Source organism: Bos grunniens, chromosome 8 (assembly GCF_055505025.1).
Source record: "Bos grunniens cultivar Pamir isolate PY7600 chromosome 8, Bosgru_T2T1.0, whole genome shotgun sequence".
NCBI classification, from domain to species: Eukaryota; Metazoa; Chordata; class Mammalia; order Artiodactyla; family Bovidae; genus Bos; species Bos grunniens.
This window is the reverse complement of record NC_141172.1, coordinates 103652540-103724628: the sequence shown is the minus strand read 5'-3', so window position 1 is coordinate 103724628 and position 72089 is coordinate 103652540. Positions and strand designations below refer to the sequence as shown.

The 72089-nt window shown below is 43.8% G+C and overlaps 1 protein-coding gene and 1 long non-coding RNA gene across 2 annotated transcripts; one reads left to right on the top strand and one right to left on the bottom strand.

Moving 5' to 3' along the window:
* The first annotated feature begins 20002 nt into the window (after positions 1–20002).
* On the top strand, positions 20003–51380 carry TNFSF8 (TNF superfamily member 8). Its single transcript, XM_086413891.1, has 4 exons — positions 20003–20549; positions 33676–33718; positions 45895–45966; positions 47434–51380. Exons 1-4 carry the CDS (start codon positions 20355–20357, stop codon positions 47826–47828), a joined length of 705 nt encoding a protein of 234 aa, XP_086270017.1. The 5' UTR covers positions 20003–20354; the 3' UTR covers positions 47829–51380.
* LOC147367864 (uncharacterized) lies at positions 33507–40553 on the bottom strand. The gene is made up of 3 exons (XR_015168751.1): positions 38683–40553; positions 35776–37835; positions 33507–35649 (listed from the first exon to the last, which is right to left on the bottom strand). It is a non-coding gene; the product is annotated as an uncharacterized LOC147367864 (long non-coding RNA).
* Positions 51381–72089: the final 20709 nt, after the last annotated feature.

Genomic DNA, 72089 nt, shown 5'->3' with positions numbered 1-72089 from the left:
GATCAGTGGAAAAGAGCAGAGAGCCCAGAAATATACCCACACACCTGTGGGCAATTAATCTCAGAGGAAGAAAGATTATAAAATGGGAACAAGGTAGTTTCCTCAGCAAGTGGTATTGGGAAAGTCAGCCAGCTGCATGTAAATCAATGAAGTTAGAACACATCCTCACACTGTATATAAAAATAAACTCATACTACATGTTAAAACTCTTAGAAGAGATGATAGGCAAAACCTTCTCTGACATAAGTTGTACCAATGTTTTCTTAGGTCAGTCTCCAAAGGCAATAGAAATAACAGCAAAAATTAACAAGTGGGACATAATCAAACTTACAAACTTTTGTACAGAAGAGGAAGCCATAAACAAAGAAAAGACCTACAGAATGAGAGAAATTACTTGCAAATGATGCGACCGACAAAGGCTTAACTTCCAAAATATACAGACAGTTCATAGAACTCAACAACTACCAAAAAACCCAAACAACTCAATCAAAAAATGGGCAGAATACCTAAATAGACATTTCTCCAAAGAAGACATACATACGCCCAAGAGGTACATGAGAAGATGGTCAACATCAATAATCATTCAGTTCAGTTCAGTCGCTCAGTCGTGTCCGACTTTTGCGACCCCATGAATCACAGCACACCAGGCTCCCTGTCCATCATCAACTCCCAGAGTTCACCCAGACTCACGTCCATCGAGTCAGTGATGCCATCCAGCCATCTCATCCTCTGTCGTCCCCTTCTCCTCCTGCTCCCAATCCCTCCCAGCATCAGAGTCTTTTCCAATGAGTCAACTCTTCACATGAGGTGGCCAAAGTACTGGAGTTTCAGCTTTAGCATCATTCCTTCTAAAGAAATCCCAAAGCTGATCTCCTTCAGAATGGACTGGTTGGATCTCCTTGCAGTCCAAGGGACTCTCAAGAGTCTTCTCCAACACCACAGTTCAAAAGCATCAATTCTTCGGTGCTCAGCCTTCTTCACAGTCCAACTCTCACATCCATACATGACCACAGGAAAAACCATAGCCTTGACTAGACGGACCTTTGTTGGCAAAGTAATGTCTCTGCTTTTGAATATGCTATCTAGGTTGGTCATAACTTTCCTTCCAAGGAGTAAGTGTCTTTTAATTTCATGGCTGCAGTCACCATCTGCAGTGATTTTGGAGCCCAAAAAAATAAAGTCTGACACCGTTTCCACTGTTTCCCCATCTATTTCCCATGAAATGATGGGACCAGATGCCATGATCTTCGTTTTCTGAATGTTGAGCTTTAAGCCAAGTTTTTCACTCTCCACTTTCACTTTCATCAAGAGGCTTTTGAGTTCCTCTTCACTTTCTGCCATAAGGGTGGTGTCATCTGCATATCTGAGGTTATTGATATTTCTCCCGCAATCTTGATTCCAGCTTGTGTTTCTTCCAGTCCAGCATTTCTCATGATGTACTCTGTGTATAAGTTAAATAAGCAGGGTGACAATATACAGCCTTGACAGACTTCTTTTCCTATTTGGAACCAGTCTGTTGTTCCATGTCCAGTTCTAACTGTTGCTTCCTGACCTGCATACAAATTTCTCAAGAGGCAGATCAGGTGGTCTGGTATTCCCATCTCTTTCAAAATTTTCCACAGTTTATTGTGATCCACACAGTCAAGATAAATATAAATCAAAACTACAGTTAGGTATCACCTCACACCAGTCAGAAAGACCATCATTAAAATGTCTATTAATAACACATGCTGGAGAGGATGTGGAGAAAAGGGAACCCTCTGACACTATTGATAAGAATTTAATTTGGTCTCGCCACTGTGTACAATAGTGTGGAGGTTCCTCAGAAGACAAAAAATAGAATTACCATGTGATCCAGCAATCCCACTTCTAGGCATATACCCAGACGAAACTATAATTTGAAAAGATACGTTCACACCTATGTTTCTGGCAGCACTATTCACAGTAGCCAAGACACGGAGACAACCTAAAGACCATCAACAGGTGAGTGGATAAAGAGGTGGTGCGTATGTGTATAATGGAATACTGCTCAGCCACAAAAAAGAGCTGAATAATGCCACCTGCAGCAACATGCATGCAACTAGAGATTACCACACTAAGCCAGATAAAGACGAATGCCATATGAAATCACTTATATATGGAACCTAAAATATGACACAAATGAACATGTCTGCAAAGGAGAAACAGACTAACAGACGTGGTTGCCAACAGGGAGGAGGTTGGGAGAGGAGCAGACTGGGAGTTTGGGGTTAGCAAACACAAGCTCTTATGCACAATAGAACGGATGGAAAAGCAAGGTGCTACTGTACAGCGCAGGCAACTACATCCAACGTCCTGGCATAAACCATAATGGAAAAGAACATAGAAAAGAATGTATTTATATGAATCAATTTGCTGTGATTTCTGAAATCAACAGAATCAATTTGCTGTACAGCAGAAATTAACACAGAATTTTGCAAATCAACTATAAAAAAATTAATAAGACCACATAAGAGAGAACTGGATCTCTAATCACTGCCTCACACTTCTCCCCTTGGAGCTATCCTGCCTTGTTCTGCTTCACTACATTTCTAAACACAGCTCTAAACTTGCCATTCTTCTCAAAAATGTCCAGTGTCCATCCCATCACAGCCCACAGCCTAAAATCCCAACTCTTTACCCTGCTGTTTGCATCTTTCTGTGATCTGGCTACAGCCCACTTTATCAAACTCCTTTACTTCTGAATGCCAGATGTGTTGTTGCTGTTCAGTCGCTAAGTCGTGTCTGACTCTTTGTGACCCCATGGACTGTAGTACACCAGGCTATTCTGTCCTCCACCGTCTCTCAGTTTGCTTACATTCATGTCCATTGAGTCTGTGATGCTACCTAATGACTCTTCACATCAGGCTGCCAAAGTATTGGAGCTTTAGCTTCAGCATCAGTCCTTCCAATGCATATTCAGGGTTGATTTTCTTTAGGATTGACTACTTTGATCTCCTTGCTGTCCAAGGGACTCTCAAGAGTCTTCTCCAGCACCACAATTCAAAAACATCAGTTCTTCAGTGTTTGGTCTTCTTTATGATCCAACTCTCATATCCGTACATGACAAATGGAAAAATCATAGCTTTGACTATATGGACTTTTTCAGCAAAGTGATGTCTCTGCTTTTTAATACACTGTCTAGCTTTGTCATAGCTTGTCCTTCTAAGGAGCATTTTTTAATTTCATGACTGCAGTCACCATCTGCAGAGATTTTGGAGCCCAATGAAATAAAATCTGTCACAGCTTCCACTTTTTCACCTTCTGTTTTCCATGAAGTGATGGGATTGGATGACATGATCTTTGTTTTTTTGATGTTGAATTTCAAGCCAGCATTTTCACTCTCCTCTTTTACCCTCATCAAGAGGCTCTTCAGTTCCTTTTTACTTTCAACCATTAGAGGGGTGTCATGTGCATATCTAAGATTATTGATATTTCTCCTGGCAATCTTGATTCCAACTTGTGATTCATCCAGTCCACTGCAAAACTCTCTTTATGAAAGAAGCAAAGGATTGGTTTACATTCAGACAGACGTTTCTTCTGTCACTGGTACACACACTAGCTACTTTGAGCAGTATTGCCAATACAGTTCTCTTTCCCTGGAATGCCTCCCCATCATCAATATCTAAGATCTATCTATTATTTAAAGCCCCATTCAAACGCTACCATCCCCAGGAAGTCTCCTCTATTCTTCCCCACTGTCACTGGTGCGCTCTCTTACACTACTCAAATCATGCCTTCTTATTAACATTCTGTATGTTCATATTCTGGGTTTCCTTGGTGGCCCAGCAGTAAAGAGTCCGTCTGCAAGGCAGGAGCCACCGGAGACACAGATTCAATTCCTGGGTTGAGAAGAACCCCATGGAAGAGGAAATGGCAACCCACTCCAATATTCTTGCCTGGAGAATCCCACAGACAGAGGAGCCTGGCTGGCTACAGTCCATGGGGTTGCAAAGAGTCAGACACAACTGAAGCGACTCAGCATACACTCACGAACATGTACATATTCTAACTCTCCCAGTGTTCCCAGTCCTCTTCCTACCTGATGGAAGGGCTGTGTCTTTACGCCTCTACATCTGCCTCCCTCACCCCCACCCTCTGCACAGGTCCTAGCATACAGTTAGTGTCAACTAATGGCCTTAAGCAAACTGACAGACAAGTACATCATGTCTGATCCTGACATATCTGATCCCTGACTAAACTCCATCAATGACTTCCACCACACTCAGATTAAACCCAAACTCCCTAATAGCAGCTATAAAGCCACGAGTGATCGTCCCTGTTCACTTCTCCAGCCTCATCTGGTGCTACCTCCCCTTTGCCTTACATGTGTGTCTCTCCCTGATAAGTCCCTTGAGCATATAAAACTCTGTTGGGCTCACAGCTTTCACACACACTCTTCCCTCTTCTAAAACCCACTTCCTCCCATTAATTTCCTAGTCCACAATTTTTGGCACTTCAGGTTTCAACTTAAAAGCCACATCCTCAGAAAAACCCTCTTGGATACCTATCAGTCTGGACCCTGGCAGGAAGCAGGTGTCACATGTTAAGGCAGCTAAAAAGGTGTTAGAGGGGCTCTATACAGAGTCCCTTGGTCTGCAAGGAGATCAAACCAGTCATTCCTAAAGGAAATCAATCCTGAATATTCATTAGAATGACTGATGGTGAAGCTGAAGCTCCGATACTTTGGCTACCTAATGCGAAGAGTCAACTTATTGGAAAAGACCCTGATGCTGGGAAAGACTGAAGGCAGGAGGAGAAGGGGACAACAGAGGATGAGATGATTGGATGGCATCACTGATTCCATGGACATGAGTTTGAGCAAGCTCCAGGAGATGGTGAAGGACAGGGAAGCCTGGCATGCTGCAGTCCATGGGGTCGCAAAGAGTCAAACACAACTGAGCGACTGAACAACAACAATCCAGAGGCCTGGACAGGCTTTAGGGACACCAGGAGGAGGGGTCCATTACCTCTCTCAGGCCTGACGCAGGAAGGGAGGATGTACCAGAACCTGGAGAGTAGTGTAAGAGAAGGTTACCTTAAAGTTTTGGTGGCAGAGGGCCACAACTAAGCAGGGGGATCGGTAGAGAAAGCAACTAAGGAAGTAAACACCCCAGCTTCATTCTTCTCCCACCATCCAAATAGCCAGTCTCCCACTGGGAGCAAAGGAGCCGTTTAAGGCAGTCCCTGAAGGCCAGCCTCCCCAGAAGGATGAAGAAAGGTGGGAAAGAGGATGGCAGGGATGAGCAGAAACTAACCAGCACACCATCCATTCTCAGGTAGACCCTCCTATTTTATTCTGCCTCAGAGAAATCCATTCTCTTCCTTTTTAGTGTTTGACACAATCTTCACTTTCATATCTTTTTGCTGAATGTCTATAAGCACTTTCAGATGGTAAACTCCACGGCCACGGAAATCCCATGTGCCCACTGAAGCACTCTCAGAATCTAACATATAGGAGGTACTGAATAAATACTTGCTAGTGAATGTGTGAACACATTCATCAGCCAGAGACACGGTAGCACATATAATTACGCACGTACACATTTCAATTTCAAAGGGAGAAACCTTCTTTACAGAATTAAGAAATGCCAGGAAATTTCACATCAAAGTCAATTCGATGAAAACAAAATGCTGCCTAGCATAGAAAAATCACTCTAACTTCAAAAAGAGCTGATCATTTTCTAAGAAGAGGAGAAAAAATGTCCTTCCTATTAACTTGCTGTGAAAACAAGCTGAGCCAGGCTAGATAAGCTATCGCTGTATTATACAAAATTGTTATCGCCCCCAATCCACATTGCAGATTGAAATAAGGTCAAGTGGAAGAATTCCTCCCTGCAACCCCTTCTTCTCGATAAAACTCAGTAGCTCCCATATCCAGCTTAATAGCTTCAAAAGAAGGTAACTGGTAGCAAACCCTAAATTCCCTCCTCTTGGCCTAAGGGTTTTCTGCATCTTCCAAAAGCCTCGATTTCTCTGAGCTCTTGCAGTCCCGTTCTGAAGAACACAGATAAAACTTTTAAATGGAGTTCTGCATATTACCTGGTAAGTGTATTTTATTGATAGTTGAATCTGATACCAAAACACAAATGTTCACATTTGCTTCTCTCTCCTATCCCCCAACACACTCACACTTTGATGAGAAGAGGGGAGGTCTTTTTCCTGATAGCATTTTACACAATATGATTCCAAACACTTCATCTTTCTCTCAGCTCCTCAAATGACTCATGTGCCTATTCTCTGCAACCACAAGACTCTTGTGTTTGGGGCCCCTTTTACTGGAAGATGCACCCCTCTTTTCTCCAACTAGTTCTGTAAAAAACAGGCTAAAGTTAACACCTGAATCTTAAATTGGTTGGAGGAAGAATCAAGGCAGTAAGATAACTGATATCATACATGTAAGGCACGTACAATAGCTCCTAACACACAGTAAAAGCTCAGGAATTGTTATCATCATCATTAATGATTACTTTCAAATGATCCTTCAGATCTCTAATCATGTATCACTTGCTCCAGGAAGATTTTATGTCCCCTAAACAGATCAAGTGACCCAAGCACGCCCATTCATGTAACTGGGTAACTTTCTCTCACTGCACTAACTACAATCCATATGATCCGAATATCGTTAACCCTTGAACAGTGTGGGGGGTTAGAGGCGCCAATCCTCTGTGCAGTTGAAAATCCGAGTCCAGCTTGTGGTGTGCCCTCTAGTATCCAGGTCCTCCATATCTGCTGTTCTGCATCCTCAGAGTCAACCAACCACAAACCATGTAGCACTGTAGCATTTAAAAATCTGCATGTAAGTGGACCATGCAGTTCAAAGCTGAGTTTTTCAAGGGCCAACTGCCATCACAAAACAATGTGTGTGCTCTAAATAGGCAAAAAATTCTGTGAGGATTTGAGCAGCAAGTGAATTTGTTGTTAATCACCATTGTATTCCTAGTTTCTAGGCAAACTATTTCACACTTGTGGTCAAAATACATGTTAAAGGAAAAGATGAACAGACAACCTCGCCTCCTCTGTGGCATAGTAATCACCACTCCTTTCCTTACACTTTTTCACGTTCATTATTTCAAGAGCTCTAAAGGTTAAGTATTGGAGGAAATTGATGCATTGAGAAGCCACATGACCAGAGATCCCAGTTCCCAGAGTCACAAGTGGGCCAGAACCCAAGTATCTCTTTTTCCAACCATATAGAGTCCTGGGTCTTGGCAGAAGGTTTCTGTTATGGACTGAATGTTTGTTGTGTTGCTGTTTAGTGATTAAGTCTGTGTCCAACTCTTTTGCTACCCCATGAACCTTAGCCTGCTAGGCTCCTCTGTCCATGGGATTTCCCAGGCAATAACACTGGAGTGGATTGCCATTTCCTTCTCCAAGGGATCTTCCTGCACTAGGGATAGAACCTGTGTCTCCTGCATTGACAGGTGGATTCTTTACCACTGAGCCACCTGGGAAGCCCTGGACTGAATGTTTATGTCCTCCCAAAATTCATATGTTGAAGTCCTAACCCTAAGTGTGATACTATTAGGAGATGGGAACTTTGGAGGTAATTAGATAGAGGTGAGATTATGTGGGCAGGTTCCTTATGACGGGATTAGTGATCTTTTAAGACGAGAACAGAGGGTTTTCTCTCTTTCTCTCTGCCATGTGAGGCACAGCAAAAAAGCAGTCATCTGCAGTACAGGAAGGTTGCTCTCATCAGACCCAACCTTGGTGGCACCCTGATTTTGGACTTTCCAGTCTCCAGAGATGTAAGAAATAGATGCCTGGTGTTTAAGCCTCGTAGTCTGTGGTGTTTTGTTTTAGCAGCCGGAGCAGACTAATACCGTCTTCTATGGTGGGCAGGAGTGGAAATGGGGGATTCTGTGCTACACTCATGGGGCCTTCGATCTCATTTATATAGTTTCCTGTGCAACTGTTAACTCCAACTGTTAAAGCATAGTTCTAAGAGAGTGTGTGGAGAAAAGGCTTTTTGTTCGCCACTCTACTTCCTGTACACACAGAAAGGCTACACTTCTCAGCCTCCCCTGTATTTAGATTGTGGTCCTATGACTGAGTTCTGACCAATATAACTGCAGGCAGCAGTGGCATAAGCCACTCCCTGGCCTGCCCATTGATACCATGTGCAATCTTCCAGCGCTTGGAGGCCATGAGGGCCATCTGTCACTCAGAAGACTTCACATAAGCGAGAAATTTTGATTTTATTAAGTTCCTGACAGTTCAGGGTTAACTGGTTACTGCTGCATATCCTAGTAGTATCCTGCTAATACAGAGAGGCAGAGTAGAACAACAGGAAAAGAAATGAAGGCAATAAGAGTTTGAGGCCCAACTCCACCATTAGCTTATGAGATGGCACGGGAAATTCACCTCTTTAGCTCTGCATTTTCTCAAACATGAACAGATTACCATGGATGGTCCTTGACTTTGCATATTACCTGGAAGCTGAACTCAGCATTTCATTAAATTCCTCTCTCCAGCACATACACACAGCTCCAAAAGCAATGGTAAACCATACTGCTTGACTGACAAATCTGTTGGCTGATCACAAAATGGATTATATCTAGAGAGACCATATGTTTTGGGGTTTAGCGAGGACAGTGCTCCTTTAGGCCTATTCTCCCAGTGTATTTCAATGAAATTAATATTAGAAGAACCCCCTTTTCCTCTTAGGCATCCTGTTTTAAACAATGCATTGCAGGCTGGGCTGGTTATATCTCACACAACATAAAGCAACACTTACCAGACATCTCTCTGTTCAAACTTTTATTCTCCCTTCAGCTTGAGTCTCTACCATCTTCCACCCCACCCCCAACATCTTCCCTGGGGCTCTTTGCTGGATCCTCTGTCCCCAGCCCAGTAGCTAAGAAGGAGCTCAGAGAAATATGCCAACTCGTACCTCCTCATCATATTTCATTGCTTCCGCATGGCTCCACTCTCTCTGTAAGGGCAACAGAATGCCATAGACTTCATGATGATCTTCAGAAACAAAAACAATTTGGGGAGCATAAGCAAACGTTTAACAAAATGCCTTTGTTTTCGCCACAGGAAAGTGACTACACATTAACTTCAAAGCACTATTCCCCTTCCCCGACCAAGGTGGAATGACACTGTGAACAGGAAAAATGATCTTTAAATGATAAACTGCCTCTAGACTGGGCAACTGTGAACGAACTATGAATACCGGGTGGAAAGCCATAGATTTAGGCTTCTCACCATGTGGGACCTGGAAGCTGTGCGTATAGACACTGGTTCTGGCGGAGCTTTGGGCTTTTAAACCAGAGTGGCCCCTATGCCCAACTGTGCAGTCGTTACAGAGCCAACACCGGTGTTGCTGGGGAGCGACCGCCATGAAGACAGTGAAAAGACACACTCGGTGCTGCCTCTCAGCCTGCTATATTTCCTCTGCTGTATTCTAGGTGAGGCATGTCTCTGTGGTTGTGCAGATCCGGTTATTTATCCTTGCTATTCAAAGCATGGCCCTTGGAGAGATAGCATCAACATTACCCAGAACTCGTTAAGAGTCAGCCTCAGTCCAGACTGCCTGAATTAGAATCAGCATTTTAACAAAATCCTCCGGCAATTCCTATGCATAATTAAAGTCTGAGAAGCAGTAGTACAGATGAGCGCAGGACTAGAACCGGTGGTCACATAGCAGGCTCATAACCAATTGCTGCCACTCCTAAGAGCTCTTATGCACTCCCAGATCAAATCAATATCCGTGCGTATTTTCCCCTTGTTGTTTCTACTTTTTATTTGTAATTCTTTAATCACAACATTATGATGTTTTCCACATAACCCTGTAAGAATGATGAGGTCCTTTTATTTTAACCTAATTAATCAAGTAACTCTTTGCCCAATGCAACAGGGACTACGGCTTCCACAATGTTTTAAATGTATCCAATTTGGAGCTTTATTTTCTCCCCCCAAAAGTGGTTATCAAGTTCCATCACTTCAAAGAAGAAAAAGGGGAAAGAAAGGCAAAGCCATATGGCCTCCAGGGTACAGGTCTCTCTGGTCCCATGAAAGTCCAGGAGACCTGGGCCGATTTTGCTTAGTCTGGATGCTCCAAGGGGCATTCACAGGGAAATCAAAGGCAGAACCTCATGGGAAGAGCTTGCCATTAAGAACACCTTGCCAAGCCACACCTGGGTATCAGTCCTTTAAGGGTAGGGCAGCTTCTAAGATTTTGCCAAACTGGCAGATGAGTCCCTTGTACCAATGTGTGTGTGTGTGCTAAGTCACTTTCGTCATGTCTGACTCTTTGTGACCCTAGGTCTGTAGCTTGCCAGGCTTCTCTGTCCATGGAATTCTCCAGGCAAGAATGCTGGAGTAGGTTGCCGTGCCCTCCTCCAAGGATTTTTCTGACCCAGGGATTGAACCTGAGTCCCTTATGTCTCCTGCATTGGCAGGCAGGCTCTTTACCACTAGTGCCACCTGGGAAGCCCCCTTGTGCTGATGCACTGCGCTTTCTCAGTTCCTATGGAAGATTTTCATCTTGTCCAGCTACTTGTCAGTTACTGCGTACACTTCTCACCCGAAGGACAGAATGGGATATCCCAGAAAGCAACTTTACATGTCAGGAAGAAAAGGGCACATAGCACATGCTAACCACCTTGTAGGCTGGTTTCAGAGGGAGAAACTTAATTTTATTTTTTATATATTCCACATTCCCTGGAAAGAGGTAGTGAAAGATAGTATGATATTCAGACAAGAAAATAACATATTTTCTATGACCTATGGGAAACTACACACATTTAAAAAGCAAACAACGGTATAATGTATATTTAATACAATCCCAAGTACTGCTAGTGATCTCCCTATGGATATGGATTATAGGTTGTTTCCAGTATCTTCTTTACGAAAAGAATATATATTTGTTATAAACAATTAGGGACCAACAAAAAGACATGTAACATGAAAATAAAAGAGAGAAATATACTTGGTTAAATTGCAGCTGGGAAGTTAAACCAAGAAGGGCACAAGGACAGATGAGAAAAGAAAGGGAAAGAGTTTGGGAGGAGAGAAAGAGGAAGAAAGGAAAGAGAACAGACATCTTTGGACGGGGGACGATGGAGGAAGAGTTCTGTTGCCTGAATATGCACCCAGTGGTGTATTTCACTAAGTTAGCATCTAAAACTTCAAGAAGAAAAGTTCAGACCTTTCCAACAAATGTAAACCAAGTACCCGCTGTGTACCAGGAGGTGTTCTAAGGTGTTTTTAAACACAAGATCTATCTTTTAACTACTCTAAAAGTGACAATGATTGTTGTCATATTACCAACAAAAACAGCTGAGACTTGGGGTGACTAAGTAGGATCCCTCTCAAAAATCACAAGCATCTTACTGCAAGTGCTCAACAGAGGTTCATTTCTGAGTAGAAGGAAGGGGAAGGAATTTGAAGTCGGGTCTGTGTTTTCAGGACACCTCTCTAAGCCCTCTCCAAATGTCTGTGCTCCTCTGTAGCTTCACTGTCAATGCCCTTCCCGGAGAGTGCTCCACTACCCGCTTTTCTAGTTTTTCACACCCTATTGCCCCACTTCCTGGATTATGCCCTGTGCAAGCACTCACATTTTGGCATTTTTTATCTGCCAATACCCTCTTTCTTTGCACAACTGAAAAGTTGGTGTTAAGAAGTTAGATTAGGTTGGGACTTCTTTGCTCTCCTTTCCAGTAAAAATAACAGCCACAAAAAATGGATTGGTGCATTCTGCTGTGGTTCACATCTTTTCTCCTTTGCTTGGCCCTTAACAACTAAAAATATGCAGCGCTGCACCAGTTAAAGGCGGCTATTTAATTTGAATTGTTTATTCCAGGGATAAATCAATTTTTACTGCAAAACAAAGACCAATTGAGCTGCAGATTTCGTAGAAATTGAAAAAAAAAAGAGTTAGCTCACTTTAAAGAGAAAAGAAAAGGTCATTTCCTGGTTTTGTTAACATCAGGAAACAACACTTTGGGACATCTTTCAGTGTCAATCTCCACCCTCAGTGAAGTCCGAAAATCTAACACAATCAGAGAATAGGGGCTGGACTTTACATGAAAAAAGTTTGAATATCTCAGAAACAAGGCATTCTTCTCTTCAAAAGAACAGATCCTGACCTTCTGAAAAGTTTTCAGACGTCTGCCGCTCCCTCTCCACACTTTATCTTTCTCCTTTCCTCCAAATAACATCTGTTCATCTGATTCTTCGTTCACCAAGTACATTCCAAGAACACCCTAATGTCCTTTGACATCTCTATGTCAGAGTTTCTCTCTGCTTCCATTTCTAGACATGGGTGAACACATATGCTTAGAAGCAAGGACTGGGGTAGGGAAAGAGACAGGAATTTGGAAGACAGAAGGCAACAAGAATTGGGGCGGGGACCCGGCCTGGGATCTCTTCTCTGGGACAGTCTCATGTTTAGACCTCATTTATGAAAAACTTTTTAAATGGCGTTTTTCACCAATATTATGTATTTTAAATGGGTTTGGTAGGTAGATTATAGATTAAACATTTACTGGGTGCCTGCTAGTTGCGGACACATGTAAGTCATTTCCTGCAGGGACATGCTGTGTTCTCAAGGTGATTATAGTCCATCTAGGGGAACGAAGCCCTTCGGTAGCTACCTAGAGTGCTCAGACGCTCAGTCAGTGTCCAACTCTTTGTGACCATTTTGGACTGTAGCCTGCCAGTCTACTATGTCCACAGAATTTTTCAGGCAAGATTACTGGAGCTGGTTGCCATTTCCTCCTCCGGGGATCTTCCCGACCCAGGGATCTAACTAGCATCTCCTTGTGTCTCCTGCATTGCAGGCAGATTATTTACCCGCTGAGCCATCAGGGAAGCCTCTGAGCCATCAGGAAGCCTAGCTTCCTAGAGTACAGGCAATATAATCACACAGTGCTTACAGCAACTTGCTCTGCCATCAGGCAGGCCTATGTCAGAATGCCAGCTCCAAGTTTAAGTTTCCTTATCTGCCAAAGGGAATAACAGCATTTATGGGCTACTTGTAAAAACTAATATATGACATTATCAATGTAATGTGTGTGGCACACAATATGAACTCATTAAATGTAAGTGGTGGTTGTAATCATAAAATAATTACTCTCATCATTATTGCTTGGAGGTATAGGTGTGCTATGAAGTCCTACAGAGAAAAGAGGGATATATTATTTCTTACTAGAAGTTGGGAGTGGAAGCTCAGAGAAGAGAAAACATTTGAACAGCAACTTAAAAAAAAAAAAAAAACTGTTGAATTGTTGGAGCAAGAGATATAAGATAGGGAATTTGATATTGGAGTGAGGATGCTGCCTGCAGAGAAATGGATTCAGGGGAGAGATTAGCAGGTGAGGGGATCAGCATAAACTGCACCTGGAGGGGTGGGAAGGTTTATGAGGGATCAGAGGTTGAAAAGGAAACTTAGGGGAAGGCCCGGGAAGCCTTGCAAAGGAAACACAACCAGGGTTCCACAGGAGAGATGCTAAAAGATTTTAAACTGGAAAAGAAAGGCAATAAGACAACCTAGAAGAGTTTGGGTGGATTTTTGCTCATTAAACTAATGTAGATGTCAAAGAGGTCACCTCAAGGAAGTCCCCTAGAGAGGGACAGGTGAGTTCTCGTGTTCCCACTGTGCACGTGTAACACCCTGAATCATCTGTTATTAATATCAGCCATGTCATATTTCAATCACTTATTTAATTGCCATCTCACCCAATTATAAGCTTCCTGAGGGCAGCATAGGAAGCTCCTGTACACCTAGTGGATGATGTGTACCACATCATTCTTTATCTTCTCATGTCTTTTTTATTGATATGGAAAGACCTTTCCTCAGCTTTGCAAAAAAGTACAGACCCACCTCTCTTCTTTGAATGACAACTGAGTCCTTATTGTGTTGTTCAGTTGCCCAGTCCCATCTGACTCTTTTCGACCCCTTGGACTGCAGTACATCAGCCCATAATTGAGTCCTTAAGCACCATGTAAATGAAAGGGCTTTCTAGTCCTTCAACTCTACTGGAAGACCCTAGAGGTTAGGAAAGTAAAAGTGAAAGTGTTAGTCACTCCGTTGTGTCCGATTCTTTGCAACCCCATGGACTGTAGCCAGCAAGGCTCCTCTGTCCAGAGAATTCTCTAGGCAAGAATACTGGAGTGGGTTGCCATTTACTTCTCCTTTTTTCCCTTGAATCTCTTGCTTCCCTAGTAGTTACCTATCATTAGTTTTGTGTCACTGAAAATCATAAAACAACATGTCTTTTTAAATATTGCAGTATTTTCAACTTGTTAAAACGGCTTTTATCCTAAGTCATTGCCATGTCATACTTTCAATTCATAGGTTACAATCATTTGCTGAACTAGAGTAGAATTATGCTCTGATAAACCCATCGTAAATTGAAGGTAATTTTTATAATTTGAAAATTGAAAATGTATTTAATACACCTAACCTGCCAAGAATCATAGCTTAGACAAGCCTACCTTAAACGTGCTCAAACTCTTACATTAGCCTATAGTTGGACAAATTCACCTGCCACAGAGCCTATTTTATAATAAGTGCTGAGTATCTCATGTAATTTAATGAAAACTACCCTGAAAGTGCAGAACAGAATTGTCGTTTCCCCTGGTGATCTTGTGACTGACTGGGAGCTGCAGCCACCACTGCCCAGCATCAGGACAAAGTATCATACCTGTGTTGCTAGCCCGAGAAAAGATCAAAATCCCAAACTCAAAGGGAGGTTTCTACTAAATTCATATCACTTTCACACCATCGTCAAGTCAAAATATTGTCAGTTGAATTATCCTAAGTCAGAGAGTATATTTCAAAGCACCTGTACAAGCAGCAAAGGGTCCACGTCTCCATTTGAACTCATCTGCTTTTTACAGTCAAAGAGTTCTGCAACCCAATGTGCTTTCTTTCTTCTTTGCCCTGGTTACCAGGAAGCTCAGGCGTGTGTGTGTGTTGTGCTCATGACAATGTCATCAGCCAGGATTCCTTAATCCATTCACTTTACACTCTACCTTCATATCTGGGCTCCTACTGTTTGCCTTGTTGTAATGGCTTCAGTCCTTACATATTTGTGCATTTATTTCAAGTTGCCTCAAACCCTTTTTAAAGTAGGCAGAATTAACATGTGTGTATTCTTGTATACATGTATATTATCTAGTGTTTATAAACACACACATGTGGATATATCCCATACTGAAAGTATATCTATCTATGTATTTCCTAGATGTTTTCTGCCACACCTCACTCTCAGTTCTTACGCAAGCATGACTTAATAATGTAAACAGAAGTGAAGATTTTACAGAGGAGTCTTGGGAAACACATTTCTATTCCTTTCTCCAGATCCTTTCTTTGGTTATTCTGCCCTGAGCTTAATACACTAAACCGGGGATCACTGAACTCTTCCAGTGAAGTGCTAGATAGCAATAATTTAGACTTTCTGGGCCCTGAGATCTCTGTTACAACTACTTCATTCTGCCATTACAATGCAAACAGAGCCACAGATGGTACATAAACAAACATGCATGACTGTTTTAATAAAACTGCATTTGTTAAAATAGGTGGTGGGTTGAAACTGGCCAGTGACCACAGTTTGCTGACCCTGCCCTAAACCTGCCCTGACTATATCTTTCATCACTGGATCCTCTTAGGGAACAATCACTCTGGCTAACACCAATGTCTGATGTATTCAAGTTAGTTCCCTTCAGCAAGATAAAGGCCACTCCGGTTAGCAGGACAGGACCCACTCTCCTCAGTAGGTAGTTTCACTGCCAGTTTTACCGCTTTAAAATACCCGTGGGGTATTTTTACACAAGGAGTTTTGGGTGTTTTTTTTAAGATTTGTCTCTACTACCTACAGTGATCATCGCAAAAGAAGTTTAGATAAGTACTACAAATATATCTCTATCTGCATAAGCAATAGTATTTCTGCAGCGTATAGCCATATTTGAGGTTAGAAAGAGGGTTCAATCAAGGGATTTTAAAAATGAGTCTTCATGGCAACACTCTTCTTCTCTTAATGAGCTTCAGTTTTCTAGTCTACAAAATAGGGGTAGGATTTCACCTGCCTAAAGGCCAGAGTCTGGACAAGATGATCCCTTCTAGGTTCTTTCTAGAAGCTGGAGAAGTTATTTCCCTCAACCAGTGATTTCCAAATGGTTTCAGAAGTCAGAATTCCCTTGGGTGCTTGTTAAAACACAGATTACCATACCCCAGCCTGAGTTTCTAACTCAGTAGGCGTAGAGTGGAGCCCCAGAATTTGCAGTGCCAGCCACTAAGTTCTGCTATTACTGGTTCAGGGACCACACTTTGGGAACAACGAGGTGTCTACATGATAGCAGTATTAGTCTCTCTTATGGGGAAACAAAGGAGGGTAGGGGGATCCTACAGCTGGCTCGTATTTGTGTTTTTAAATGGGATTCCGTCTTGAAGGGATGAGAGATTAAGTCGGTTTGCTCACTGCGTCTCAGATGCTGCAGCCACTCCTCAGCAACTACAGGCTGAAAGGAGGCTGGTGGTGACTTTCATGCAGCTGTGATGGAACGCAAGAGCCAATGGGTGAGCCATCTGGAGCAGGACAGGGAAAGGTGGGACCACTGAGAAGTCAGGGACACCTATGCCATCACACAGTTCTTTTGCATTAGCCAAACTTCTAGAACTTTCTCTTTCTATAAACATAAAATCAACTCATTCATTGAGTGCAGATTGACCATAGGTAGCCCCTGCATCAAGTAATACAGGGTGGGATGTGAGGACTCAGAAGACTAGAAAGGTGCAGACTGCCCCCAGAAACTCTCAATCTTAAGGGGGAGGCAAAATTCACACATGTTCACACACTGGACAGATGTCAAGACAAGCAGATAATGAGATGCGGTGTTATGTGGCATGAAGACAGTGGGCTCTGGAGTGAAGATGCTGGACCTGAGAGGTCTGGATAGGCTTTCCCAGAGGATGGATCCAGGCTGGCAGGGGCCTCCAGGGACAGGAAGGATATGAAGCTGTGAAAGGGCGAGGAGAATGTGACAAGAAGCCCGAGTGTGCCTGGAACATCAGTAGGAAGCAGATGAGACCGAGCACAGAGACTTCTAAGTTATCTACCCCTCCCCAGGGGAACTCCCCTACCCCACTCCATCTTGGTCACTTCCATTCCTTTAGCTCAGTTTCCTGGTTTGAGGATTGAGGGGTTTGAGCTAAATCACAAGTTTCCCAATGTTGTTCCACCTTGGAGAGACCTCTGGCTATTAAATGATGAATGAGCAGCCTGCAATCAGCCCTTCTTCTCCTGACTCTGCTCTAGCCGGAGAACTCCACTTTCATGACTTTTTACACTCACTGTACTGCTGGTGCTTCCAGAAAGGATTTGAAAATCACTCAACAAGAAGCTCTGTAAAAACTCTTTCCATTTGTGCACTGGGTGGCTGAATAGAGAGGAGAAAAAAGCCAGCTAACCCAAGAGATGGGACCACCAGGTGGGCCGGGCTAGCTTCAGGCACAGCTTGACAGCAGATGAGAGTTTAGACCAACGAGGCTGAGAAACAGGTAACCACGGGTGGTTCAACAGTAGAGGAGTGCCACACGGAGAGGAGCGAAACTGGGTCCGCAGTCCAACAGGGAACCGAACTGATGTGAAAATCTCAACTGCTCAGAAGGTTTTGAATTAAAACAAAGGGTTTTGAATAAAAACAAAATAAAAATCTTTGAATAAAAAACAAAGATTTTTTTCCCCCTTGTCAGCCTTCCCTCCCAGGACATTACACTGTATGCAAAACTTGTGACTGTAAGACAAACATTTTTTTCCACTGCCCTTCTGAGCCCCGCAGGCCTTCAGGAAGACCTGCACTTCAAGTAAAGTCTTTTTATTTTTCAACACCCACAGCTTCCATTCAACAATCAGAAGTTTTCCACTTTCATCAAAGAGACTGCAGAGAAAGGCCAAGGGAGCAGCCGGTTCTCAGCGGCTCTGGGCGGACGACAGAGCCCTCTGCTTCCCACTCACTACCCCGAGCCCACCACGGGACACAGTCTTCTCCCTGAATCAGCCAGGTGCGTACCCCCGAAGACGCTGGCTTGCTTTATTCCCACCTCAGTGACAGATCCAATGGATATGTGCACCCGCTTCTTCCCAAACCAAGTCCTACTTGGGATCAAGGGAACCTCATCTTCCTTGTTTATGGTACACTTGAAGGCGGGGGGAAAAGGGGATGACAGAAGATGAAGTGGTTGTATGGCATCACCAACTCGATGGACATGAGTTTGAATAAGCTCCAGGAGTTGGTGATGGAAAGGGAAGCCTGGCATGCTGCAGTCCACAGGGTCGCAAAGATTTGGACACAACTGAGCGACTGACCTGAACTGATGGTACATTTTATACCACTCTATGTAGCCCCCCAGAATTTACCTCTTTTTGGCTCTTCCATTTCCAGGATCCCTATGATTTTATGGATTCACTGGGAAGGAATATCCAGACCAGTTCTTAAGAGTGACCCAAGTCAGGTGATGCTCAGTAGTGGGGTCTCTGCAAAGGCCAAAGTCGCAGTAATCCAAGCTTGGCTCTGGACACAGAACAGTTCCTTGGGGGGCTCTGGGATTTCTGTGGGATCGCAGATACCCAGCAGCTGAAAAGCGCACAGAAAGGGGAGAGGTGCTGCAAAGGACTGGGTACTTCCAAATGAACTTTTCAAACAGCTACATCCGGAGGCACCGGTTATGCAGTAATTCACTTTTTAAATGGTCTTTTGAAATGGAGATGATTAGTAGTCAGATGTGGGCAGCTCTGCCTGCCTTGAGAATCTATCCACTCTGTCTAAATTCCAGACTATTTGGAACATTCAACCAGAATGGTCCAATACCCTCTGCCAAGTCTATTCCCATTCAAGAAGTACTCTTATATCACGCTCTCATTTGATCTTTATGGTGCCTGTCAGTGCAGACAGGGAAAAAAAGAGAGGGGCATAAGGGTTTGTACAAGGACCCAAGACCATAAGGGAGAGGGGGAAGGCTGAGAGAGGACCTCAGGTTTTCAACCTCACGTACAATGACAGTAGCAGGGATTCCGGGGCCAGCAGGGTTTAATTGTTTACCCAAGTGATTCCATTGATCAACATTTGCAACTTTGATTGAGACAGTGTCTATCCTCTCTGATTCTCAATTTTCCCATATCTGTAAAAAAAAAAAAAATCTTAGCTGCCTCAGAGAGCAGAGGTGAGGGTGAAGTGGGGCATTGTGTTACTCTGAGACAGAAGAGGCTCGACTGTAGTAGTCACACGTGCGCACACACACACACACAGCACATACAACTCGCACCACACAGCATGCAGATACTCCGCACATGCACAGCACACACATACCACACGCCCAGCACCCACACGCACACACCACCAGGACACACACACCCCTGCACTCCTCACCATACCACTTCCCTACCCCCACCCTCGCTGCCAGCTGCTTCCCCTTTTTCTGAGTTTTACCGCAGGTCCAACTTTACATGCAAATTTAACAGATCCCAATATACTCTGGAGGATTTTTTTGTTCAAAAGATCGGTGTTGCCAGTTTGCTGCTCTCAGACAGCATCTTTGAACCTGTCCCCCAATTTCATCCTGCCATTAAGCTTTTCTCCCTGTGGAGAAACTTCCACATTTGTGGGCTCTTCCTTGCCAGAGATCTGGTAGCATTTCCAGTTCTTAAGAGGAGCCAACATCATCAACCCCTCTGAGTCATTCTGCCACGGTCCGGGGGATCCAGCCTCCCTGCGTGTGCTAAGTCGCTTCAGTCGTGTCTGACTCCGTGTGACCCCGCGGACGGTAGTCCGCCAGGCTCCTCTGTCCATGGGATTCTCCAGGCAAGAATACTGGAGTAGGGGTTGCCATGCCCTCCAGGCCCAGCAGAGAGAGATTTTCTGATGAGGACTTCTGAGCCACAGGCCGCGCTGAGGAGAACGTGCAGCTTCTCAAGCCGGAAGGCGTTTTGTGGCTGAGTCTGACTGAAACAGCAGCTGCTTTGTGTGTACGCGCGCGCGCGCGCGCGCGCACACACACACACACACACACACACACACACAGCAGCGTAGGGAAACCGTCATTTTCCTACTCGGCCTCTGACATCAGCCACCTTCTCTATAGCTACAGTTTCTCTTCACTCAAACTGATCCCTGGCGATGAAAAATGAGCCTGTCCCCCACCCGTCCTGCTGCCTTTCGCCTCACGCCCCCAGAGAAGAGTTTCTTCGTGAGGCAGCCGGTGAAGGTTTTTTTCCAAGTCACATGATCCAGGATGCAGGGGGAGAATCCTTCTTGGAACAGAGATGGGCCCAGAACCGAATCAGATGAGGAGAGATAAGGTGTGATGTGGGGAAGCCTATATAAGAATGGACCCAGGGCTGCAGCGAGCACTCAACCCACTGGCCCCGTCTCAAGACACAGCCATGCATGTGCCCGCAGGCTCCGTCACCAGCCACTGGGGAACCACGGGCCGCGGGTACTTCTGCTTCACCACGGCCTCGCTGGCTCTGTGTCTCGTCTTTGCTGTGGCGACCATTATGGTGCTGGTAGTTCAGAAGACGGTAAGTGGACTTCTCTTCTTTGCCTTTCCTTTCTGATTTATGTTCAGTTTCTCCACAGAGACTTCGGGATAAACGAAGCAAAGAACCAACATCAACAGAGAGAGGGAGCAAAGAAACGGGAAACTCACTCCTCTCAAATAATTTGGCTTTTTGAGGGAAAATTTTCTTGAGCCATCACCTCCAAACTTTCTATATACACCTGAGCCAAAGAAGGGAGAGGAGCTTTTAGCCTTGAGAAATTTTCCTAGAGGAAGGGGATATATACACATACATGTATAGCTGATTCACTTCGTTGTACAGCAGAAATGAACTCAACACTTTAAAGAAATTATACTGCAATTAAAAAAAATAATAACTGTTGCTGATCTAAAGACTTCTATTAAAGATGGAAGAGACAAGGAAACTTAATAACACATTTGTGCAACCAGTGTCATGTCTTTGATGACTTCAGAGCAGATTCCAGGATTCTGTATTCTCAGTCCAGACATTCCTGAGATTTCAGAGGCCTCGGCCAATGCTAAGCACTTTTTCTAGCCAGGAGTTAAGTTTCAGAGGCCAAAACAAGAAAAGAGAGCAAGGAAAGGAGGCCAGAGAGAAGACCAGGGCTCTTTAGAGCTTGGACATGTCAGTGTTAAAGCTCACAAGACAAGTTCAAAGCTTCCTCCTGACCCACTGCTTTGAAGGGCTTAGTGTGTCACAAAAACACAGCTCATGGAGGCAGAAGGTAGAAATGTTTTTCACACCTGTTCCCTCTGAGACTGCTCAGAACCCCGAAACTACAAGCAATTATGGGTACACACTGTGAAGTTAAGCGGTCTCAGGAAATTTACCTTTGTTTTTTATAAGTAAATGGTAAGAATTACTATGAAAACAGAGGAGGTGAAGGAGGAAGCTTATTCGTATTTTAGGAAATTGGTGTTTACAGCAAATCCACCAGGATGTATTTTAGAGAAAATACTGTACTGAGAGTATATATTGCTCATGAATTTTTAATGAAGTAATTTTGATAGTTTAAGAACTGTACCCTCAATACTACCACCCCTTCAAAGTACGTACATTTCTATTTATTCCTTCAAAGCTCTCATTTTTCATAGTATTTCAATCCTGCAGAATTTGTTCTGGTTTCCTTTAGTTGTCTTAGGTTGAATGCTCTTTACCTTATTGATTGCTGAAAAGAACCAGGCTTTAAAAGGCTTGGGTATCTGCTTCTCAAGTGTCCTCAAGAACTGACATTTAAATGAAGCTTTGAAACTCATACCTCCATAAAAGTGAAAGATAACAGAATTGCTAGCATTTGAGACTTAGATTGTAAAGTTTATGAAACTCATCATTTATTGGGCTCATCTACATCTACTAGGAATAACACACTTGAGAATATTCTGCTGCTGCTGCTGCTAAGTTGCTTCAGTCGTGTCCGACTCTGTGCGACCCCATAGACGGCAGCCCACCAGGCTCCCCCGTCCCTGGGATTCTCCAGGCAAGAACACTGGAGTGGGCTGCCATTTCCTTCTCCAATGCATGAAAGTGAAAAGTGAAAGTGAAGTCGCTCAGTTGTGTCCAACTTTTAGTGACCCCATGGACTGCAGCCTACCAGGATCCTCCGTCCATGAGATTCTCCAGGCAAGAGTACTGGAGTGGGGTGCCATTACCTTCTAGGACCCTTTTTATTCTGTACAGACTCTATAACTTCTGTAATTCTAATCTGAAGTAAATCAGAGGTGTATCATTTTACAGCAAGAGCCAAAGAAAAGAAATTAAAGTGGCCTTCGAAAATGTCTTCAGTTAGATTGTAGCTAGAACTGGTATGAGAGAGAGAAAGAAAGAAGGAAAGAGGGGAAAAGAGAGAGAGAAAGATATAACCCTGGTACGTGGTGTGGTGCTGACATATAAAGCGAGGAGGAGCTCCAGAATGCTCCTAATTCAAGTCCCACATTTGGTTGAATTGATTCTTTCCATGAAGGAACTGGAGTGGATCTTTCTGCCTCATTTTTGTAAATGTGGAAAACGAGGAACAGAAAGGGGACAGGGCTTGACCTAAATTGTCCTGAGAAAGTGGGAGTCAAGACTGCTTGGCTGTTTAATGAGGCCACTGTTCCCTTTAAGGACACAGACAGCCACAGCAGCACTAAAAAAAAATCTCCCTTCCTCCTCTTCTCTTGGGAGTGTGTCCTTCCTGGCGTCCAATTCCTTGACTTCCCCTCACTCTGGGAGATGAAAAGATTCACTTCACAATCTGACTCTAGGGTTTGATGTACTATGATTTCTTAGCCTGAGAAATATCAGTAACTTGCTTAAAAGTACTGTGATATACAAGTTAAGTGTTTTATACATACCATTTCCAATAATTCATTCAGATATTAACTGTCAGAAAAACTAAGAAGAGAGAGTTATCTCCTTGAACTTGAGTTACCAGGTTCCTGTGGGAAGAGGCTTTAGTACAGGTACAACTTAGACAAATGAATTGACTCTTAATAGGACCCCCAATAAAAGAATCAATGGGAGATACCTAAGGACCTTAAACTCATAGCCCAGTTATTAAAAGTGAAATGGATCGATGGCCACCCAGCAGTCTTCTGAGGGTGGGTGGGGGCAAGGTGAGAACCATGAGCTGGTTCTACTGGCCTAAGAAGTCCCCACTGTTACTGTGTGTGTGCTCAGTCGTGTCTGACTCTGCATCCCCATAGACAGTAGCCTCCCAGGCTCCTCTGTCCATGAAATTTTCCAGGCAAGAATACTGGAATGAGTTGCCATTTCCCCCTTCAGGGGAATCTTCCTGACCAGAGATTGAACCCGGGTCTCCTGAATCTCTTGCATTAACAGGTGGATTCTTAACCACAAAACCACCTGGGAAGCCCCCAGAAGTCACAGTTCTAAATAAAAAGACACATGTACAGGCAAAATTTAAACCAAAATTAACTTATAATATATAATAAGTGATGGGATGTAGGCACATAGGGCTAACCATGAAACCACAAGTTACGGAGATGGAATGTTTTCCCAGGCAGATCTAAGAGAAACTTCACTGGAGACTGGAGTTTCAGTTTGGCTTGAGAAATGTGCACAATTTCAAACAGGTCTCCAGAGATCAGAGGAGAGAGTATTCCTGGCCAATGGATCAGCATGAGGAAAGTGAGAAGTGTAGGGCATGTAGGAAAATCGGCAAAGATCGCCTTGAGATTTGGTTTGAAAACCAAACAACTCCAAAGGCAAATTCCTTGGGAGAGGCAAAGAACTTAGGTTTCAACCTTAAAGATTTCTTGAGCATCTACTGTGTGCAGGACAGTAATGTTCTAAGTAATGGACATAGAACCTTGATCAAAGCCAAAAATATCTCTGTTTTCATATTACTTATGGAACTTATTGCCTATTGTCTTAAGTCTCTGAAGTGGCTGTATTTTACTGACCTTTAAACCATTATATTCATTTAAAATATTATATCCACGTGGTTTAAGAAAAGTAAATAGTAAGCAAAGGCAAAGAAAAAAGTAGAAATTTCTCACACCCTCTCCACCCAACCACCAATTCCTCTTTCCTGAGATAAGGACAATTGACAGATTCTTTCATGTCTTTCCAAAAATCTATGCTCTATAAATATATAGTACACACACGTCATTATAGCAAACCCGTAAATTTGCAGCTTGCTTTATTGACTTAATAGATCGTGGAAATCCTTCCATGTCAATACATGGAAGTCTATCTCATTCTTTTGAAGAGTCACATAGCATTTTATTGTACTTCATATTTCATCTGTGTCTAGTGAAGGACACAAGATTTTCTCTAGAAGCTTTGCTCACTGTGCACATCTGCAAGTCTATCTGTGGGATAAATCCTTGGAGGTGGGAATGCAATGTGTATTTTTCAAGAGATTGTACACAATACTCTTGAGGAAGTAGAAGTCCTACCAACAAAGAGACAGATCTTCATGGAAAAGAAAGAAAATTGATTTCTTATGAAGTAATTACAACAGAGTATATGCATTTGTGTCAGAATGAAATGTCACACAACTTATACAGCAAAGCAAAGAGAAAAAATTTTCTCATATCTCCTCCAGAGACAAAGGGTTATAAATAGATCATATATAGGCTATAAGGTGGACAAGCTTCCCACGTGGTTCAGTGATAAAGAATCCACCTGCCAAGTGGGAGATGAGGGTTTGATCCTTGGATCAGGACGATCCCCTGGAGAAGGAAATGGCAGCCCACTCCAGTATTATTACCTGCGAAATCCCATGGACAGAGGAGCCTAGCAAGCTTCAGTCTATAGGGTCATAAAAGAATTAGACAGAACTCAGCAACTAAACAACAGCAATAAGGTTGACGCTAGAGGTGTTCACAGTTCAACTGGCTTGGAGGCCTTCAATCTTAAGACATGTTTCTGTTATAAACAAGAAGCCTGGTCTTGTCTAGCCCCTGGAGACATCTATTTACATTTCACAATGTTAGAGTAAGGAAGGGCTCATGCATTCTAGAAAGAAGAGAAAGCAACTGCCTTCTTTCCCTTTATAAACAGAGAAAACTCCTTTTATTAAAAAAAAAAAAAAAATTACCCTTCCAATGCCACTCTACTTCCCCACCGAGAGTTGAATTTAGGGGAAGTGATTGGAGGTGACGGTGGCAAGGTTTTAGATTTGTTTCCACTCCAGATAAACTACAGGGCTGAACTGAAATGCCCTGTGATACTTCTCTCTATCCAACTTACTCTCTCCAATGCAGTCAGTTATTTATCCGAAGAAGTCCACTGAGCAACTTCTCCAGGGAAAGCCCTAGGCTAAGCTGTAAGGGAAGAACCCAAGTGGACAAGGTGGGAGCCCTGTTTTCTGGGAATCTCTAAGTTGGAGAGGTGAGGCCCAAACCCTCACGTGCTTGAATTTGGGGCAGAATGGCACTAAATGTGGGCTTCCCAGGGGGCACTAGCGGTAAAGAACCCACCTGCCAATGCAGCAGATGCAAGAGATGCAGGTTTGATCCCTGGGTGGGAAGATCCCCTGGAAGAGAGCATGGCAACCCACTCCAGTATTTTTGCCTGGAGAATCCCCAGGGACAGAGGAGCCTGGTGGGCTGCCATCCATAAGGTCACAAAGAGTTAGGCAGGACTGAAGTAACGTAGCATGCAAGCGCTGCACTCACTGCCATAGACCAGAAGAGAGGAAGACAATTTCTGCTCGGGGTGAGGAAGGGGTTTGCAAAAGAGGTTAGAAGGGAAGCTGAGCCTCCTCCAAGAATTAAAAGGATCATGTCTGATTCCCAAAGTTTTATTTTGAAGAAATTTAAACCTACTGAAAAGTAGAATGGTAAATACCCATATAATCTTTCACCTAAATTCAGTAAGTGTTGGTATCTTGCCATATTTCTGCTCCTTTCTATAAATATGAAAGAAAGGTTCCGTCAGGGTGACCTTTCACCCACACGCATTTCAGCACCCATCTCCTGCTTACTGCGTGCCATTATCATGGCCAAGAAAGTTAATGTTATCTTGGCAGCATCAGTTTATAATAATACATAGGCCATATTTTAATTTCCTCCACTTGTTCAAAAACGTCTTCTATAGCTGTTGTGCCTTTTGTTTCTCGATCCAGAATCTACTCTCAGGTCACATACAGAAATGGTTTCATCTGTTTTACCTTGGAATGTTACTATTTAAAAGGTGGCTCTGCGAGCTTATTAGAAATGCAGACTCTCGGGCCCCACCTTAGACGCAATGAATCAAACTCTGCATTTTAATAAGGTTATTGGAGAAGGAAATGGCAACCCACTCCAGTACTCTTGCCTGGAAAATCCCATGGATGGAGGAGCTGGGCAGGCCACAGTTCATGGGGTCACAAAGAGTCAGACACGATTGAGCAACTTCACTTTTTTTTTTTGGTGATCTATATGCTCATTAAAGTTTGAGAAGCAATGATCTAACAGTCTCCTCTGCTCTCTGTTGTTTTTTCATGACACTGACTTTTTCAAAGGATCCAGGACAGTTCTATTGTCACGTTTTGGGCCTGTCAGTGTTTACTCACAATAATATTCAGATGAAACATTTTGGGCAAGAAAAGGACATAAGCAATGTTATATTCTTCTTTTTCGCAGCAGGGCTAGAAGCATATGTCAGGTTGCCCCATTATTGGCAATAACAGTTAGTCAGTTGATTCAAGGCATGACCACTGTCTGTCTTCATAGTGAAAGTGAAGTCGCTCAGTCGTGTCTGACTCTTTGCAACCCCATGGACTGTAGCCTACCAGGCTCCTTCATCCATGGGAATTTCTAGGCAAGAGTACTAGAGTGGGTTGCCATTTCCTTCTCCAGGGGATCTTCCTGACCCAGTGATTGAACCCGGGTCTCCTGCATTGTAGGCAGACGCTTTACCATCTGAGCCACCAGGGAAGTCTTCTTAGTAAACCACTTTAATCTTTTTTATTAAGTAATCTACAGGGTAATACTTCGAAGGCATTCAAAGATCCTTCATTCCATGGTTTTGGCATTCTTTGGTGATGACCCTCAACTGAATCAGCCAATGCACTGAGGGTTGAGGGATGATGATTGCCTAATTCTTTCACTTCTTCTGTATTTGCTAGCTGGCATGCGTCAGTGGAGAAGAGCTCTCCATTGAAAGGATGGGAGCAAGAGGAGATGGTGCCAGGCATTCTAGGTGGGGCCGGAGTAAGGCCAGGCGCAGAACAGAGATCAGTCCAGACTGCACCAGGGAGCAGCAGGACTTAGAGCCAGGTGGCAAGAAGCACAGATAGAAGATGACAGGAAGCCACCCCATCAACAGACTAGGAAGGTCTTCTGAACCTATCCATAAGCTCAGCTCCACACTCAGCCTCCAGTAGCCATTTCCCCCATTCCTGTGGACAGGCAGACCTCAGTGTTCTGACTATGTGTTGAGTAATGTTTTTCAGTTCAGTTCAGTTCAGTTTAGTCGCTCAGTCGTGTCCGACTCTTTGCAACCCCATGAACTGCAGCACACCAGGCCTCCCTGTCCATCACCAACTCCCAGAGTTCACTTGTCTTTAAGACCTTGTTATTCAGTGTGTCCCTGGTCCCAAAGCATTGGCATCATCTGGAAGATGATTTCGTCATTTCATTAGAAATGTAAAACCTAAGGGCCCATCCCTGACCTACAGAATCACAATTAGCATTTTAACAAGACCCCTAGTGAGAGAAGCACTGCTTTAAGCCCCTGTATTCCAACGACCACTTTCACTAACATTAGCAAAACCAAGGCTACCGAGGACAATTTTCTAGGACCTCAATCCACTTTATCATGGAGTCTCAGGAGAATTTTCTGCCCCAGCTGCATCCTGCCCTACCCTAGAGGGGCAACGTGGCTTGGGATTGAAGAGCATTGCCTTTGAAGTCAATATGCCCCAGTTTGAATCCTTTCCCTCCTATTCACCATCTAAGGGACCTTTAGCCACTAAGCTATTTCTCTAAGTCTCAGTCAATCACTAATTCTTACGGTAAAGATAAAATAAGTTAATGCATGTAAAGCATTTAGCCCCTGATGATTCAGTACCCTCAGTCAGTCAGTTCAGTTGCTCAGTCTTGTCTGACTCTTTGCAACCCCATGGACTGCAGCACGCCAGGCTTCCCTGTCCATCATCAACTCCTGGAGCTTGCTCAAACTCATATCCTTTGAGTAAGTGATGCCACTCAACCATCTCATCCTCTGTCATCCCCTCTGAAGTACCCACATTAAGTGCTTAATCACATTAGTTCAAAAATAAGAGAGGCATTCCTGGTAAAGGTCTCCATGGCCCACCTTACAAGATGTGAGGCCACCTGGCATAGTCCAAACATCAGTTGTCTTTGGCCATTTTCAATAAGAGAGGGCATCTTTTGTCAAAGTAGATTTAGGAGCTGATTTCCCTGCACAGGATTGCTCTGTGAAAAGAAATAAACCTTTCAAGGTATTGAGACAAATTACACACTTCATTAGGATTAAGAGGGTAACCAAAATAGCCACCATTTCCAACCACTTGCTAACACTTTATGCATAATATCTGACAATGTCCATAACTTTATGTATAATATCTTATTATGTCAATAATCCAGCAGAGAGAGGAATTATTAGCAATCACAGTGATTAAAGGAAATGGGAAAACAAAGAGTCCTAGGCAGAGAAGATGACTGGAACAGCTCATTTCACCTGGGAACAAAAAGGTTAAATGTAAGGAGGGTTCCTCCCTCCATACACAGAAACATTGTTGAGGATACCCATGAGATACTCAGAGTCTGAAAAAAAAGAGACAGAGAGAGAAGCATACTTAAGGAAATGTAGCTGGTTGGTATACATGGAAACCAAGTTTCCTGAGCTACTAAAGTGAAAGTGAAAGTGAAAGTAGCTTAGTTGTGCCGACTCTGCGATCCCATGGACTGTATAGTCCATGGAACTCTCCAGGCCAGAATACTGGAGTGGGTAGCCTTTCCCTTCTCCAGGGTATCTTCCCAACCCAGGGATCGAACCCAGGTCTCCTGCATTGCAGGTGGATTCTTTACCAGCTGAAACACAAGGGAAGCCCAAGAATACTGGAGTGGGTGGCCTGTCCCTTCTCCAGGAGATCTTCCCAACCCAGGAATGGAACCAGGGTCTCCTGCATTGCAGGCGAATTCTTTACCAACTGAGCTATGAGGAAGCTACTCAATGGAGCTGAGAATGAAAACCTGGGAGGGCCCATTTGCTTCTGTCTGTGTCTAGCCTGTTTACTATTTACCTCAAAGCTAAGTTGCTAAGCATGGTAGTTCACATTTCTCCAGCCAAGACCCAGATCCCCAGGCTAGGTTTGGGAAAGAATTCTTAGACTGGGAGGTACCTTACTAAAGAGGAGTAGATAAACGGACAGCACTCAGCATAGTGTCAAGGGCATAGAGGGTCCTCAACAAAATGTAATTTGTCATCTCTTTATACCCTACTTCTCCGCCTCCAAATGCAAAGACGGCCAACAGGAGGGCGCATGGGTGGAGGGGAAGGAGAGTGAGCTGGTCTATCCATGGCTTCTGCAGACAGCATCTCTCTTGGGGCATAGAAAGGGCACTGGAGAATTTCATTCTAGGATCTGCCACCAACTCACAAATATCTCAGTCTCCTTGTCTGTGAAAATTGGCTTGATGGACTAAAGGATGCCTTGGCTCCCCTCTGGCCCTGATCCTTTGATCCTGTCTACTGGGGGTACCTAAGGGAAGCTATGGAGACCTGTTCTCATGCCAGGAGCTCTTCAAGGCAGCAAAAGTCACGCTTCTGTCTTGGATGCCATGGGTCCTGGGCTAAGGTTTAAGCAACAGGATTCTTCCCTGTACTATGACATGTTGTTTTTGACATCCTCTGTCTGAAGCTAGAAAACCAGAGAGCCTTCAAATGACCACACCCCCACTTCACCAACTCAGACTCCCCTAAATTAGATCTCTGCTCGGATAGTATTTCTTACAGCCTTGCTACTCAAATTGTGTTCTGTGGGCCAGGAGCTCTGCTGTCACTTGGGAGCTTAGCAGAAATAGACTCTCAGGCTCCACCCACATCTGCTGAATCAGAATTTTCATTTTAACAACTCCCCAAGTGATTCGTACACATGTTCAAGTGCTATCTGGAAACATGCTGCCTCTCTCCCTCGTAGCTCTTGCCACAACTTGCAATTCTAGTTCTATATTTATCTGTATGTTCTGAACGACTGCTTTAATGATTGAGCCATAAAATCCACAGGATGTCTTCCAATGACTTAGAGCTTGGCACACACGATGTGCCCATTTGACATGTGCTGAATGTACAATTCTCTGGTATTTCCCAATTGCCAGTAGCCACTGCGATGGCTCCTCGGGGGTTGTTGCTCTGGCATTCTCTCCTTGTCCTTGGATATGTTCCAGGGCAGCCAATGAAGTCCACCATCTCAGCACCACACTTAAATGCAGATGTTTTTCTTCACATGTGTGCACATCATACTAATCGATGGACATGCTTGGCAGTAAGCCAGATGTTTATTAACTTATGAAAGGCTGTTTGTTGTCTCAGGAGGCAACCAGGAGGGGAATCTATGACATCAGATTTTCCTTTGAACTGTGTGTGTACTTGAGAGACCACAGATGTACCGCGCTGTTTATTAGGTTAAGAGCTTTCAGCCAAGGCAGTAAAATCATAGACTATGGAAGCAAATAGGAAAGGACCTTCCAAGCCAAGTTCATTTCTTTTCCCCTGATAAGCTGAAGCCCTCGAGTTTATACTGACTTCCTCCTCCAGATCAGTGCTCTGCAGGGCTGTGCCTCAGGAGACCTCCTCGACTCAGGACCATCCACTTGGGCTGGAGAGGAGAGTCACTGATCAGAAGAGCTGTCAGTGGAAGGAAAAGGACAGAGTCCCTAGAGCAGTGGCAGAATAAAAAGAGAACTCTAGATGGTCCTAGGTGTTCTGACACAACACTAAGAAAATAAGATGCAAGCAGCAACTAATTTCTTGCTCGATTAGACATTGGGAAGTTGTTTTAATCCATGAAAATGCTCACATTTCTTTAGGTCTTTATTAATATCTCAATCCAATGCACTACAGGAGACCTTGATCTGGGTAGGTCAAAAGATACTTCACTCCTTATTGCCAGGACAGTGAGGGGTGTCTCCAAGGTTGAGGTGGGGGAAAGGCGGAGAGAGCCCAAGGTGGGAAAACTAGTCTCTGAAGAATTTTTTTAGCTTCATTTATTTTTATTTTTTTAATTGGAGGATAACTGCTTTACAATGTTGCGATGGTCTCTGCCATATATCAATAAGAATCAGTCATAAATATATATATATATATATATATATATATATATATATATATATATAGGCTTCCCAAGTGGCGTTAGTGGTGAAGAACCCAACTGCCAATGCAGGAGACATAAAAGATGCAGGTTCGATCCCTGGGCCAGGAAGATCCCCTGGAGAAGGGCATGGCAACCTACTCCAGTGTTCTTGCTTGGAGTATCCCATGGACAGAGGAGCCTGGTGTGCTACAGTCCATAGGGTCACAAAGAGTCAGACACAACTAAAGTAACTTAGCACACATGTGTGTGTGTGTGTGTATATATATATATATATACACACACACCCTCCTTCTTGAACCGTCTTCCCCTGCTCCCTATTATACCCCCTAGGTCAATCACAGCGTGCCAGGCTGGGTTCCCTCTATTACACAGAGCTCCCTGCTAGCTATCTGTTTTACACATGATAGTCTGTGTGTGTATATATATATATGTCAGTGCTACTTTCTCAATTTGCCCTACCCTGAATGTGCCTTCAGAAACTCGGCCTCGCTCCAGAGAGACACAAAGGCTTCAGGACATTTGATATAGAAGAGAAAAGCAGGAGTAACATTTGTTCCTATGTAGATTTGATGTTGGTACATAGTAGAAAACCTCAAGAGATAATTGATATTTGGTCTCGGTTGCAGAGTGCTCGTTTAAAATTCTGAATTAAGTGCAAACTACATTTTACATAGAAATGTATCTCAAATAGTTCCCATTTGTGTTCTCTTCCATTAGAGGTCATTTCTATGTAAAACCATCAGAATTGCCTTTATAGGTCATGTCCATTTGACGGCCTCTAAACCCTTCAGTTCAGATGGTAAAGCATCTGCCTGCAATGCGGGAGACCTGGGTTCGATCCCTGGGTCGGGAAGATCCCCTGGAGAAGGAAATGGCAACCCACTCCAGTATTCTTGCCTGGAGAATCCCATGGACGGAGGAGCCTGGGGGGCTACAGTCCACGGGGTCACAAAGAGTTGGACACGACTGAGCGACTTCAGTCACTCCTTCCCCAATTTGAGTCAGTTGCAGCGAAGGGGATGAATATAGGGCCTGTTATACAGAGGGAAGTAAGTCAGAAAAAGAAAAACAAATATCACATATTAAGGCATATATATGGAATCTAGAAAAATAGCACCGATTAACCTGTTTACAGGGAAGACATAGAGACGCAGACGTAGAGAACGGCTTCTGAAAAATTTATTGGGGTGAAAAACTGCCCATCTGCTTCTGTTGCTTACTTGCTCAGAACATGTGAGCAAGACCTCCTTTCCTCCCCTCCATTCCCCAACCCCGCAGGTCCTCCTTCAGGAGCCAATCTGCTCTCAGATTGTCTGCCAGCAACCTCTTTCTTAACTGTGTGATTATTTATATATACAGTTATGCTTATTCTAGAATAAATAAAACATAGGTGAATGTTAACATAAATAATATACATTTATGCTTATTTATGTTATATAATGGAGAAGGCAATGGCACCCCACTCCAGTACTCTTGCCTAGAAAATCCCATGGACAGAGGAGCCTGGTAGGCTGCAGTCCATGGGGTCTCGAAGAGTCAGATACAACTGAGTGACTTCACTTTCACTTTTCACTTTCATGCACTGGAGAAGGAAATGGCAACCCACTCCAGTGTTCTTGCCTGGAGAATCCCAGGGACGGGGGAGCCTAGTGGGCTGCCGTCTATAGGGTCACACAGAGTTGGACACGACTGAAGCGACTTAGCAGCAGCAGCAGCAGCATGTTATGTAAGTATTTAGATATTAGAGTCAAATGTAAATCTGCAATAAATCCACAAGGACAGGGGCCCAATTTAATCATTTATGGTATCTTCACAATGCTTGGCACATAGTCATTCTATCAATTCAGAATTTCCAACCACAGGAGAAATAGTACCTTCCCAGCTATATTTACAACATACTTTCACTGTTTGCTGAATCAAACATAGAAGAAAAGAGCCCACATGTATTTATACACTACAGTTGTTTGCCTTACGTTGACAAAAGTAAGAAAAAGTAGTACACGTGGTGGTGAAAAGAAAAAGCGCTGGACTGAAAGTTAAGAGTTGCAGATTCTTGCCCCTGATGGCCATAAACTTTTTACCTCTCAGCTTCCAGTTCCTCACCTGTGAAACGTGGATAGTAATCCTCCAATATTATTTCTGATAAACAGGTTGTAAAGCTCATGTAAACTAAGTCAGTGAATTCGTTTTTTGTTTTTTGGTTTTTTTTTAATCTTAAGAGTCAGATGGAACACAAATTCTAGATTACACAATACTTTGAGGGCAACCAAAGTGAAAAAGAAAAAGACTAGCTGTTTCAATCTGACGACATCCTCATCCATTTTTTTTTTAACTTTTCTCTTTCTTCTCTTTCAGGACTCCATTCCCAACCCGCCGGGCCAATTCCCCCTTAAAGGAGGTAAGACTTTGGAATTAGGAGTAACTGTGCAGGGGATAGTCCATATCACATCACAGATGATTAACCACCAGAAACATCGTGAGTGTCCAACAGAGTGGGTGGGGGCGGAGGTGGGCTGTCAGGGCCAAGCTGATGCATCTCCATTCCTCCGAGCGGCTTCTGAGCTGCACTCACGTCCCCACGTTATCCCACCAGCCCTCAACTCTCCCACTAGTGAAAAGGCTGCCTCTGGACAGACTGGCCCATGGACCCAGAGAGGAACACAAAGCGCTATTGTGTTAAGAGCTTAACATCTAGAGTCAGGTGGTGTGGATTTGAATCTTGGCTCTACATCCCACCTGAGAAACTCAGTTCCTTATCTATGACATGAGAGTAATAATAACAACCTCACGAAGGTATTGGAGAAACTGTTAGATCTCTTCTGGAAACTGCTTTGCATGGTGACCAACATATAGTAATCATTAAATAACTGGTTACAGCCCAAATGCATAATGAAGTTGAGGGTTTGTCAAACAGACCTTCCCATGCCCCATATTTTTCTATCACTAAAGTCACTAATCAATAGGTTGTCTCTACTAGCCTCAGATTGGTGAGATGCAGAGTTAGGTTAACATGGAAAAGTGAAAAACTTTGAGACCATCTGATATATGTTTTCATTGCACAGAAAAGGAAAAGTAAGACCAAGTGAAGGGTCTTGTTCAGGGTATTGTAGAGTCAAACTTAGAACCCAGATGTCCTCATTTCAGAACACCAACCTTCAGTCCTGTCACCTTTAGAACCTAGACAGCAAGCACAGTTGGGTGACCAGACAGCTCAGAGGGAAAAACTAAGAGAAAGAGTGGGTCATCATAGGCACCTGGACAGACACACCAGGGCATGCTTGGGACCAGAGGACACACGTGTGTGGATACAGTTCCTCACACAAGAGCAATCACACCTGGAGTTCCTTCAGGACACCCTGAGCTCTGCTTCTCCTTCTGTTTGTCACCCAGAGACTTGGAAAGTAAGGGCAGAATCCCCTAAATGAGCAGCACTCTGTGTATTTCAAAGCAGACTGATAATTACAGCTTTGTCAACAATAGCTGAACTTTGGCTGAAATTACTTAGCATGAGACCTCGATTCCCACCAAGCCTCTGTAGACTGTCACATCAGAAGGGAGCATGGCATAATGCAGAAGCTAGCTAGCTTCTTCTGTAAACGACTAGACAGTAAACATTTTAGGCTTTGTAGATTGTCAACTACAGGGGGTCTCACAAGTGATCCCCTTTTCCTGCAGTCAACTATACTTTCCTCTGAGAGCATGTCCTTTTCTATGTTGTTTTTGTGTGAAAATGTCCTTTCTTTTACAACACGAGGTTGATACAGATGGGAATCAGGTTGGTTTGCATTTTACTCAGAGTTATTTTGTCTGTTTGTTTGAACAACAACAGGCAAAATAAGAAGCTGCCGATTCTGTACTGGTCACTGAAATTTACATTTTGGAGTCCTTAGTTTTGGTTTTGAAGTAATTATTTTGGTCTATAGAAATTTAAAATTTTGGCAGCCATGGACTAGAACACTTATCAGATCCCTTCTTATATGGGCCATCACTGTGGATATCAGAACACAAACTAATGTAAAACCAACCACAGTTCACAATTCAATGTCTTTGCAGCCAGATTTAAAAATGCTAATAATTCTCCCTAGGGCCATGAAACTCTTGTTAAAGACCTTCCCACTCTTACCCTAGATTTATCTTAGCCTCCATCCTATAAGCAAACAGCTTGGGGATTAATAGTCCTGTTTGGCAGGTGGTGAGCTGAGGCCCAGGGAATCAAGGTGACTTTTGGAAGGTCGTCTAGGGAACTGATGGCAGAGCAGGAGTCAGAATCCAGGGCTCTTCTCTAGCCCCACATGATTGTTGCCAAAACTCAGCCTCTGTCCACTGGTGCTGAATAGAAACACAGGGACAGAGTTTTGGGTGAAGTAGAAAAGAGAAAGTAGAAAAAAGCTTTTACTGCTTTGCCGGGCAAAGCGGGCCACAGTGGGTCCATGCCCTGAAGACGATGTGACCTACCCTGGAGGCAGTAGTGAGGAGTTGTGTTCAAGGAGCAGGGTGTGATCAGCTCATTCTTGGATTGGTTGGCAACAAGGTGAAATTTCAAGCATCGTCAACCTTCTGGGTCAACCTTCTGGTTTCAGTCTAGGGTCTATGTTCTTGTGGTCAGCAGTTTTCATCTGGAAAGGGGTCTGCTTCCTGTAAAAACAACTTAGGAATGTGTGTCAGGCCTTTATCTGTATCTTTCAGGAAACTGGGAGTTTAGTGATTCTGTTATGTGGCTGAATTATAGTCTATAGATTGTTACCAGTTTCTTAGCCCAACAGCTCTTCCTTGCTTCTACATCTTCACATTTCCCAATCATTGACTCTTGAGTCGGCATTTTAAGACAAGGACACAGGGGCTCATACACAGTTTCATGATGTGCTTTGGCCATAAAATGTCAGTGACCTACTGTGTGTGGTCCTTAATGAAAGTCTCCACCTGTCTTAACTTGACCACCTACAGACACGGTGGTCAGATGAGGTGGAAAGAATACCACCTTGGAGCAAGACCTGGGCTCCAGAGTTGACCTCCACACCAGCAGGCTGCGTTTTTCAGGGCAGGTCTGTAACATACAAAGATGGTGCACTGAATGAACGGGAAGGGTCCTTCCAGCTGTGATGCTTTATGATATTCTAACCTTTCCTTCAATATGTAAATACAGAAGAAAAAAGTCTAAAAAGATGATTCCTAATAATCTTGAGGAAGTCTGCAGGCTTCCTGCAGGAGGCACAGCCTCCTCCCCAACAAACCCCCTGTGAACAGGCAGAGGCAGTGAACTCCCTTTGGAAAAACCATGGCAAGACACTCCGGGCAGAGGAGCGCTGTTTCCCAGAGGCTCCAGGGAGGAGGCTCTGGGGGCAGCGTGTGGTTTGCCCCCCAGGTGGATGAGAGTGGAAGCTGGACTCTTACCAGGGAGCCCTGTGCTGCCGGCCGGTGGAAACTGTCCACTAGGAAGCCAGCAGCAGCCCAGAGCTTAGCAAACAGGGCCAGGAACACACACCAAAGTAACATTAACACAGGACGACACTTAGCTGCAGGGAAACCATGGAATGCCAAGCCTTTTCTGTAAGGAGAGGATGTCTGAGTCCCAGCACTCACCTCCCACTCCCGGCCAGGAGACTTGTCACCGGCAGACCGCCACCTCACCCCCACGCTCTTGTGCTTAGGACCCGGTGGCCTGGCGGCGGCTCAGCTGAGACTGCGGACAGCCAGGCAGGGCCCCGGGAGGAGGACCTTCTCCCTTCCTCTAGCAAACAGAGTCACTAGGGGCTCCCTCACAAAGCTGCTCAGAGGGACCACAGATACGACTCTTGTCTGCCACGCGGGGGCCGGGAGAGGGGGGCTGTGCTGCTTCTCGGCATCCTCCTTCCTGTCTCCTGCCTCCCGCACGTTCTGAATCCCACGCATTCTCATGTATGTGCTGTATTTGCCCCAACCCCAGAACAAGCCCCCATGCCTGATCGCCCCAGAGTTCCAGAAGCACCCACGTGTGTGTGCAGCAAAGCTGGCAGCAGGATTTAGGGATGTGGAGAGGCTGGTGGGGTGGTGCCTCCCAACATGGAAGCAGAATGGAGTTTCAGAGCCTACGTGATCGCGAAGCCTCTGCACTCTACCCACCAGGTGGGGCACTCTCAGGAGCACTCTTCCCTTGGGTTCAGCCCTCTAGCACACATACCCCCCACCCCCCACCCCCACCTGCTTCCATGTCCTTCTTCCCAATTTCACCACCCATCACTTCCCCTCAGAAACTCGGCAGAAATTCAAACTCCTGACTTCATTGCAAAATAATTTTGATCACCTCAGCCCCAGGCATTTCCAACATCCCAACAACCAAATATCAGTTCTTACCTGCATTCCATAGACGACTTGTAAATCAGTTTTTGTTTTATTCCCCAGCTAGGCAGGTGCGAGGATGTGATGGGATGAAGATAGTAAACACTGATGGGGCCTTTGCTTTGGGCCAAGCACTGGGCCGAGGGCTTCGTGATTCACTCGTGCAGTCTCACAACAAATCCCAGGATAATTATTAGCCCCTTGATAATTGTTAAGTAGGGAAACAGAGAGATTTACCAACTTGCCTAAGATTGCACAGCTAGCAAGGAGTGGGGCCTGACCTCAAAATCCAAGCTGATGTGCCTGGGAGCTCTTTGGCTTATCCAGGATGTCATGGTCAAGATGCTGAGTGCAACAGGACCGTGCTTCCGTAGTGTCCCCACCAGGGCTCCAAGGCCAGGAATCCCCCCAGGGCTCTCTGCACTCCTCCACTCCTGCTCCTGTAGCTGTTTGTCTTCCCGTCAGTGAAGCCTGCTCTCTGGTGTTGAGCTCCAGGCCACTAAGGCACCTCCACACATGGCTCTGCACGAGAGCCAGGGCTGTGGGGAGCATGAACAGCCCACGGCAGGGGATCTGGAGGCCAAATTCAGGCCCCAGCTTTGCAGTGGAGGATCCTAAGAACTGGGAGGATCCTCCCCCCACCCCCACCGTGGCCAGTTAAGATAGTCTGCCTTTCCTGTGAGCGTCACGTGCACACTAATATCCAGAGGTTGCTGGGGGCCCTGAGGAGGTGGAAATAGTGGATAGACCACCTGGAGGAGTCCTGAACCCCTCTTGTGTGTTCCCCATCTCGCAAACAAATATCTTAGGATTCTCTCACCACTTTCGTAATACCATTCCAACAATGTCCCATGTTTGCCTGGCTTGCAAGCTACTCTCCTCCCCCACTCCCTCTGCTAAAAGGAAAACGTGGGCATTTAAAAGAGATCAAATAAGGTTAGCTAATTGCAGCTAGTGAACCCACCCCCAAAGAAACAATACAAGCTGCCCATGGAAGGCAGTGAAACTAAACCAAGGAGCTGGTTGCTCAGCAATCGCCCGCTGTACCTGGGGTCATGTAGCTGGGATCCGGATGCAGGCTGCACAAGAGGCAGGTAGAGATGCAGCAGCATCCTCCTCCAGAAGGGCTGAACACAGCAACCAGAGACCTCACGTCTGTCAGGTGGACAAAGCTGGACCTAACTGCCCGGTCCGCTGGTTGTCGTAGTTTCCCCCCCCCCACACTAAGTGGGGATACAACTGCTCAGTGGTCACTGCTTTTCACGTAGTCACAGGCCTCAAAGAACTTATTTGCCTTTGTGTTTACTTTAAACCTATTCACTCAAAGCTCACTCAGAAAGTGTCTTTTTCTTAAGGCAGTGCTAACCGGGATCAGGACTCTCTCTAACAGAAATAAACTAGAAAATGGGCCACACAGAATAAGGTGGGACAGAGTCCTGGAGAGGCCATCAGAGTGCTAAAGCCATCTGTGTCTAATCCCTGCCCCTTGTCACCCAGAGGAGAGGAGAGGGAGGGGGAGATGCGGTGGAGGGCGGGGGGTAGACAGGAGGAGGGGAAGAAAAAGGAAAAGAATTCAGATCATCGAGGCGCATATTAACACTTATACTTGAATTTTTCACATACACATGTCACAAGTCTTTAAATCTAGGAGAAAAATCCCCATCCTTCACTTTGGAGAAGAGGAGAAAAAGAGAAACAGAGGCGGGGGAGGGAGGGAAGGACAGAAGTTAGAAAGGAAGGAGGGAAAGAAAGCAAGGAGGGAAGGAAAGCGAGTTTGTTTCTCAAACTGGCTTCACTACATGTTTCATCCAAGCTCTCTGGACACCACACGTGTTGTCTTAAATTTCTGCAAGCCCTGCTGTGCAAGCCCTGGGCCAGGAAATGGGAGCCAGACATGAGCAGATCTCTCTTTGCCTTTTCAATTAGACTTTAAAGGTGCTTCTTAAATACCCTCCAAAAATATCAATTCAATCTGCACTTAGTATAAGTGAATTTCCAGGAATTACACATCAAGTCAGATAGCTTTATCTTACATACTGCAACAGGTCAGGATTGAAGAGACCCCAAGGGAATTCCCTGGCAGTCCAGTGGATAGGCCTCTGTGCCATCACTGCTGTGGGCCCTGTTCAATACCTGGTCAGGAACCAAGATCCCACAATGTGCCATGTGGCCAAAAACAAAACCCTCAAAATCCCAAGGAAGCTTCAAGGGATTCAAATGAATTTTCACTTGATCTCAACTTGTATTTACTGGTGACTTTCGATGTTTAACACTGAGCATGTCAGAACAGCTACTCCTCAAATGCCGTCTGTAAACCCAAGGCTACCTAGCCCTTTGTTTAACGAATGGCCTATTCTGGAGTTTCTCCTTGACGAGTTAGCCAAGGAAACCGGAGCACTGAAGTCAGCTGAAAAGACCCTGAGGTTAGGGATTCACTGTGATTCCGAATTCCACTGACAATGGCGAGGCTCTCCCCTAGATGTCGCTATTGCGACTCTCCTGGATATCGCGCCAAAAGAGTGGAACTCAGAAGCCAGGACATGGTAGACGCAGAGTCATGAGGATAATTCCTCTCCTTCTTGGAAGGATTAAAGTATTTTCAACAGATGACGAAGGGCTATTCACATTGTCCTGAGACCATCCGATGGCCTCAAACACTTAGGTACATAATTAACAAACCAGTCCACCAGATAATGTCGTGGGCTCTGGTTTAACGAGCGTCTCATTGGCCAGACGAGCCTGCTAAGAGCGCTGCTAAGCTGTGCTACTTCAGAACCAAGGGAAGAGTTGGGGAAGAGGGGTCTACCGCGTGCTGGGCTATCTCCTCCAAGCCGTGTGCTGTACAGGCCATTTGACATCCATAACCTCATTGCATCTTCGCAACATGCACACGCTGGGGTTGACTGTTGCTGTCTCCACTTAACAGATGCAGTAATTGAGGGTCAGTAACAGGAAGGGACAGGTCTGATTTTAGAAGCCTTGACCAGAACCCAGGTGCTTTCTTTGAGATGCGCTGTGTCTGTTTTGCTCCAGTATTAACCTGGAAGGTACTTGGCACTCAGACCACACACTTTCTGGCTGGAGTGGTAGGTGTGGCTTGTTTTGCCCATTGGGCATTGTTGCGTCTTAATGGAAGCCTGACAGCCCCTGACTTGTTACTTGGCAGGGTTCAGCCCGTGAACCTGAAGTCACCTGCTGGCATTCCCCGGGAAGAGGAAATCCAGATGGCTCATTAGCACTTGTTTTCCAGGCATGCACAGCTGTCTGGTCAGTTTTCAGGCCAGTGTGTATGGCGGCTGCACACCCACTTCTTCCTACATTTAAAGCCTCTCTGCTCCATGGGAAAACTAAAAACCAGGGCAGAGCCCAGGACTAGGAGTCAGGAACTCTGTGCTCTGAGCCCAGCTCTGCCACTTAACCTACTGTGGGGTCTTGAGCCAGACCGTTAGTCCCTCTGGATTCAGCCTCTCCACTCACAGATCTAGGGTCACAGTTAGCTTGGCATCCGATGGTCCTCTCGGGTCTAATATTTTGAGATCTCAAGGAGGGTTCCCATCTTCACGTTGCATTGTTCTGACTTCTATCTAGAACATGACCCTTCCAACCACCTAAAGCAGCATCTCTCTCCCTATCTCTGTCTTCTATGCACCTGACCAGGAGGGTTTTGTTGGCAAATATTTCTCTCCAGGCTTCCTAACAAAGCCCAAGGAAATGTCATGATCCTTCTAGAAGAGACCAAAGCTTGAGAGGATGGCTTACAAATCTTGCCCACCTGAAGGCCTTGGTTCTCAGGTACTCACGAAGAACCTGAGTTGTCTGAAAGATGGAATGCCCGACAGAAGCAAGGGGTCCCAGACTGTGGCCCGGCCCCACCACTGACTCATGGGGTGACCTCGGACAAGTCTGCTATGGGGGTAGCATTGGGGAGCACATGTGTTATGTAGTTACCAAGGCTGGGCCAAATGATTTCTCAGGGAAATTCCAGTTCTATGAACCATGAAAACCCTTACAGAACCAGGTTGTTCATAACTTAGGTTATTCCCAGACCTAAAACACTCTGTTCTACTGCCGCAGGTATCCGGAAATCTTAATGCGTGTAGACAGACTCCTAGATGGGGTAGAGCAACGTGCTCAAAAGATAGATAGTTGGAGCTGGGACTGACTTCGTGTCCCTGCAGCAGGCCTGGCAGTGTACAGCTGAGTCTACACAGCCGTCTAAAATCAGCTAGAAGGGCCCTTCTGGATCATCTGATCCACCCTGCTCTTCATCTAGCATGAGACACAACTGCCCAAAGAAAAGTCCTAGGTTTTAACTCCCGGGCCATCCACTTGCCATGATGTGCGGACTGTTCTCCCCTCCCCTCCCTAGTCTTTAGTTCTTCAAATTAAACCCCTCAGTGCAGCTAATTTGGTTGGGAAATAAATGAAACAGAAGTGTGTTTTGCTCCCTGCTGCTAAGTCGCTTCAGTCGTGTCCGACTCTGTGCAACCCCATAGATGGCAGCCCACCAGGCTCCCGATCCCTGGGATTCTCCAGGCAAGAACACTGGAGTGGGTTGCCATTTCCTTCTCCAATGCATGAAAGTGAAACGTGAAAGTGAAGTCGCTCAGTTGTGTCCGACTCTCAGCGACCCCATGGACTGCAGCCTTCCAGACTCCATCCATGGGATTTTCCAGGCAAGAGTACTGGAGTGGGGTGCCATTGCCTTCTCCGTGTTTTGCTTCCAATGCTCCCCAAATTCAAACTTCCTGGAATACTATAGGATTCCTGTCTCATAACCAAAAAAGATTACATCATGGGCTCACAGGGTGATAAGGAGACTCAAAGCCACATGGCTGATGACCCATGGAATATTCATCTAGGTCTTGACAAGAGCCACATGACTCTCACACCAGCCCAACACATCACTGAACAGCACTAACTGGTCCAACATTTGAGCTGCCAGCACTGTGACTTGCAATGTGTGTTGTATGTCCTTAATGAAAGTCTTCCCACTGCCTCCTCCGGGAAATGGGGACAAGAGCGGTATTCGCCATTAGCTGAGTGCATCATCTCCTTAAACTTCCAGGAGCCATGCTGTTTGGGCCCACAGAGCCAGCCCCCATCAGCCCTGGCCCTCCTAACAGCCTTGAAAGTCGCTAAGCACCAGCAGCATGCCTTCCCTAGGCTCCTCTCCACATTCAGCAGTTCCATTCCACCGAGAGCTCCTCTGGAGCCCTGCTTCCCCAGTCCCTTCCCTTAGCCAACTCAGTGATGTCATTCTTCAAGAGAGTTGCCTCTGTTTTCCCATCTTTTCGAAACATCTAACAGATTCTTTAAGAAAAACTAAGATAAAAAAAAGAAAAGAAAAACTAAGATACACCATGGCATTTGACTTCAGGAAATGCAAAAGCTTCAAAAGTAAGTTTTTTTTTTCCATCCTTGGGTTTCTCAGAATTACAGCTGAGGTCAACCCAACAAACATACAAAGACCAAAGGGGAAAGAAAAAAAAAAAAGAACCTGCATGTGTGAGAGGCGAGTCCAGGCTTGTACTTCTACATCCACCTGTTAAGAGAAGCTCACCTGACAGATGCCATGAGTGGCAAGGTGTGAGGGGTCCTTGGCCAAGGAGGAGAGTTGTTCACGGTGTGACATGCTGGCCTGAGCCGAGGGCTTGAAGCTTAACCTCCCATGTAATCTAACCTGACCTGCAGAACCAAGGACAGAATGAAGCCAGGTGTCATCCAGCCCGGAAGGGGAGGCCAGGCCAACCATCCGCATTCCCTTCCTCAAGCCCTGAGAGCTGAGCTGACATCCACAGAGGGAAGGAGTAGAGACAGACTACATGATTCAGCTCGACAAACATTTACAGAGTATCTTCTGGGCTGGCAGTGGGGGTATGGAAACAGTAGTCTCTGCCCTGAGGATTCATGGTCCAATGGAGAAGGCAAATAAATGGAAGGAGAGGTCAGAGAAGGGTTCCCAGAGGAGGTGGCTACCAGGCAGTGCTTTAAACAAGGCACAACTTGCCAGTGAAGAGGGGGATTCCAGATGAAATGGAAAGCCAGCATGGTGTAATTGGGGGCATCCCAAGGGCCCAACCTCCAATAGAATGGTCAAAATTCCACTCAGGCATTAGAGTCAGACAGCCTCAGCTTGAATTGCCCCTCTACCACTGACCAGCTGTGAAAATGTGACAAGCCACATAACTTTTGAAAGACTCAATTTCCTTATATACAAGAGAGAAGTTTCTAGAGTACCTTTCTTGTGGGGTGATGGTGAGAATGAAATAAAAGAATGCATGTAGCAGGCTTAGCCGAGTAAAAAGAAAATAGCCATCCGTTATTATGTACTAGCTAGCATTGTTATTCCCAGCACCACTGCTGCTACTGGTGGAACAAGTTCAAGAGGCAACAGGGGGAAGAGGGAAGGCGAGGGGGGAGACTGCAGAGTTCATTAGGGATTAGAACACAACGGAACACAAATACCATGGGGAGGAGCTTGGCCCTGATCCCACAGTCACAGTGGGTCAGAAAGGGGTTCCAAGCAAAGAGACACAGCCAGACATGTCTCTCTGCGATTCCTTTCGACCTGACATTCCATACCCCAAAAAGAGAAGGCTGGGCCTTCTCATAGCCACAGCACATTTAAGAATGAACAGCCCTCTGTTCCCTGGTGGCCTAGTGGTTAGAATTCAGGCTTTCGCTGCCTTGGCCTAGGTTCAATCCCTGGCCAGGGAACTGAGATTCCACAAGCCCTGTGAGGCATGGTTCAAAAAAAAAAAAAAAAAAAATAAGGAGGAGCAGTCCTCGTTGCCTCCTTGCTATGACTGCATACCCCAAGAGTGTGGGCTGCAGGCAGGATAAAGCTGGAGGATGAGTGAGGGGTAAAATCAAAAGAACGAAAGAAGAAGGGCAGCTGGCCCTCCAGCCCTTCTCACCCAAGAGACCTGTGGACCAGAGCCTCTTCATGCCTCCAGGGGAGATAAGAATGAAGACAGACCCCTGCTTCTGCTGGGGGTGCCTCTAGCAGTGAGCTTGTTCAGACAGCAGGGGGAACTCTTCACTTAACTTTCTACCACTGCAAGCCCCCACTGTAAGGACAACCAGGAGGGATTTTCCCAGGCCAGGACAGAGGGCAACGGGGAAGACTGTGAGTCCAACAGATGCTACTCTAAAATCCCCGTGAGCAAGCCCGCTAGGATGTGGCCGCCTCAACCGAATGGCTGCCTAGTCTCTGACAGATGGAATCATCAGTTGTCTCTGTCATCTCTGGTGACACCATCAAAAAGATGTCAATGTCAGATCCTAGATCTGCCAGTTCTAGAGATTACGGAAACCAAGACTCAATGAGAAGAAAAAAATGCCCAGAATAAGCTGAGTTCATGAGTCTTGCAGGAAATGTATGGCTTGGTTCTGTGCATACAAAATAGTTACTATACTAAGAAATGAAGCTGCCATCACCAGTGAATACATTTAAAATATTCTGATTTCTTAAATTCCACAATGACATAAACATTGTCTTTTCTCCCTGCCAAGGAAGCTCCATATAGCAGGCTGCCTGCTTAGGTCTCTATGATCTTATAGCCTTTTAAAATTGAACACCAGGATGTGTTTACCTCCTCTGTCTGGCAAAATGGCCTTGGGGAGGAAGTCTGGTCTCTGAAATCAGATAGACATGGGAGTGGATATCAGGGTTTCCTCCAACTTGCAATGACCTTTGCTGTATTGCTGACCATGTCTGGACATCAGGGTGAGCTTTGCAGAGCTATTCTGAGAATTCAATCAGCTGGAATACACAGAAGCACACTGTTAAAGGAAGGATGGCAATAATTATTACCAGCCTTAGTGTTCTAACTGCCATTGCCTGGCTGAGTGACATAGGACAATGCACTGAATTTGTCTAGTGCCCACACTTTTTTCCATCTCTCAAAGGGACTTAGTCAGCCCTCTCTCACAGAGCTGTTGCAAAGATCCAGTGAGGTGGAGTATACGAAGTGACAAGAATGGCACCAGGTACATATAGGAAGTCAGGCCCTGTTGGTTTCCTTCCTCCAACTTCCACAGTCTTTTGTTAAAAGTCCATGTGGAAGCAATCAAGTTTAAAGAGAAAAACTCCTAAGGTACTTGATGGCAAAATGAGAAATAAACAGGTTTTCCTTTTATCCCCCAAATGGAAGCAGAATAGTAATTGTCTCCATCAAAGGGTCATGGGAAAAGATCTGCTATCTCCTTTTCCCAGAGCAGAGAGAGGCATTTAACATGTGGTCTTATTTTCAGGGAATTGCTCAGAGGACATCTCATGTATCCTGAAAAGGGCTCCATTCAAGAAATCATGGGCCTACCTCCAAGGTCAGTAACCAAAACCAGGAACCCCAACCATATGAGGGTCACTCCTGCGGCCTTTCTCAGGTTTCTGGGCCAGAGGTCACAAGCAGAGGCTCACGGCCAAATGTGACCTGCGTGTGTATTTTGTTTAACCTGTGTGATAATTTTTATAATTTGAATTTTAATGGCATAGGGGGAGAGGGGAGAGCATTACTCTCAAAAGCTGCAAGATTCCTGCTTCCTAAACCTCATCCACTCCTTTAAGTTTGCCTCCCTGGCCTGTGAGGGAATCGGTGCTCCACCCCCACCCTTCTTCATTCATCTACGGCCTGCAGGCCAAGGGTACTGTCCTTTCCCGCATACATGGGAAGCAGGCTCTTAATCTCTGCCTCTATCAAGTCATTCACAAGAGAGTCACAAAACTTCCTGGTGTCCAGATTGATAGCTTAATGACCATGTTGGCACAGGCCCCACTTGCATATTGCAGCATGCTTCAGGTAAGAGGTCCCTTAGAGACGAAATAATAAGAGGCATTTATGCTAGGATAGATGAGGTACAGAGGAGATGGCCAAGATTCTCTGCAATAGCCATCCTGCTCATTTTCAAAATTCAATTTTGCAGTTAGATTAGTTCTCATTCTTCAGTTGAATTGCAATGAGGTTTAAAGGGAAGCAATTAAAATGAACATCCCAGCTTCCCAATTCTGAAAGATACCTGGACCCATCAGGGCTGATTTTAACTTGTCAGTGAAAAGACTCAGAGACTTGGCTTCTGACACCAACATGTCTGCTTAGAGGGCCTGCTAATTCTCTGCTCCTCTATAAATCCCAGCTGGGAGGAATCCCTTAATGTGAACTTAAGAGGTCTGCACAATGATGTCTGGCTGCCCTTTTAAAGAGAGGAAGACATTTAAAACTTCAGAAAATGAATAGTTAAGGGATGCATCTGAATGTGAAAGAACAGACTGAGGTTCTCCTAGACTTCTTGACCCCTGAATTGGTTACTAACTGAACCAAACTGAATGCTTTTTCTCTGATACTTAGTGCAATGCTTACCCAATAGCAGTCCCCTGTTGATCAAATGTTCATTGATTGATTGAATATATGTCCATGATAGCCCAAAACTTATAAGGTATACAGTCCAGGAACTTATCTGAAAAGGGAAAAGTAAAACTTAATAATAGAATGATAAAATGATTAAGTGGAAAACAATTACCTCTGGAGGGGGTAAAGGTCTAGGACTGTGTGTTTTCTGACCCTTCAGCTTTATGCTTTAGAGAAAAAGCAGAGGGATGGTTTTGTACCTGTACCTTAAACATTTAGCAATGCCTAGGAGTAACATGGAAGGTATTCCAGACAGCTGAACCAGCAGGCAATATTACAGAAAACATGGGGCTTGAATGGGGAACCTTGAATAAAAGTTTCAAATTTTCCAATCTGCATCCGAAATTTGCCTAATGACTCTGAGGTCCTTTTGTCTTTCTCCTTTCAGTGTCAAAGCATATAAACAAAACCCAGTTGTCTTGGAACAAAGATGGCATCATCCATGGAGTCAGATATCAGGATGAGAACCTGGTGATCCAGTTCCCAGGTTGGTACTTCATCATCTGCCAACTGCAGTTTCTTGTGAAATGCCCAGAGCATGCCGTCGACCTGAAGCTGGAGCTCCTCATCAACAAAGACGTTAAAAAGCAGACCCTGGTGACAGTGTGTGAGTCTGGAGCACAAACCAAGAACATATACCAGAACCTCTCCCAGTTCTTGTTGGAACACCTCCAGGTCAACACCACCATATCAGTCAAGGTGGATAAATTCCAGTATGTGGATACAAACACCTTTCCCCTTGAGAACGTGCTGTCCCTCTTCTTATACAGTAGTTCAGACTGAACCACCCCTCCTGGCCTTTGGGAAGAAAGCAACTCCCTACCACACAGCACTTATCCTTCCAGACACTTGGGGAAAACAAGAGAACTTTAGGCCAAGACTGAAAACACAAAGGGAATTAAATAGTACACTTCCATCCCCTGGGAAGATCCAACCCAGGGTTAAAAAGAGACTTTTGAGTGAAGTATCGTCCAGATAGAAGGTGGGGACGCAATGTGGCATGGTGGACAGAGCCACGCATGGGAACCAGAAGGGATGGATTTAGGCCCAGCCCAATCACTAACTCACTGTGTGACCTGGAGCTAGTCCTTTCCCTTCCCTGGAACTTGGATTTCATGTCAGAAAAGCCAAGGGGCTGAGTTTTAACCTTTCCAAGTCTCCTCCATCTCAGAAGAGCAGGAAAAAAAAAAAAAAGGTCTCTCTCATCACAGACCTGAGAACTAAGATTCCAGGCGCTGTTCCCGAAGCCCCCAGCCAAAGGAAAGGCCCCCACATTGGCGTAAAACTGATGGTACTTAGGAGCCTTCTGGCTGTCATGTCACTCGGGATTTGGGGATGAGGTTCAGGGCGCCTTGCTTGACAAATGGAGTGGACAGTAGGATCTAAAGTGTGCAAAACTGACCATCCTGAATCTAATACCTTGTGGGTATTTGGAAAACCACCCGGCCAGGCTTGACTCTGCCGGAACTGAGACTGACAATAAGACAACAGGCAGCTTTTGTTTCCCGTCAGGAAAGTGCCGTGCGTTCGGCAAGTACTCAGTCAGCGCGCAGCCGCCACGGTGATCAGCCGTTTGGTAAGAGAAGAGCGGCTGCTGTCTCCCACATGAACTCTTTCCCCACTTCAAACAGCTCTCAGGAAACCATTCTGTGGAGGGTTTTTAAGGCCTCACTGTGTTGCTGACAGACGATGATGACTGAAAATGGTGAGGACTTGTGACTAACGGCCGCCTCCTCTCCTGATCTGGGTGATGAGGCCATTTCAACCTACGTTTACATGTGTCCATCCGCGAGGGAGCACCTTGTTTGCTCGAGAGAAGGACCACTGACTTGAAATGTAAGCTCGTGAAGTTATGCTTCAGAGGAAAAAGCAATGCCTTAACTGCTATGTAAAGGAAGGGAGTAAAATTTGCATTTTTCTCAATTAGGAGGAAAGAAGAGAAAGGAGTAGGAACTCGGGAAAGCTTGTCAGAGAAGGGCTAGAAATGATTTAAAAGAAGGGAAGTAAAAACAGCAGTGGTGGTGTGGATGAGAGGGACTTCGGAGAATAAAAACGGCTAAGGGAAAGATTAAAGTAATTTGCTGAGCCAGGTGTTACATTGACCGCTTCCTAGGTCTCCACTAAGAAATGTTCAGTGAAGTCTACATTTCTCTTCAACACTTTCTGGAGCAGATTCTTTGGGAGGAGTGGGCATTGGAAGAGATGTTGAATTCAGCAAATCAAGTGGTCTGTGATAAAAAACAAAACAAACAAACAAACAAAATAACATAGGTTTTGAGGACCCGAAGCCACAGAATAAGGGGGCACGTGGCATTTACACCCTAACTCTGTAGGACAAAAGAATCATGCTTAAACCAACTCATGCATTCTTGAAAAAGTATCTGCAACCTAAGCATGTGGAAAATTTTCTACTGTCTCATATATTAATTTGAGAAAGTTTCCATTTTCATTTTTAACCAACACTCCAGAGCAGAGGTACCTGATATTTACCTCCTGAGGGGTTCCTAATCTCAGTCTCTGTCAGGCAATGGCCTGAAAGCCAGCATCTGAAGACACAGAATTTAAAGGAATCCAGTAGCAAGACAAACAATTAGAATAATAATCATTAATAACCCAATGTAGGGATAATACAGAATCCCTGGTGGCTCAGATGGTACAGAATCTGCCTGTAATACAGGAGACCTGGATTCAATCCTTGGGTTGGGAAGACCCCCGGAGAAGGGAATGGCAACCCATAGGGAGTGGATGGCCTAGAAAGTTTAAAATGGAATTCTGTCACTCCCTGAGTGTTACCAACCCCCTGGTAATGCTGTGAGCAAATGACACCATCTACACAAGTAAAATACGTCATTTTTCAAACTGGGAGTCCAGGCTGCCTGAACGTATGCCTCTTTGGTAAAAACTCATCTGGTGCTCACTCATTCTACCCTCTCCCATCCCAAACACATAATTACACACACACACACACACACACACAAACTATACTTGTAGAACTTGCAGAGGAGGGTGATGGACAAGTTGATGAATAATAACAAGTGAGTATAAATGTATTTCTGCCCTTGGGAAAATCCACAGGACTGTCTTTCTCCACATTTGGGGACTTCTTCCTCACCCCATTTCTCCATCACACATGGATGCCTCTGTAACTTCCTCATCCAATTCCTTCTCAGAATCCCCGCATCACACAATTCTTGGCTGGGAGAAGGGCCCTGTACATCTGGGGGCAGTGGGGGGGCTGATAGGATCAGGCACTAAAGAAAGGGGTGCTGGAGAAACTGGGCAGGACTCACCGAACGGGGGAGGCTTCCGGAATCCCTGAACACTGCTGACTGTCCTGGTACTGGGGACAAAGCTGTTGAGAGCATAGAGGAGCACTGCCCTGCGGCAGGCCTCAGTCCTCAGGGATTCCTCTGTTTCTCCCTGACTCTCTCAAAACAATCCAGGATCATCATTCTAATGTGAGACAGGTGGTCTGTAGATTTTTGTACATGGTCAAATCACGGAAAAAGTTTAGGGTCCCATGATGTAAATGTTTCATCTCTCGGAAAATGAAGAAATACATGATATGAACAATATTTTGCAGTAAAAAAATTAAAAGTTCTTTGTTTTATTTGAGGTTACATAGATAGGTGAGTGTATATATGTGTGTGTAAGTAGGTATGTGTGTATGCATGTACATATATGTATACTCTATGTATGCATATGTGTATGTGTGTGTGTATACAGTTTCCCCTAATAATTGTTTTACAGGTCATCTGCTTAACCTGGGGTCAGGGGAAGAAGCCTGATTATTGCTCTGGGCACTGCAAAATTTATATATTCTTGTATTTATTTTTAATTATGAAAAGAACAGAAAGTAGTATTTCTCCCATGACTCACCAGTATTTAATAACTATTAATATTTTACTATATTTGCTTCTGCTTCTTTTAAACAATAAAAAATACAGGTAGAGCTGAAGCCTCCCTGCTCTGTTCACTTCCCTGTGCCCTCCCCAGAGCTAATACAGCCTGGGAGTTTGCATGTTCCCTTCACTTGGTGGCTCAGATGGTAAAGAATCCACCTGCTATTCTGCAGGAGACCCGGGTTCGATTCCTGGGTCAGGAAGATTCCCTGGAGAAGGGAATGGCTACCCACTCCAGTATTCTTGCCTGGAGAATTCCAGGGACAGAGGCGCTTAGGTGGGGCTATAGTCCACAGGGTCATAAAGAGTTGGACATGACTGAACTGAGTGACTAACACTTTCACTTATATGGTTTTATATTTGTTTTCCCATAGGAATATATAGTACAAGTCTGTGTGTTTTTAAATTTTTCAATAAATGATATCCTACTTTATATGGCATGTTGTGACTTGAAATTTTCATATAACATTAAGGTTCTGAGATTTATCTAAGCTGACACACACAGATCTATTAATAGCTCATTCATTTAACTGCTATTATACTATTTCATTGTTTGAATACATCAGAGTATGCTCATTCTCCTACGGATAAGGATGTGGCTTGCCTTCTGATCTTGCTGCAATAAGGATCTTCCTGCATACTTCCCATCCCTTGTTGCCATTTTTCAATACAGCAAAGGGATTCTCTTTAAAACTTAGAAAGAGCACCCTAAAGCTACTACGTTCACCTTGACCAGTGAGGGTTTACAGTCCTCTGTGGTTGCAACTCACAAGCTGGAGCCTTGGAATCTAAAGAGCCATTTCTGTATTTCCTAAGAACCTCTCTGCTCTGTGCTACCATCCCACACAAAGTCCGGAGTGCCAGTGTGGTGCCAGGCCCCAGGCCAGGTGCCAGCCTGTGTGCCACGGCTCTGCCAGGCTACTGCAAAATCAGCTCTAGTTAGCGTGTGCTTGGAACGTCTTGCCAAATCACTCCAGGGCTCCCCTGGACCTGGTTCTCTTTCTGGAGAATGAATGAAAAATCTAGTCTGCAAGAGGGGTAAACGCAACACCAGAAGGAAATTTCTCCCGAGACTAAACATCCATGTTCCTTGGCTCAGGTCCCTTTTCTCTTCAAACTCCACACTGTCTCTCTGGGTGACTGAACCAACCCCCTTGCCTTCAAATGACACTTTCTTGCCAATGACTGCATCATCTCTACATTCAGTTTGGTTCTTTTCCTAAAATCCAGTCCAGTACAGTAGCTATTGTGCTCTAGTTCTGAGACCCTGCAGTGGGAGACTGAACTCAGTGACTAGTGCAGTGGCTCTCAAGCTCTGTTTCACTCTTTTGCCTTGACCCAGGGGGGAAAAAACACCTTACTTTGCAAACAACTGCATGTGTGTGTGTACATACAAACAACACACACACCTCAAAGACAAACATTTCATTAAGTAATACTTACCCTTATTTGTGACTACGGAAATAATTTTGTTGTGACCACTTGAATTGATTTTATAATGTTCTCATGAGTCACATCCCACAACTGTTCAAGCTTTCCCTGCCTCACAGGTGGGAAAGTTAAAAACAGACTTTCCTTATTCCCTTGCAGCTCAGGCTTTAGAATGGTTTGGTCTTAGATTTTGGGATGTTCATCCACTCACTCAGCATGCACAGCTGTGCAGGGCTGTGGTTATCTTGTAGCTGCAGGGGTCTGCCGGGGTTCCAATGTCCAGCTTAGCAGGTGTGGCGAGCCTGGCTGTAAGGACAGGAGAATGCATTCCGCTGACATGGTCTGTTGTAGATTCACGTTGGTTCTAGAGCTGGCAGTAGCAGTGGCTTCCTTATTGGGGGTGGTTTCCTGTTTGAAATGGTGATGTTGTGGCTGTAGAGGGGGCAACTTCCTGACTGCAAGACTGTTGAAGAGACAGCAGGGACCACAGAGGCTCAGTTCCTAGGAGCAGCCTTAGAGGTTGCTCCTGAGAGCTCAACCTGGATTCTGTTTCCTCAGCCCTCTTGATGATCCATAAGCCATTTAATGCATAAACGCTAAGTTGTGTCAATTGTGTCCAACTCTTTGCAACCAAATGGACTGTAGCCCACCAGGCTCCTCTGTCCATGGGATTCTCCAGGCAAGAATACTGGAGTGGATTGCCATGCCCTCCTCCAGGGGATCTTCCCAATCCAGGGATCGAACCCATATCTCTTAAGTCTCCTGCATTGACATGCAGGTTCTTTACCCCTAGCACCACCTGGGAAGCCCAAGCCATTTAATACACTGGGATAAATGCCTTCCTGCTAAACAAGCTGGAGTGAAATCTGTTCCCTGCAACTGATGCCTGATGGATACAAACTCAACCTGTGTACAACCGACCTCATGATACACATCGCACACTTGTCACCATCCCCATGTCCAAATTCCAAGGACTACCCGAGACTCCCATGACCCTTGTTTCCTACCTCCCATCCAATCAATATCTGTCCAATATCTGTGGGTCCTCTGGTCTCAGCTACCATCACCTCCTAACTCACCTCCCTGTCTCACTCCTTACAAATTATACCTCCAGACAGAAGAACAGCTTTCCATTGTTCTTGGGACTGACAGCAAAAATTATCATTTATCAAGCTCTTATATGTTATATACTTGTCATGTACTCACTCATTCAATCCTCAAATCAGCCCTAGGAGGGAGGCATTATTACCCCCACACTGCAGGCAACAATTACATTGAGACTCTGAGACACAGAGGTGTGGTCAACATCACACAGGCCAGGGGTGGCAGAGTTGGGATTCAAGCCCTGGTTTGTGAACATTCACCTTTCAACATCCATGCACCAGCTGCTATAAGCCCAGCCTTCCTAAAATCCAAGCTTTCCAAACCAGCTCTGTCTCTCTCTGCTGCTGCTGCTAAGTCGCTCAGTCGTGTCCGACTCTGTGTGACCCCATAGACGGCAGCCCACCAGGCTCCCCCGACACTGGGATTCTCCAGGCAAGAACACTGGAGTGGGTTGCCATTTCCTTCTCCAATGCATGAAAGTGAAAAGTGAAAGTGAAGTCGCTCAGTCGTGTCTAGCAACCCCATGGACTGCAGCGCACCAGGCTCCTCCGTCCATGGGAGTTTCCAGGCAAGAGTACTGGAGTGGGGTGCCATTGCCTTCTCCCTGTCTCTCTCTAGAGCCTGCCTTTCTCTTCAGCACCACACCTTTATACCAACCTCCCACCTCCTACGTCCTCTGCTCAAATGACACTGAACTTCTCCCAGTTCCTCAAACCTGTGTTCAGCCTTCCCACCAAGTATTTGCATATGTTTTTTCCTTCTTCCTGGAATGCTCATTTCACTCTCTTTTACTTGATTAACTCCTATCATTGTTCTGAGCTCCTTAACGAAGTCCTTCTGGATCTTCTGGCCTCATCTAGTCCCCTGCTGTACACTCTCACTCTCGCCCCATCCTTAGCTGCATGACACTTTACTGTTCACCCTGGTTCTCCCTATAGCTCCTCTCCAACATCCAAAGTCCTCAACAGCAGGGACCCCGTCAGTCTTACTCAGTGTTCAGTCCTCATAGTCTAGCACAGTTCCCGATATATCTGATAGCTGTTCCATAGCTATATTTCTTAAATAAGTAACCAAAGAAAATCTCCTCAAACATGGGCCCTATTCTGGAGAAAAAATACCAAATAAGCCACCAAAAAAAAAAAACTTAAAAAGACTGAAAGCCATCTTCTCTTACGAATGTTTCACAGCACTCAAGAGGGTCAAGAATGCTGATTAAAGAGAGGGCAAATTTTCAAAAGACAAAATCCACCCCTGCCATTAGATAATTTGGAAAAAGACAAACCCTGACTGGTTTCATTAAACCTTTTCTGTAAGTCAGATGTAATATTTGCTATATAATCCATCTCTTCAGTTCAGTTCATTCCAGTTGCTCAGTCGTGTCCGACTCTTTGCAATCCCATGGACTGCAGCATGCCAGGCTTCCCTATCCATCACCAACTCCCAGAGCTTGCTCAAATTCATGTCCATGGAGTCGATGATTCCATCCAGCCATCTCATCCTCTGTCATCCCCTTCTTCTCCCACCTTCAATCTTTCCCAGCATCAGGGTCTTTTACAATGAGTTGGTTCTTTCCATCAGGTGGTCAAAGTATTGGAGTTTCAGCTTCAGCTGAAACTTTTAGCATCAGTCCTTCCAGTGAATATTCATGACTGATTTCCTTTAGGATGGACTGGTTGGATCTCCTTGCAGTCCAAGGGACTCTCAAAAGTCTTCTCCAGCACCACAGTTCAAAACCATCAGTTCTTCGGTGCTCAGCTTTCTTTATAGTCCAACTTTCACATCCATACATGACTACTGGAAAAACCATAGCTTTGACTAGAGGGACGTTTGTCAGCCAAGTAATATCTCTGCTTCTTAATATGCTCTCTAGGTTGGTCATAGTTTTTCTTCCAAGGAGCAACTGTCTTTTAATTTCACAGCTGCAATCACCACCTGCCAATGATTTTGGGGCCCCTCAAAATAAAGTCTCTCACTGTTTCCATTATTTCCCCAACTAGTTGCCATGAAGTGATGGGACCAGATGCCATGATCTTAGTTTTCTGAATGTTAAGTTTTAAGACAACTTTTTCACTCTCCTCTTTCACTTTCATCAAGAGGCTCTTTAGTTCTTCATTGCTTTCTGCCATAAGGGTGGTGTCATCTGCTTATCTGAGGTTATTGATATTTCTCCCAGAAATCTTGATTCCAGCTTGTGCTTCATCCAGCCTGGCATTTCACATGAGGTACTCTGCGTATAAGTTAAATAAGCAGGGTGACAATATACAGCCTTGACGTACTCCTTTCCCAATTTGGAACCAGTCTGTTGTTCCATGTCCAGTTCTCACTGTTGCTTCTTGACCTGCATACAGATGTCTCAGAAGGCAGGCAAGGTGGCCTGGTATTCCCATCTCTTGAAGAAGTTTCCACAGTTTATTGTGATCCACACAGTCAAAGGCTTTGGCATAGTCAATAAAGCAGAAGTAGATATTTTTCTGGAACTCTCTCGCTTTTTCAATGATCCAGTGGATGTTGGCAATTTGATCTCTGGTTCCTCTGCCTTTTCTAAATCCAGCTTGAACATCTGGAAGTTCACAGGTCACGTACTGTTGAAGCCTGGCTTGGAGAATTTTAAGCATTACTTTGCTAGCATGTGAGATGAACGCAATTGTGTGGTAGTTTGAAAATTTGGAGCACTGCCTTTCTTTGGGACTGGAATGAAAACTGACCTTTTCCAGTCCTGTGGCCACTGCTGAGTTTTTCAAATTTGCTGGCATATTGAGTGAAGGACTTTCACAGCATCATCTTTTAGGACTTGAAATAGCTCAGCTGGAATTCCATCACCTCCACTAGCCTTGTTTGTAGTTATGCTTCATAAGGCCCACTTGACTTAGCATTCCAGGATGTCTGGCTCTAGGTGAGTGATCACACCATCATGGTTATCTGGGTCATGAAGATCTTTTTTGTATAGTTCTGTGTATTCTTGCCACCTCTTCTTAATATCTTCTGCTTCTGTTAGGTCCATACCATTTCTGTCCTTTATTGTACCCATCTTTGCATAAAATGCTCCCTTGTTATCTCTAATTTTCTTGAAGAGATCTCTAGTCTTTTCCATTCTATTGCTTTCCTCTATTTCTTTGCATTGATCACTGAGGAAGGCTTTCTTATCTCTTCTTGCTATTCTCTTACTATCTCTATAAGACTATTTGCTATTGGAATCCTGTCATAGCTGGAGACACTCTCCCTAGAGAGTTTATATCAAATTTCAGTGCACCTTAGAGCCAACTGAAAGACTTCTTAAACTCCTCATGCCCAAGCCACATCTCATATCTGTTAAATTAGAATCTCTAGGGTTAGGCCCCAGACCCCAGGATTGAGCTCCCACAATGTAAACTAAGTTTAAAAGTCAGTGGTTTAAATCCATGGTATCCATATTGTGCCCTGGACTAGCAACCTCAGCATCACAAGATAGTTACTAAAATGCAGATTTTCACACTCAACCAGACCTATTAAAACAGAATGTGCATTTTAATAAGATCCGAAAGAGATTCACAGGCACCTAATGGTTTGAGCAACACTGGTTTCCGTGACTTTCCCCGATAAGTGGAGAATACTCTGAACCCATTATGCTTCCCAGTTTCCCCCAAATTGATTTTGGGAAATGAACTCTCCCTTCCCTTCTGCTGTATATACAAATGTGAGGGTCTGGACACTGCCAAGGGCATTGTTAAGTCACTATGACAGTATTCATTTGAAATGACTATCACTGAGTTTTTCAAATTTGCTTTTCTGGCCCAGCTCTCTCCCCTGAGAACCTTAGGCAAGAGCTGGGACAAAGTTCTGGCCAATATGTCGAAAGCTTTGGCCATGGTAGAGAGACGGGGATGTACCGTACTTTCCCTGTGGCCAAGAAACACAGAAAACAAGTCTGAGGTCAGCAGGTGAGAAGGGCAGCTTAGAAACCTGAGTTTGAATCCTGGCTCAGGCCATCATTGACATGAGGAGCTCCATGAGTTACAAGCACTCTTTAAACTGAAATTTCCTCAGCTGAAAAATAAGAAGCATAATCCTTCCCAAAGCTGTGGGAGAACAAACACACCACAAGCTTGAAAAGCACACAAACGTGAAGTAATTGTATTGTATTTCACAGTCACAGGGGAGTCTGACGGTGGGGAGAGGAAATGCTTAAGGGGGAATGAAGGTGAATGAAGGTTCCTCAAACTCACCGAAGCCATCTCTCATCTGTGGCCAGAAAAACTAGCCATTGACCAGCAAAGGTGTCCGTGAGACAGACACCCAGGGGGTGCTTTTATACTTTGGGGCAGGGGTTCCCAACCTCCAGGCTACATACTGGTACCTTCTGTCAGATCAGCGGCGGCATTAGATTAAAAATGAAGTCCACAATACACATTTTGCACTTGACTCATTCCCAAACCTTCCTCCCACCCCCAGTCCATGGAAAAACTCTCTCATGAATCAGTCCCTGGTGCCACAAAGGTTGTGGACCGCTGCTTCAGGAAAACTGGCCTGCATAAGCCAAAGGAATACTTGGAGACAGAGTACTGGGGGTCCTTTCCCGGGTCTCCCTCATGGCAGCACTGGACGACTGGTGTTGGGCGTGTCTTTTTCCCCACTGAGTGTAGAATGTCTGGAAGGCCAGACTCCTTCTCTGAACCCCCAGTACCTAGATCTGTGTCTGGCACAAAGCCAGCACTCAGAAAAGTAGATTTCACCTGCAGCAAGACAGGGAGTCAGCGGATGAGGCTATCAGTGCAGCTGGTTTGAAGCAGGAAAATGCTGAATCGAAGCTTTATGCCTCTTGCCACTGGGAGGCTCCAAGGGAAAACCAGCTCAAGTATTTCAACATTCCGTTCCCTCCACCAGGGGCACAGGCACAGGAGACAGAACTGCCGTGACCTGACTCTGCCTTCTGCTCTCACAGTTAGTTTCCTTGTACCAGCTGGCCTGATGCACACAGCACTGGGTACAGAAGATGACAAGGGAAGAAAGGGCACCCGTCATGCGGCTGACCCAGCAAGATGAGGAAAATCAAGAAAACGCTGAAGGAGGCTTAATTTCTACGGCCGAAGTTACATTCTTACCCTCGAATACACAGTCTCAATTGGACCTGATTTGTCCATTCTCCTTGTTCACACCTAGCTTAATGAATCTATGTAATTGACAGGAGAAGGCAATGGCAACCCACTCCAGTACTTTTGCCTGGAAAATCCCATGGACGGAGAAGCCTGGTAGGCTGCAGTCCATGGGGTCACAGTCGGACACGACTGAGCGACTTCACTTTCACTTTTCACTTTCATGCATTGGAGAAGGAAATGGCAACCCACTCCAGTGTTCTTGCCTGGAGAATCCCAGGGACAGGGGAGCCTGGTGGGCTGCCATCTCTGGGGTCGCACAGAGTCAGACACGACTGAAGTGACTTAGCAGTAGCAGCAGCATGTAATTGACAACACTTTCTGAATGCTTCTTTATGTCCAGGTTCTGGACATCATATTGAAGCCTTCAAAGACTGTAGGCTCTTACATTCTCACACCATCTTATGAGAGACTGCCAGTCCCATGTTACAGATGAGGAGACTGAGACTCGAAGAAATGCATCAGCAAGTCCAGGTTTAAGCAGGTCAGGATATACATGCCCAAAGTCTGACTCAAGAACCACATCCCAAAGGACACTACACTGCTCTACTGTGAAGCCACTTGACTTCACACATGGGATTTCCTTGTCTACAAGGTCCGTGCCCTTCCTTTTCATCTTGGTTTGCTGATATCATTCATACAATCTCAACCCAAGCATTATTTCTCAAGAACCATTCCCAGGCTAAGTTAGGCATTCCAACCTGGGCCTTGGTAATCTCATCTTCATCAAAAACCCTTATCATATTGTGCTATAACTATAATTATGTGTTGGCTTCACTTGTCAAGCCTGTAGGCTTCTTAATAAGATAAGGCTTAAACAGAGTACATGCCCCCTGCCCGAGTCTACAAAATAAAGTGATTTTTGCTTCCAAATTAATTTGGCATGGTCCTCCACCATTCACACCCTACTTTGGATTCTTGAAGCTTGTCACTCTACGTCACTGAAACTTTATGGTTCATTCTGGCTGTTCTAGAAACTTTGGCTGCCTCTCCTCTTGGTCACTGTCATTGCTAAGTGGAGAACCATGAACCTAAAGACACCAGTCACTCTAGGCCTCACTCTGCAGTCAGGCAACGTCTCACTCCCCACTACCAGAATTATCCAGGCCTTTTCATGACTGAGAGTCCTAACCTAACTTTTTCTGGACCCAGAGAGAGACAGAGAAAAGTGTGACCACCCCCAACCCAAAGTGCCAATTCATTTCCTGCCCAAAATTAACCACTTCCCAAAAATGAATGACTCTCTGGACATCCATTCCCTTCAGGGGAAAACCCCACCCCCACCTACCAGGCTGCCATCTTACCCTGTGACCCCAACCTGACAATCACCTAACAGCTCAATATCAGTACCCCCCAAAGTTTATGTGACTCATCCTTATCTACTAGCACCTTGCTGTTCTAGGATAGATTTCCTTTTTTTTTTTTTCGTTTTGGGGATAGTTTTTATTAGACATGGGAGTCAATCAGAAAAAACCGAAGCTAGAACAACTTGAGCATCAAAAGGCTATTAAACCTTTGGAGAAAGGGCACTAGCGAAGGTAATATTTATGTACATATTATGCATATATTTCAACCTGGAGGGGATGAATACATGGGTGTATTCACTTTAAAATTTTGCTGAGCTGTACACTGATGATTTATGCACATTACTAAATTTGAGGAGAGTTCTTGATGCACAATGGTCATATGATAGACATTTGATGAATAAATGAAAGGTTTGTTGAATACCATCTTAGATGTCTACACAGTACTTTCGAATTTACAAAACCACTCTTTCAAGTCACAGTTGAGGGAACTAACTTATGCACTCAGCTGGTAAGGGGCAGAGTAGGGGGCCCCTAGTATTCTAATTTCTTGCCCAGATTATACTATATTCTGGGGTCAGCAAACAATAGCTTTGGGGCAGTTGCGTGTTTTGTAGATAAAGTTTTACTGGAAAACAGCTGTGCCCACTCTTTTACATACAGTCTATTACTACTACTGCTTTTGTACTACAATGATTACAAAATGAGTAGTTATGACAGGGACACAGTAAATGGACAAAGTAGGTGATTAAACAGTTAATCCCACTAGGGGATTTTTAAAATATGGGAGACCTCTGTAAATTAATGATTACTCAAGAAAGTGGCTTTGTTTAATCACAAAACCAAAGAGGCTTGCTTAGCCACAAAACTACGCAACAAAAGCAAGAGACATGCCCCAAGACAATAAAACAATGGGGCATAAGACCTACATCCTGCCCAGTGAGCTCAGTGAGTTCATGATCCTTAGGATGTGCTCTCTGAACACATTGAAAAAAAAAGAAAAAGAAACAATTTGTGGACCATAATTCTTGTCCCTACATGAGGGACAAGAAAACTCCCCTGCTCAACTTGGAGGAGGAGCTGATGATGGAAGCATGAAGTCTGCTCGAGAAAGACAAAGAACTTCTTCTCCCCCTCTCCACTTTTCCTTTGATTATAGAAGTGTATACCAGCAAGTGGCATTTCTCACCTGCCCGCTTGTAAACCTCAGGCGTGTCCTATTCTAATAACTCACTTTTATCTATCACTTTGCCTCTCGCTGAATTCTTTTCTACACTGAGACATAAAGGACTACGGTATCAGAGGTCTGCAGAGCCCCTGAAATGACACCAATTGGTTTCAGTTAAGCTAGGATGTAAGAGAGGTTCTATGGCCTGCTAACCTGAAATATTCACTATTTGGCCCTTTATAGAAAATGTTTGCCAACTCTGCCATATACTACTGGTGACTCCATATCTATTCAGATGTACATATTTACATACCACACACACACTTTCTAAATTCACTCACAAAGAGAACCATTTGGCCACTGCGTCTATCTGAACTTCTCAATACTGTTAGCTGTGGGAAGGGACTATCAAGTCTGCTGGAATCCTGTATAGAATACTTCTGGGCCAGTTCATGAGCTTTGACCATGGCAGTATCCTAACTTTATGAGCCACAAACTATAAGAAAAAAAAGTCTGAGGCAAGTCTATCAAAAACAATGAGAAGAAATAACTGCAAGAGGAGACAAAATCATAAAAAAAGAGAATTTTAAAATCACAACTTAGACCTCTTTAGCTCATGGTTTTGTGAAAACCCTACACACTCTTACAAGTGACCAACCCAGTTCAGTCTTGTATTAATATGATGGCTGATTCTGAAAATATTATTCTTATTTATTATTAATCTTAATGACTTCAGTTAGGAAAAAAACCTGCCAGGAGCTTTCTAAGTCAAGAACCTGAATTAACCTTTGAGGACGATGAGTTTTTTGTTTTGGGAAAAACACATTTGATGGAAACTTTTAGTTATGCAAACTGTTGTTTGTTGTTCAATCGCTTAGGCTCCTCTGTCCATGAGATTTTCCAGGCAAGAATACTGGAGTGGGTTGCCATTTCCTTCTCCAGTGGATCTTCCTGACCCAGGGATCCAACCTGTGTCTTCTGCAAGTCTCCTGCATTGTAGGTGGATTCTCTACTGTTCAGCCAACAGGGAAGCCCATGAGATGATTAGATAGCATTACCAACTGAATGGACACGAATGTGAGCAAACTCCAGAAGATAGAGGGGACAGAGCAGCCTGGCGTGCTGCAATCCATGGGGTAGCAAAGAGCCAGACACAACTTAGCAACTGAACAACAACAACAATTTAATTTGCAAAACAAAGCAAAGATCTTTTTCTAAGTAAAAGAAGATTGAGATGCAAAGATTTTAAGTTCTTTATAATAATGAAAAGATTTTTTTTTTTTATAGAAAAGAGTTGTATTTGAGCCAAACTGAGGATTTGTCTGGATACCTACTTCCCAGGTTAGTCTGAGAAACTGCTCCAGAAAATCATGGTTCTCAACTCAGTTTTATACCTTGTCAGAATGAAGAACACTAAACAAGTCAGGGATACATTTCTTGAAAAGACTTTTTAATGTCGTTTTCTAAAATAGGGATTCAGAATGCACCTTTCTAGGAAAATTATTGTTTGCTCTTAGATGTGTGTGTTTTTCTTCAATCAGCTGCCAAGGGGGAGTTTGGATACAGATGAAGGAGGAAACAGACAGAACAGGCTCCATCTTGAAAGCAGGACTCCATCTTGGACTGGACTGTGGACTTTGAGCTAGATGCCCAGTATCTGTGGAAACAACATACCAACTGGAAAACCAGACCCCCCAGATGGAAGAACCCCAGGGCTCATACCTAGACTCTCCATTGCCTAAAAGAATACCCAGCATCACCAACTCGATAGACGTGAACTCCAGGAGTTCGTGATGGACAGGGAGGCCTGGCGTGCTACAATTCATGGAGTTGCAAAGAGTTGGACACGACTGAGCGACTGAACTGAACTGAACTGAATTATCTGTGTAACCGAATAGAATCATACATTCTATTATGCTTATTGGGGTATGACCACAGGCCTATTGATAATTGTCCACTGTTAACTATCTAGGCTTAAGGCATATGAATCACGGGTTAACTTTGATTGTATCTTTCTCTTCCTTTGTTCAGACTAGTTTCAGGGAATTTGGGGAGGTGGGTTTGGGCACGTACACTTAGGGTATATAAGGTTTTCACAAAAACTGGTTGGAGCCCTTGGCTAAGAGGAGACTCTGCCTTGGGCCCACCAGTGTAATCAACTGCACTCCACTATCTGCATTGTCCTTCTGAGTGAGTTTGTTTCCCAGAGCGCGTGGCTACAACACAGAGATTAGATGTAACTAGTAACTGGTAACCGGAGGGACAGAAGAACATACCTTCAATTCACACTAGTAAAGTGGACTTAACTGAGTTCTACGTGAATTATGGAAACTCATACATAGCTATTTTCTTGACTGAATTATCCAGATTTCCAGAAATAAAGTATCAGACATAAGGTCCTACTCAAACATGGGGTCAAACCCAACACTGTGGGTAGTGGAACATTACTGGTGCCAATATGAGAGTCCCTTGGACTGCAAGGAGATCAAGCCAGTAAATCCTAAAGGAAATCAACTCTGAATATTCATTAAAAGAATTGATGCTGAAGCTGCAATACTTTGGCCATCTGATACAAAGAGTCGACTCACTGGAAAAGACCCTGGTGCTGGGAAAGATTGAAGGCAAAAGGAGTAGGGCACAGCAGAGGATGAGATGGTCAGATGGCATCACTGACTCAATGGACATGAGTTTGGGCAAACTCCCAGAGATGGTGAAGGACAGGGAAGCCTGGCGTACTGAAGTCCAAGGGGTCGCAAAGAGCTGGATATGATTTAGCAACTGAACAGCAACAACAAGAGACAAGTATCATTATTGCTCCTCTTTGAATCACACGGCAGGTACTTACGAAGTATTTATTGACTGGAATTGAAGCTGAAATCGCCTTAAAAAAAACTTCCTATAGGGAATTTTTTCAAATTTTTTTCTGTTCAATCTCTTTTAAACTGAAAATATTCTATCCAAAAACTCATTAAGTAAGCTCTATATTCATATTTTTTAAATAATTAACTTAAGCCTCCTTTTAAATAAAGGATTGACAAGTATAGCCTTCTACTTCAGAAAACATGAGGTACAGGAAAAAATTATGAAAGATTTAAATTTAGTGAAATTAAAACTAGCTTCTAAATTTGAATTATTTCAAGCTTTTGTTGTCTCTGATATTTTTACAACCCCTAAAGCTGCAGAAAAATGACAGTAATGCAAATAATTCTTGTCCATAAAAATGCAAATTATGCTCCATGCAATGCAACTGATTATCATTCTGTGGAAATGTATGTATGCATATGAAACCCTTTGGGTGTCATTTGGAGAGGGGGCTCTGAAGAGCCCCAGTACTATAGACCTTTATATCTCAGCGTAGAAAAGAATTCAAGAGAGACAAAGTGATAGATAAGAAGTGATTTATTAGAATAGAATGCATGTGAGGTTTACAAGTGGGCAGGTGAGAAACACCATCCCCTGAAAACGTACTGGGCTATAGTTTTATAATCAAATGAAAAGTAGAGAGGGGGAGAAGAAGGTCTTCGTCTTCCTTGAGTAGACTTCATGCTTCTATCATCAGCTCCTCCTCCAGGTTGAGCAGGGGAGTTTTCTTGTCCCTACATGGCCAAGCTAGGTCTACCATAAAAAAAAATTATGTTTTTATGTTTACAGAGAGTGTGTCCTAACTTACTGAGCTCACTGGGCAATATGTGAGTCTCATGCCAATATTTTTTATTCTTTTAGGGCATGTCTCCTTCCTTTGTCACATGGTTTTGCTGCTAAGCAAGCCTGCTTGGGTTTGTGTTTAAAAAACCTGCTATCCTGCAACTTTACTATAGTCATTGATTATTTCTAGTAATTTTCTGGTGGAATCTTTAGGGTTTTCTATGTAGAGGATCATGTCATCTGCAAATAGTGAGAGTTTTACTTCTTCTTTTCCAATCTGGATTCCTTTTATTTCTTTTTCTGCTCTGATTGCTGTGGCCAAAACTTCCAAAACTATGTTGAATAGTAATAGTGAAAGTGGGCACCCTTGTCTTGTTCCTGACTTTAGAGGAAATGCTTTCAATTTTTCACCATTGAGGATAATGTTTGCTGTGGGTTTGTCATATATAGCTTTTATTATGTTGAGGTATGTTCCTTCTATTCCTGCTTTCTGGAGAGTTTTTATCATAAATGGGTGTTGAATTTTGTCAAAGGCTTTCTCTGCATCTATTGAGATAATCATATGGTTTTTATTTTTCAGTGTGTTAATGTGGTGTATTACATTGATTGATTTGCGGATATTGAAGAATCCTTGCATCCCTGGGATAAAGTTGCCAGTCCAGGTTCGATGCACGATACTGGATGCTTGGGGCTAGTGCACTGGGACGACCCAGAGGGATGGTATGGGGAGGGAGGAGGGTTCAGGATGGGGAACACATGTATACCTGTGGCGGATTCATTTTGATATTTGGCAAAACTAATACAATTATGTAAAGTTTAAAAATAAAATAAAATTAGAAAAAAGAAAAAAACAAAACAAAACAAAACAAACACCTGCTATCTTGGGTAATCATTAATTTACAGGAATCTCCCATATTTTTCTATTTATAATCCTCTAGTGGGATTAATTATTTAATCACCTACTTTGTCCCTTTATTCTGTCCCTATCATATATATATATATGAATACACATATATTCATGAATATACATATATATATGAACATATACATTCATTATATATATTCATATAATATATATGAATATACCTATATCTTAGAATGTGAAGTCAAGTGGGCCTTAGGAAGCATCACTACAAACAAAGCTACTGGGGGTTCTGGAATTCCAGTTGAGCTATTTCAAATCCTAAAAGATGATGCTGTGAAAGTGCTGCACTCAATATGCCAGCAAATTTGGAAAACTCAGCAGTGGCCATAGGACTGGAAAAGGTCAGTTTGCATCCCAATACCAAAGAAAGGCAATGCCAAAGAATGCTCAAACTACTGCATAATTGCACTCATCTCACACGCTAGTAAAGTAATGCTCAAAATTCTCCAAGCCAGGCTTCAGCACTACGTGAACCGTGAACTTTCAGATGTTCAAGCTGGATTTAGAAAAGGCAGAGGAACCAGAGATCAAATTGCCAACATCCACTGGATCATCGAAAAAGCAAGAGAGTTGCAGAAAAACATCTACTTCTGCTTTATTGACTATGCCAAAGCCTTTGTGTGGATCACAAGAAACTGTGGAAAATTCTGAAAGAGATGGGAATACCAGACCACCTGACCTATCTCTTGAGAAACCTGTATGCAGATCAGGAAGCAACAGTTAGAACTGGACATGGAACAACAGACTGGTTCCAAATAGGAAAAGGAGCATGTCAAGGCTGTATATTGTCACCCTGTTTATTTAACTTCTATGCAGAGTACATCATGAGAAATGCTGGACTGGAAGAAACACAAGCTGGAATCAAGATTGCCGGGAGAAGTATCAATAACCTCAGATATGCAGATGACACCACCCTTATGGCAGAAAGTGAAGAGGAACTAAAAAGCCTCTTGATAAAAGTGAAAGAGGAGAGTAAAAAAGTTGGCTTAAAGCTCAACATTCAGAAAACTAAGATCATGGCATCTGGTCCCATTACTTCATGGGAAGTAGATGGGGAAACAGTGGAAACAGTGTCAGACTTTATTTGTTTTTTGGCTCCAAAATCACTGCAGATGATTGCAGCCATGAAATTAAAAGACGCTTAATCCTTGGAAGGAAAGTTATGACCAACCTAGATAGCATATTCAAAAGCAGAGACATTACTTTGCCAACAAAGGTCCGTCTAGTCAAGGCTACGGTTTTTCCAGTGGTCATATATGGATGTGAGAGTTGGACTGTGAAGAAAGCTGAGCACTGAAGAATTGATGCTTTTGAATTGTGATGTTGGAGAAGACTCTTGAGAGTCCCTTGGACTGCAAGGAGATCCAACCAGTCCATTCTGAAGGAGATCAGCCCTGGGATTTCTTTGGAAGGAATGATGCTGAAGCTGAAACTCCAGTACTTAGGCCACCTCATGTGAAGAGTTGACTCATTGGAAAAGACTGATGCTGGGAGGGATTGGGGGCAGGAGGAGAAGGGGACAACAGAGGATGAGATGGCTGGATGGCATCACCGACTCGATGGACGTGAGTTTGGGTGAACTCTGGGAGTTGGTGATGGACAGGGAGGCCTGGCGTGCTGTTGTTCGTGGGGTCACAAAGAGTCGGACACAACTGAGCAACTGAACTACATATATTAATACATGTATATCTCGTACTCAAATGTATACATGTACTAGTGATGGTGGAACAGATTTATAGCATTCTTGTAGTCCAGGTATTTTTAAGTAGTATTTTTGTTCAATAAATAAGATTTTTGCTATTCTTTTTTTTTTTTAATTTTATTTTATTTTTAAACTTTACATAATTGTATTGGTTTTGCCAAATATCAAAATGAATCCAATCTGAACATTAAAATATAGAAGAAAGGTAAATGCTGCATTGAAAAGTAGGCCTTATTGTCCGTATTTCACTAAGAATCAGAGATGAAAATCACTTAGCTAATAAATACTAAGTAGAAAAACCAGGACTCTAACTCAGATTTTTAGGAATCAAATTAGTTCTTATGCTATTTCTTGAGAGAAGCTTTCTTCATCTTCTTCTCTGAATACTTAAAGAAGTAAAATCTCCATGTAATAGAGACACATCCATTATTCCCAAAATATCACCACTTCAAAAAGGATCGGGCTAATGGTATTTTAAAAATACAGGTGGAAAAGAAGTACTGCCATCCCCATACAACCATTTTGCTATTCTATGACAGACACTAAATTTGACTAGCACACAGAAATGTAAGAAAAGTGCAAGATTCGGATGTGCTTTTATAGAGCTTACGAAAATTAATTTGGAAAATAAGTTATATGTGCCCCAAACATCCAGACAGAAGTAAAAGATGGTATATTAAAAAGCCCAACGAATGTGATAATATCAGCTAATAATAATATCTAATTTCTAATGAGAGCACACGGAGTCAGACATTCGTAGAAGTGGTCTGCATCCAAATAACTCTTTAAATCTCACAGGTATCCTATGACAATCGCCAATTTAAGATATGGAAATGAAGCCCTGAGAGGTTAGTTTACTTCAGGGCCTTTTTGGGGTAGAATTTCTGTGATGACTGCGGGATGTGAGTTTGCAGGGCCTTGACTTTGCAGGCCCACGGGGAAGAAGGCAATCCACAAGATAAATCAGCTGCGCAGGTGTGGTGGCACTGAGCGGGAAGCCAAGGGCTTCAAGCAGGAAACGGTGTTGGGACTTCCCTGGGGGTCCGGTGGTTAAGAATCCACCTTGCAATGCTGAGGATGCAGGTTCGATCCCTGGTTGGGGAACTAAGATCCCACATGCTGAAGGGCAACTAAGCCCAGGAGTCACAAGTAGAGAGAAGTTCACGAGCTGCAACAAAGATTCCTCGCTGTAACTAAAACCTGATGCAGCCAAGAAAAAAAAAAGAAAGGAGGGAAGGGTGTTGAGCAGCTTTCTGTCTGAGGCTGAAACTGGACCAAAGCACAGCAGGAAGACTGTGGAGCAGGAAAGGGGAAGGCAAAAGGGCCGGGAGAAACAAAATAGGAAGGATGCTCAAATGGCTCGTGAAGATCAGACCTTGAAAACACCCTGTCTTAACAGATTTTTTTTTAATTCTTCATGACAAACTTGTTGTATTTAAAAATAGTGTAGGCTTCCTTGGTGGTTCAGTAGTAAAGAATCCACCTGCCAGTGTAAGAGACACAGGTTCAATCCCTGCTCTGGGAAGATCCCACATGCTTCGGAGCAGCTAAGTTCACGCACCGCAACTATTGAACCTGGGCTCTAAACCCCGGAAGCCACACTACTGAGCCGACATAAGCACTGAAGCCCTCACGTCCAAGAGCCCACGCTCCACCAAATGAGATGCCCCACAAAGAGAAGCCCAGGCTCCACAATGAAGAGTAGCCCCCAATCGCTGCAACTAGAGAAAAGTCTGTGCAGCAACAAAGACCCAACACAGTCAAAAATAAATAAATAAAATTCTAAAAAATATAGAAATAATGCAACAGGTATCAGAATCCCTTGATGGTCCTGTCCAAGTTTCAGGGGTGAGAGGAGACAGTAAATAGCAAGACCTTGCTTTTTGCACCCAGGCTCTGGGACAAACAGAAAATTTAAGCAAAAATTAAGGCAGTTGGGAAATTAAAGTATCAACTCTGTTACTGTGAAAGGCCAAGTCAGATGATGTCACTTGGCTTCAAAGTCAAGTACACCATCTCTTCTAGCTAAATTCCTTATCTAAAGAAAACTGCCTGTTTTTGCATGCCTGAATCCTGGAGAAGAACATGGGTCTGCCAAGAGGAAGATAAACAGAGTATTTGAGATGAACTTGTTCACTATATTCTTCTCAGATTTACAAAGCATATAAAGCCTCTCCTTTGCTCCTGTGGCAGAATGAACCAAAGAGCAAAAGCAGCTGTTACACTGTGAGCTTCCTTCATGTGAAAGAAACATCTGGAACTCACCATTATTTTTAAAACTTCATATTAAGAAACAAAAGAATTATATTTACAAAATTAAAACCATACTCAGCGGTGAAATACTGGCCATTTGTTCCCTGGTTGGCAATAAGACAGGTATATCCATTCCTACCACTTTTTGCAACACTGGACCTGCAGTCCTAGCCAGAGCAGTAGGGGAAGAAAAACCAATATGCTGTGCAAAGATCGGGTAAGAAGTGAGCCTATCTTAACTAACAGATAATATAAATATTATAATTTTAAAATTGCAAATAATCTATAAACAAACTTAGCAACGTTGCTGGATAAAAAAGTCAACATATAAAAATCAATTATATTCTATATACTATCAACAATTAGAAAACAAAATTCACAAAAATACACCCTTTCTAGCAGTACCCTGAAATATCAAATATATAGGAGTAAATCTAATGCAAGATGTACAAGACCTCTGCATTAGACACTATAAAATATTGCTAAGAGAAATTAGACTTAAAAGGAGAGATATTTCTGCTATATGAATGGGAAGACTCAATATATGATGATGCAAATTCTCCTCAAATGGACCTATAAGAATAAATTTTACCCTCATTAAGATTCCTGGAGGTATTTTATGTATGGAAATTAGCAGACTGTGAAATTTATTTGGAAGTGCAAAGAGCCTAGAATAGACAAGACAGTCTTGAAGAAAAGGAGCATGTTGCAAGACTTACACTATCAGACTTCAACTTGCTATATGGTTAAGGTAATCAAAGAAGCAGCGTCTAACAATAGATCTACACATACATGGTCATTTGAATTGTGACAAAAGGCTCAGTGGAGGAACAATGTCCTTTTTAATAAATGATGCTGAAACAATGGTATTAAAAATAAATGTTTTACCCCCTGCCTTGCACTGTACATAAAAATTTATTTGAGATGGACCATGGCCCTAGATGTAAATAATAAAACATTAAACTTCTGCAATAAAATATAGGAGAATATTCTCACGATTTTGAGGTGGGCAAAAACATCTTATATAGGGTATGAAAGACACAACCATAGAAGATTGATATATTGGTGTTCATTTAAATTAGGAACTTCTTCTCATCAAAAGACATTATAAAAGTGAACAGAAATGCCACATAGATTTGGGGAGACATTTGCTACATATGGGTTCGATTCCTGGGTTGGGAAGATCCCCTGGAGAAGGGAACAGCTACCCACTCCAGTATTCTGATCTGGAGAATTCCATGGACTGTATAGCCCACAGGGTCACAAAGAGTCAGACATGACTGAGTGACTTTTTCACTTGTTGCTACATATATATGACAAAGAATTCACATCCACAATACATAAAACTCCTATAAATCAATTGAAAAGACAAACCAATCTAACTTTTAAATAGGAAAAAGAATTGAACAAGACTTCAAAAAAAGAGAAAATCCAAACCACCAATAAGGATATGAAAAGGTGTTTTGTATCATTAGTGGTCAGGGATATGAAAATTAAAACCACAATGAGATACCACATGCATCAGAATTGCTAAAATTAAGAAGACTGACGATATTAGGTGTCAGTGAGGGTGCGGATCAACTGGAAATCTCATAAATTGCTAGGAGAAGTGAAATGGGTACAAGCACTTTGGAAAACTGTTCTGCAATTCCTACTAAAGCCAAGCATATGCTTGTCCTATGACTTAACCATTACACTCATAGCCCTAATCTTAAGAGAACTAAGGTCATAGTCTACAGAAAGACAGGTAGAAAAATGCAGCACCTTTATTCATAAGTCCCAAGATGAAAAGAATTCAGATTTCCACCAACAGAACAGTGGATAAATAAATAGTGGTATAGTCATACAATGTACTTAGGCAGCAAAAAAATGGTGTGTGGTGGAAGCTGCTGCCATGTACAGCAATATGAATGCATCTCAGACATTTTATTAAGCAAAAGAAGACAGATACAAAAGAATCCATTCCATTTCACTGGATGAATGTAATACATTCATATATCATTATATTTATTGGGTTGGCCAAATATATAAAGTTCAGAACAGCCAAATCTATCTGTTGATAGAAGTTGAACATTTATGGTGGTGGGGTGATTGAATGATGAAAATACCTAAGTCTGATCTGAGCGATGGTTACACAGGTTATATACATCCCTAAAAACTCATCAAACTGTTTGCTTTGTTTACTTAAGATCTGGGCATTTTTAATCATTTGGAAATTTAAATTTAGAAATATTTTAAAGAAGAAAAACGAAAAACACCCACTTGCTGTTATTTAAATTCTCCCTAAACATAACCTTTAGTAACTACTTGATGTGAATCTTTTTTCCTACGTGCATATATTTTTATCTTCCCTTCTCTCTATTCGTCTATTTATCTACCATATTTTGTCATGCCTAGGTCTCTGTTGATTGTAAAATGCACCATTAGTTTCTGTACCACCAAGAAAGAGAGAAAAAAAAATACTATTGGTAAACTGTAACA

What these genes read in the sequence shown, in the direction of transcription:
- TNFSF8 (XM_086413891.1), top strand. Translation starts at nt 20,355, where the DNA reads ATGGACCCAGGGCTGCAGCGAGCACTCAACCCACTGGCCCCGTCTCAA. An exon ending in CCAATTCCCCCTTAAAGGAG is followed by an intron (nt 33,719 to 45,894) that starts GTAAGACTTTGG and finishes TCTTATTTTCAG; the next exon opens with GGAATTGCTCAGAGGACATC. An exon ending in ATCATGGGCCTACCTCCAAG is followed by an intron (nt 45,967 to 47,433) that starts GTCAGTAACCAA and finishes TTCTCCTTTCAG; the next exon opens with TGTCAAAGCATATAAACAAA.